The following is a 72,089-nucleotide window of genomic DNA, read 5'->3' as shown; positions in this document are numbered from 1 at the left end:
ATTCTAGTATGAACTCTATGATAGATCGATCAGAAAGAATAACTTTGTGGTGGTTTCGTACCCGACAATAATCTCTTCGTTTGTTCTCCGCTATTAGTGACTTTGGAGTGACTCTTTGTTGCATGTTGAGGGCTAGTTATATGATCCAATTATGTTATCATTGTTGAGAGAACTTCACTAGTGAAAGTATGAACCCTAGGCCTTGTTTCCACGCATTGCAATACTGTTTGTGCTCACTTTTACCATTTGTTACCTTGCTGTTTTTGTAATTTCAGATTACAAAAACCTATATCTACCATCCATATTGCACTTGTTTCACCATCTCTTCGCTGAACTAGTGCACCTATACAACTTACTGTTGTATTGGGTGTGTTGGGGACACAAGAGACTCTTTGTTATTTGGTTGCAGGGTTGCTTGAGAGAGACCATCTTCATCCTACGCCTCCCGCGGATTGATAAACCTTAGGTCACCCACTTGAGGGAAAATTGCTACTGTCCTACAAGCCTCTGCACTTGGAGGCCCAACACTGTCTACAAGGAGAAGGTTGTGTAGTAGACATCATGTACCAAAACTCACAACTCAGATATTCTATGATCATATCGTAGACAGTTTATCCTCTTATTACGACGATCTTCACTCTGAAATAGCTTTGAACTTTTCAATATTTCAGACTTGTGATTCATCAAGTAAATACTCCTGCATCTACTCAAATCGTCACTGAAGTAAGAATATAATGGTATCCAATGCGTGCCTCGGCACTCATTGGACTGCATACATCAAAATGTATTACTTCCAACAAGTTACTTTCTTGTTCCATGTGGTATGATTTGCATGTCTCAAGTGATTCAAAATCAAGTGAGTCGAAACGATCCATCTTCATGGAGTTTCTTCATGTGTTTATACCAATAAGTATGGTTTGCATGCCTCAAACGTTTCAAAAAAGAGTGAGTACAAAGATCCATCAGCATAGAGCTTCTTCATGCATTTTATACCGTCATGACTCAAGCGACAGTGCCACAAGTAAGTGGTACTATCATTACTACTTTGTATCTTTTGGCATCAATATTATGAACGTGTGTAACACTACGATCGAGATTCAATAAACCATTGAAGGTAATTATTCAAGCAAATAGAATAACCATTATTCTCTTTAAATGAATAATTGTATTGCAATAAACACGATCCAATCATGTTCATGCTCAACGCAAACACCAAATAACAATTATTTAGGTTTTAACACCAACCCCGATGGTAGAGGGAGCGTACGATGTTTGATCACATCAACCTTGGAAACACTTGCAACACGTATCGTCACCTCGCCTTTAGCTAGTCTCCGTTTATTCCGTAGCTTTTATTTCGAGTTACTAATCACTTAGCAACCGAAGAAGCATCTAATACCATCGTGCTACTAGGAGTACTAGTAAAGTACACATCAATATCATGTATATCAAATATACTTCTGTCAACTTTGCCAGCCTTCTCATCTACCAAGTATCTAGGGTAGCTCCGCCTCAGTGACCGTTCCCCTCATAACAGAAGCACTTAGTCTCGGGTTTGGGTCCAATCTTGGGTTTCTTCATTAGAGCTGCAACTGGTTTGTCGTTTCATGAAGTATCCCTTCTATCCCTTGCCCTTTTTGAAACTAGTGGTTTTACTAACCATCAACAATTGATGCTCCTTCTTGATTTCTACTTTCGCAGTGTCAAACATTGCGAATTGATCAAGGATCATCATATCTATCCTTGATATGTTATAGTTCATAACGAAGCTCTAGCAGCTTGGTGGCAGTGGCTTTTGGAGAATCATCACTATCTCATCTGGAAGATTAACTCCCACTTGATTCAAGCGATTGTCGTACTCACACAATCTGAGCACATGCTCAACGATTGAGCTTTTCTCCTTTACTTTATAGACAAAGAATCTTGTCGGAGGTCTCATACCTCTGAACAAGGGCACGAGCATGAAATCTCAATTTCATCTCTTAGAACATCTCTTATGTTCTGTGATGTTTCAAAACGTCTTCGGTGCCTTGCTTCTAAGCCATTAAGTATTACGCACTGAACTATCATGTAGTCATCAAAAACGTGTATGTCAGATGTTCGCAACATCCACAGACGACGCTCGAGGTGCACCACACCGAGTGCTGCATTAAGGACATGAGCCTTCTGCGCAGCAATGAGGACCATCCTCAGTTTTACGGACTCAGTCCGCAAAATTGCTACTATCATCTTTCAACTAAATTTTCTCTAGAACATATAAAAAACAGTAGAGCTATAGCATAAGCTACATCATAATTCGCAAAGACCTTTTGACTATGTTCATGATAATTAGTTCAATTAATCATATTACTTAAGAACTCCCACTCAAAAAATACATCCCCTAGTCATTTGAGTGGTGCATGATCCAAATCCACTAACTCAAGTCTGATCATCACGTGAGTTGAGTATAGTTTCAGTGGTAAACATCTCTATGCTAATCATATCAACTATACGATTCAAGCTCGACCTTTCGATCTCTTGTGTTTCGAGGCCATGTTTGCACATGCTAGGCTCGTCAAGTTTAACTCGAGTGTTCCGCATGTGCAACTGTTTTGCACCTGTTGTATGTGAACGTTGAGTCTATCACACCCGATCATCATGTGGTGTCTTGAAACGATAAACTGTCGCAACGGTGCACAGTCGGGGAGAACACAATTTCATCTTGAAATTTTAGTGAGGGATCACCTTATAATTCTACCGTCGTTTTAAGCAAGATAAGATGCATAAAAGGATTAACATCACATGCAATTCATAAGTGACATGATATGGCCATGATCTTGTGCTTCTTGATCTCCATCACCAAAGCACCAGCATGATCTTCATCACGCCTAACCATGATCTCCATCATTGTGTCGCCATCGAGGTTGTCGTGCTATCTATGTTATCTATTATATACTTAAAACGATAGAAAACGAACGGTGATGATTGACACTCTAAAAATAAGATATATGAACGGTTATGATCAGGCAAGGACACATTAGATTAAAAAGTGTAGTGTTACATAAAAATATTATAATGTACAAATAGGTTGACATGTCATGTGTCACATACGAGGCATATAGATTTAACGTAATACACAAGAAAAATAAGATATATCAACGGTTATGATTAGGCAAGGACACATTAGATTAAAAAGTGTAGCATTACATAAAAACATTATAATGTACAAATAGATTGACATGTCACGTGTCACATACAAGGCATATAGATTTAACGTAATACACAAGAATAATGCGTGAGCGGAATGGATATGCAAAAGTTATTGATTAGGTCTCTCACGTTGCTCGATGCAAAAAAAAGGTATTTCATGGTGCCAAAACGAGGTACATGGATTACCAAAGAAAAAAATAGAGGCAACAAGAATAATGCGTGAGCGGAAGGAGTATGCGAACGTTATTGATTAGGCGACTCACGCTACTCCATGCAAAAAAGTATTTCATGCTGCCAAAACGAGGTACATGGATTACCAAAGAAAAAAAATGGAGGCAACAAGCCAAATATGTCACGCGGGCAGGCTAACCATATTTTAAAAATCTCTTTTTAAAAAACTCATGCGGAAGGAGTATGCAAACGTTATTGATTAGATCTCTCATGTTGCTCGATGCAAAAAAAGTATTTCATGCTGCCAAAACGTGGTACATGGATTACCAAAGAAAAAAAAGGAGGCAACAAGCCAAATATGTCACGCGGGCACGCTAACCATATTTTAAAAATCTCTTTTAAAAAAACTCACGCAGGCTAATCCAGTACCATAGGGAAGATTGCATGCGTTGATATTATTGATTGCAGCAGCCAATTCGTGTTTTTTGATAGGAAAAGCAAGTTCTTTTTGAACATCATGACCGTCTCGCCGTGTAAGTCGGACCTAAAATAGGCTTGCTCCAACATACGTACGTACGCAAGTCAAAGTCATTATGAGATGCAGATCAAACAAAATAAATAAATTATGAGTTGAAAGGAAAGGGAGACATATTGATTCTCTAGATGGAAACAACATGCCCGCACGAAACTGAGGCACTGGTATTCATTGGTGTGTAATTATCTATGGTTCATGAATCAAAAAGCGTATACCATGAACCATATGCACAACAACAAAAATATTATCGATCAACACAAAATGTAATAGAATTTAAAATTAAAATAAATATATTTTTTATTCTTCACGGAGTTCTTCATATAACTACCATGTATTATATTGCAAAGGCATGCTCATAGGTAAAGTATTAGTCAAAATCATATCATCAAGAACATGTATAAATGAAGAGATGTATGGTAGTACATATCAAATCTAGCCGCGCAAACGCGCGGGTAACTCTCCTAGTTACTACTAAAGCTACAACCTAGCAATATAGTAAACGCATTTGCAAACACAAACGTTAGTTTAAAGACAACCCTATGGCTCCTGCCGGTTGCCGTAGCATCGACGTGCAAGTCGATATTAACTATTACAACATGATCATCCCATACATCCAATATATCACATCACGTCATTGGCCATATCATATCACAAGCATACCCTGCAAAAACAAGTTAGACGTCCTCTAATTTGTTGTTGCATGTTTTACGTGGCTGCTATGGGTATCTAGTATGATCGCATCTTACTCACGCAAACACCACAACGATGATGTGCAAATTGCTATTTAACCTCTCTCCAAGGACCGCCTCGGTCAAATCCAATTCAACTAAAGTTGAAGAAACAGGCACCCGCCAGTCATCTTTATGCAACGAGTTGCATGTTAGTCGATGAAACCAGTCTCTCGTAAGCGTACGAGTAATGTCAGTCCAGGCCGCTTCAATCCAACAATACCGCTGAATCAAGAAAAGACTAAGGAGGTGTCACGCCCAAGATCCGACCCTATCCTTAATTTGGCACGAGGGCCTCGTCAGGGATAGAAGAGCATCTCGTCGTGTCGCAAGAATGGATATCGTTACAAGTACATGTACTGAAAAGAAGAGATATATAAAGAGTTGGCTTACACTCGCCACAAGCTACATCAGAGTCACATCAGTACATTACATAATCATCAAGAGTAAGAGCAGGGTCCGACTACGGACGAAAACAAACGAGAAAAGAAAGAACGACGTCCATCCTTGCTATCCCAGGCTGCTGGCCTGGAACCCATCCTAGATCGTTGGAGAAGAAGAAGAAGAAGCAACTCCAAATGAACAATCAACGCGCTCGCGTCAAGTAACCTTTACCTGAACCAGCAACTGGTGTTGTAGTAATCTGTGAGCCACAGGGGACTCAGCAATCTCATTTCCAAAGGTATCAAGACTAGCAAAGCTTAATGGGTGAGGTAAGGTTAAGTGGTGAGGTTGCAGCAGCGGCTAAGCATATATTTGGTGGCTAACTTACGAGTACAAGAAATAAGAGGGGGGAGATCTTCGCATAACGGACGTGAACTACTGATGATCAAATGAATGATCCTGAACACCTACGTACGTCAGACATAACCCCACCGTGTCCTCGATCGGAGAAGGAACTCACGAAAGAGACAGTCAGGGTTACGCACACAGTTGGCATGTTTTAATTAAATTAATTTCAAGTTATCTAGAACCAGTGTTAAACAAAGTATCCACGTTGCCACATAACCGCGGGCACGGCTTTCCGAAAGATTTAACCCTCCAGGGGTGCTCCAACTAGTCCATCACAAATTACCACAAGCCGCATAGAAATCCTCAATCACGAAGCTCGCGATCTCGTCGGATTCCCTAGTGGAAAACCTCAACTCTGAGATTACCCAAAGCATCACCGGAATCCCGATGCACAAGATATCTCGTCAAAGGTAAAACTAATCCAGCAAGGCCGCCCGACGTGTCGACGATCCCGATAGGAGTCGCGTACCTCGTTCTCAGGACACGGCGGATGAGCTAGACGTCGGGATCGCTAAACCTTCGGGTGACCAGAGGGGCGCCGGACATCGCTCGGGTGGGGCCAACACTCATGAGGATCACTGGCCCGGGGGTTGATTAAATTAGTCGGCGGGTGCCGGCGGGTCCCTATGCATTATTATTAGGTTGTTAGGCAAATGTAGTACCAAAGTTGGGCCTTGCCAGACGAGCTTTAATCTAAAACGAATTATCAAGGGGGTCCCCATAACAACCCCGATCGTGTTAGGAGCGCTCATTTATGGAACATAACACCGGTAGCCGGTAACTAAGGGGGCAAAGGTGGAACAAAACACCAGGCTAGAAAGGCCGAGCCTTCCACCTTTTACCAAGTATATAGGTGCATTAAATTAAATAGCATTTAAATATGGTGATATAACAAGGAACCCATGCTTTCACATGGAAGCAACTGTACCTGCAACTAGCAACGCTAACACAGGGTTAAGCAAGCAGTAACATAGCCAATCAGTGGTTTGCTAGGTTGAACAGGTTGATGGTTTTCATGGCATTGTTGAGAGGCTGATATTTAACAAGTGGTAGGCAACGAGACATAATCGATAGCATCGAAATAACTAGCATGTCAATGATAGTAATGGTATCTGGGGAAATGATCATCTTGCCTGAGATCCTGCTTGGAAGAAGAATGCCTCCGTGAAGCAGACGAACCGACGTAGTCGAACGGGTCCTCACATCCGACACGCTTGCGGAACTCTATCGAGACGAAGCAAACCGGAAACACGAATCAACACATGAATTCACCACACGATGCACAACACATATGATGCATGAGCTACTGAATACATGCAAGTCACGGCATGACAATTCACACAATCAAACACTACACATTAAGTGAAGTTCAATATGCAACGAGTTGCATATTGACGAAACTCCACGTTTATTATTTAGTTCTATCCCGATTAGATACACGGCAATATTAAATGTGGTTAAACATGCAAGAGGTGAAGCGGAAATTAAACTACCTATCTAGACATTTTAAATGAGGTCGGAAATGACATATAGCATCTCCGAGACGACCTCACATGTTAATTTACAATTCTGTCCAGATCTGAACTAATGCATTTAATTGGTTGTTAAACAGCAAAACAAATAGGTTCACGTGATTCTACGCGTCAAGACAAGCAATCTACACATAAAGAACATCTCCAACGGAGCTACGGATCAAAAGTTACAAGCATCGCAAGAAATGATGGCATGAATGCAATATGTGTGCAACAATGGCTACGAGCACTTCAAAACATACAAACAGCAAGAGAAAATGAAACTACATGAGATTCTAAGCAAGTTCCATGTAGGACACGTTCAAATCGGAGCTACGGTTCAAAAGATACGAGCAAAACAAGAAATCACTATAATCTGCCAAAATCAGCCACATGGCATTTTCTACGCCCCACAACTACGAGCTACACAACTCCGATATGCTCAAGCAAGGCATGGCACGGAAGAGGGCAAAAAGCACTACTACAAACAACTAACAACAACCTAGCATGGCAGCAAGGAACACTAGGGAAAGAAGTCACAAAATGGCTTCCCACACACTATTTCAGACTTAGTGTAAATAACACCTCATGAAAGTGCAGTTTTCGATCTGAAGCAATATTGACAGCAGCAAAACCTATATCTACAGGACTCCAAATGGCATGAAACTTAACAGCATGCTAGAGAAATACAAGGGGTACAACTAACTCCATTGGACCAACCTCAAAAGAACTACAGAACACAAGATGTAAGCAAGACAAGACAACAACAAAATATAACAGATTCCAGACTTAGAAATATTTCAGCTCCTCCAAGTCAGCACTATTTCTAGCAACTTGAGAGCAATCAAAACACACCTAAACATGCATTTCTATTGCAACTAAAAATACCAGGGGCTAAACAAAACATCCAAGATCAACTCGCTAGTTGACAACTAATTCAAACGAGGCACGGAATAAATCCTACGAATTAATCAAAAGGACAACATAGCAAAATATCTCACGAACTAACTTACTCGAAAGCTAAAACTAATTGCATAGAAAAATCTACCCCGGAAACATATAAAATATGTGGGGTTTGCAACACAAAATAACGCCACACATTAATGCGAGATAAACACCTGGATACGGGAAAATAAACTACCGGCAAATCCCTACACGTAAAAATACAAACGACCGCTCTAAAAAGCATGGAAAAAAAGGTCCCTAAACCATGGGCATTTCTAACACGGCAAACGGGCTATCCGGACTTGCGCGAAAATTAAATACGGGACGTATCCTATTAAAACAGCACGTTATTCTAGGCATCCGGCACGCCAAACGACGTCAAACAATTATGCATGCTTCAAATTCGTATTCTACACACGAAACTACCACAAAACCATATATAATACGCGTCGTTCCGACTTACGGAATAGAAACTACGGACGTTCTAAAATACGTCTATTTCCTGAAAAAGAAATCAATTCCGATTAAATCCTAAAATTCTATTGGACCGAACAGGTGGGCGCAACTTAGCTAACACGTCGCCTAGGCGAAAGATTAGAGGACAGGGGGAAGGGAGGCTCACCTTGGGCCGGCCCGGTCGGGTGGAGAGGCAGGCCGGGCAAGGCGGAGCTGGGCCGGGGCGAGGCGGCCCACGGGGCGAAGCGGGAGGTCGATCGGCTCGGGCCTGCCTGACCCTCGAGGCGGCGCTGGCGTGGGCCGACTGGGGTCGCGGGGCCGGCTCGTGGCGGATCAGCCCACGACCCATGCGGGGCAAGGCCCAGGCGCAGGAGGCGCTTGTCGTGCTCCTCCCGTCGAGCCCTCCTCCCTCCCGAGCGCTGCAGGGGGCGGCGGCGGCAGGCTCGGCGAGGTCAGGGAGCTCGAGGAGCCTCGCTCTAGTCGGACGGGGGGGCGAGGGCGGCGGGATCCGGTGGGATCCGGCACCGGAGACCGAGGGCGGCCGACGAACTTCGGGCACGGTGCAGGGAGGACCGGGACGGCGGCGAACGGTCTTGGCGGCGAGCGGCGCGCACGCCTTGGGAGCCAAGGTGGCGCGGCTCCCGGGCAGAGGCCGGCGACGGGGATGGCGGCGGCTGGCGCAGCGGCGCGGAGGCAACGGCCGGCGAGGACCTGCGGCGAGGGTGGCGCACAGCCGTGGAGGTGCTCGGGAGGAGACGGGGCGAGGAGGCGAGGGCACACAGCGGCGGCTGCAACCCCGGGGCGGCGGCCAGATGAGCTCGGCGGGCCGCGCGCGGGCTCGGGCGGTCCCGGCGGCTGGGGGAGGAGAGAGAGGTTGGAGAGGCAGCGCTAGGGTTAGGTTTTGCACGGATTTCGAGGTAGGTTAGGGATGGGTGTCTAAAAAAATATGATGGAGGGGGGTATTTATAGAGAAAAGAGGGGCTCGGTTAACCGGAATCGCGTTCCGGATCCAACCGCGGGGTCGGATTCGGACGATTCCGAACGCGGGTATGGGTATGCCGCCATGTAGAGGGGAAATCCGGAGACGAGAGGGAGAACGGGCGGCGCGGCACGAATTTAAAACACCGGAAGAGGTCCGACGGTAGACCGAATACGGTGCCGCTACGGTCGACCGTTCGGGTACCAGACGGTCTCCGATCGCGACGCAATTCGACAGGCGGCCTATCTATATCTAAACACGACTGCGTGCCAAGTTTCACCTCGATCAGAGAAAGTTTTACGCACACTTTAAAAACAGGGTTACGACGGTGCCGCGGGCGCGTGCGTGTGCGGTCAGGCTCGGGACGAACAACGACGAACGCGAAGAGAAGCGGCAACTAATAACAGACGCAAGTTTTTGAAAACTGGCGGCAACGGAGATGCCGATGCAATGCTGATGATGCGCATGATGCGATGATGATGCGACAAAATAAAACAGACACACGACGAAAACGGAAAGAGAGGGGAATCTTCTGGAACGTCGGCAACGGGTTGTCACAACACTCCTACACCACAAGAGGATCTCGCCCCGAGATCCAAGAATGAAAGGGGGAGAGGATGAGAAAGAACAAGAGGTAAAAACTTAGTCGCTTCTTTGACAAACGAGTGAAACCAACGATCCTTGAAGGTTGCAAAGAGATGAGGAATGATAAGAGAAAGAAGCAAGTATTCACGGAAAATTTCGGCAGCACTTCGGTAGGAAAATGGGACAAAAAAATCAAAAAGGTAGGACAAATAGACAATATTCACAACAAACAAGTAAATAGAGCAAGGGAACACCATGATCTTGATAGAACAAGATGATAGACCCAAAAGAGCAACATCACAAAGCCTCCGGAACAATAGAATAGGGACAAGCTTTATACGGAAGAAGAGAATGAAGAAAAGAATGACAACTACTAACTCCAAAGAACTTGGCAAGCATTCTTGCAAGAAGAATTGGACGAAGTTGTTGGAAAAACAACAACGAAAAGAACAAGACAGTAGTGGGCTTATGGAAATCATCACAACATTTATGAGGTGACAACCAACCACTAAAAGAAACAAGGGTTGATTGGGAGAAACAAGATATGAACAATTTCTTACACCAAGAGGATACATTGAGAACTTGGATTAATGACAAGCACCATGATAGCAACAATCCATAGGAAAAGCTTTAGGTGAAATCCAAACCAAGATAGCTCAATGAAGAAATCATGGGTTGAAATATCTCATGACCATAGAATTGGTGGGTTTAATTATCTCGTTCTTGAAAGGAAATCTCTTCGAAACTCCTACACTAACAAGAATGCTATAATACCACCTCAAAGGATAAAGGAAGAACAATTGCACATAGAAATGCAAGAGAAAGGATACTTGAGGTTCTCCAACAAGAATCTTGAAGAACACTTGAGAATGAATTGATATCATGATGAACCACCATGAAGGACCTCCGTATACAAATGAATGATGCAAAGATATGAAGGATGAAAGAATAAGATTGAAGCCTTGCGAAGTCTTCGATGAAGCTTCACGAAGAGAAACTTGAGAAAACTTGGAACTCCGGAAAAGAAAAGATAAGAACACTTGAGAAAAAAGGAATTGATATCATGAGCCACTCCGGACGAAGAATTCAGAATACTATGAACAAGAATAAGAATTATGTTATGCTTATCCTTCATCACGTTTAAATGGTGACAATCAATGGATTTAGCATACCACTTATTCCTCTTGAAAGAATCTTGAAGAGACAGAGAGAAAAGCACCATTTGAAGCATAATTGAAGGAAGCACCGGTAAGAATTCACAATAGAATGGGAAAACCAAGAATTAATGGAGATACATGAGAATGATGAGATCATAAGCCACCTGAGAGAAAACTTGAACAAGGCACCGGATAATCGAGAGACGAACGAAGAGGCAACAGTTAGGAAGATTTGAGGATGAAAGCTGGAAGCTGAGAACGAAGAATCTTCTAAAATGATGGCCTTCGGAGGAACGAGAAATAAAACAACTCAGAAATGCACCGGATAGCAAGAAAGGAATTACTCATGATTGAAAACAAATTCAAGATGATAACACGAAGCTGAGATGACAATCTTCACAAGAATGGAAAAAGACTGAGAGAAACACTCCTTCGAATTTGCAAGCTGAGAATGATGAGGAGAACACCACCAAGAATTAATGAGACACTCCGGAATAAAGAAGAATGCAAGGTTGAGCCAAATAATGAATTAATTCAAATAGATCTTGAAGAAGGGATATGACTGATGAAAATCATACTTACGTCATAGTTGAAAAGAATTAATGATCTCCGGGAAACGATTACAAGAGCTATAACAGATCCTAGGAAAAAACATGTGGGTTATGGGCCCACTCAAAGAAACCACCGTTGAAACAATTGCTAGAACGAGAGATATTGCACCGGTATAAGAAAACTAGATGAGGTTAAGAACCTCGAAATAATGAAAGAATTGAAAAACAAGAATTTCTGAGATAACTTCAGCACTCCGGATAGGAAAAATAGGAATGAATAGCAAGATAGGCTCATAACAATTTCCAACATAGGAAAGAATTAGAGGGATAAAAAGGATATGATGACACGGATATCTGAATTAAATTCACCGGAAAAGAACAAAATGAAGAAATGATGAACTCGACTCCTGAGAATCTTCACAATGAATCACCGGTTACGAAAGGAAGAAAAGATGGCGGAAGCATCACTGAAATGAAATGCAGTTGGATGAAATCCAATCGCTGAAGAAAAAGGGCGGGAGGGCGGGGAAAAACAAAGACAACTTGGGCTAGATGAGATGAACTCCAGAATAAAATGAGAGAATGATCTTGCGAAAATTGGAGAGGATGGAATTCACTGAAGAGAAGCACACCGGTTGGAAAAGAATTAACATGACGACTCCGGTTGACAAGAATGATTAGACAATTGATTAAGCAAAAGAATTAGCATTCACATAAAAATATGAGAACACGGATTAGGAAAGATCTGAAATCACCATTGACATCGAAGCAACTCGCATTACCACATTCAGCAACACAAAGGAAGCGGCTTATGAAACAAGCGAGAACAAACTCATGAGAGAGATTTCGTCCGATATTTTCGTGGACAGGATCGCACGGGCTCGATTTTACAGTAGTCATCAAGTGCAAGGCAGTGCACCCGACATACGAAGTATCCCCGAGTCGTAGCAAGCTACAAGGACTCTTTAAGACACAACGTGTACCGCTGTAAGTCGACCGTGAACAAACGAATCCACTAAATGTCGAACCCCAACCTAACATCATGCATTTGTTGGAAGATTGTCCTATAAGTAACTACATGAATTCCCACCTATGAATTCCCGAAATTTCTGGTCATGCAATCTGGTACACGGATACAAGGAGTAATATTCACACAACTCCTATACTAACCCGTCACCTGTATCACATCCGTCAACACACAACCAGAATCTCGGACCTTCATCTACAACAGACCCTCGTGATCACAACGATACAAAGTATGGCAGTACTCCCGAACAATCTGCACCAGTACTGGGGACATCGGGGTTATCTCGCCACTACTAGTATTGAAGCAATTACGAACATCCTTCGTTCTGAGATACTATGAAATCTGAATGATAACGATGTGCTCGAGAATCCCCTGGAGATAAACTCCCCGGAAGAAAATCAAGTCAGACAGGAGGCACCAAGACAGAACTCCGTCACATCGGCATCATACAGATTCCAAAAATATCCGCGTGATCCTAAAAAAAATTTGAATGAGAAGAGGAGTAGAATAAATTATTACGTCAAGATTCCTCACGAGAGCATAGAAGAGGAGAAAAAAGAATCCTACTCTCCGATATATAACTAGACTCAAAGTATTTTAGTAGACTCGACTCGGCCAAGTTCAATCAATCAAGGGGGCTCCTAGGTCGGTACGGCTCTGATACCAACTTGTCACGTCCAAGATGCGACCCTATCCTCAATTTGGCACGAGGGCCTCGTCAGGGATAGAAGCACATCTCGTCGTGTCGCAAGAATGGATATCGTTACAAGTACATGTACTGAAAAGAAGAGATATATAAAGAGTTGGCTTACACTCGCCACAAGCTACATCAAAGTCGCATAAGTACATTACATAATCATCAAGAGTAAGAGCAGGGTCCGACTACGGACGAAAACAAACGAGAAAAGAAAGAACGACGTCCATCCTTGCTATCCCAGGCTGCCGGCCTGGAACCCATCCTAGATCGTTGGAGAAGAAGAAGAAGAAGCAAATCCAAATGAACAATCAACGCGCTCGCGTCAAGTAACCTTTACCTGAACCTGCAACTGGTGTTGTAGTAATCTGTGAGCCACAGGGGACTCATCAATCTCATTTCCAAAGGTATCAAGACTAGCAAAGCTTAATGGGTGAGGTAAGGTTAAGTGGTGAGGTTGCAGCAGCGGCTAAGCATATATTTGGTGACTAACTTACGAGTACAAGAAATAAGAGGGGGAAGATCTTCGCATAACGGACGTGAACTACTGATGATCAAATGAATGATCCTGAACACCTACGTACGTCAGACATAACCCCACCGTGTCCTCGATCGGAGAAGAAACTCACGAAAGAGACAGTCAGGGTTACGCACACAGTTGGCATGTTTTAATTAAATTAATTTCAAGTTATCTAGAACCAGTGTTAAACAAAGTATCCACGTTGCCACATAACCGCGGGCACGGCTTTCCGAAAGATTTAACCCTGCAGGGGTGCTCCAACTAGTCCATCACAAATTACCACAAGCCGCATAGAAATCCTCAATCACGAAGCTCGCGATCTCGTCGGATTCCCTAGTGGAAAACCTCAACTCTGAGATTACCCAAAGCATCACCAGAATCTCGATGCACAAGATATCTCGTCAAAGGTAAAACTAATCCAGCAAGGCCGCCCGACGTGTCGACGATCCCGATAGGAGTCGCGTACCTCGTTCTCAGGACACGGCGGATGAGCTAGACGTCGGGATCGCTAAACCTTCGGGTGACCAGAGGGGCGCCGGACATCGCTCGGGTGGGGCCAACACTCATGAGGATCACTGGCCCGGGGGTTGATTAAATTAGTCGGCGGGTGCCGGCGGGTCCCTATGCATTATTATTAGGTTGTTAGGCAAATGTAGTACCAAAGTTGGGCCTTGCCAGACTAGCTTTAATCTAAAACGAATTATCAAGGGGTCCCCATAACAACCCCGATCGTGTTAGGAGCGCTCATTTATGGAACATAACACCGGTAGCCGGTAACTAAGGGGGCAAAGGTGGAACAAAACACCAGGCTAGAAAGGCCGAGCCTTCCACCTTTTACCAAGTATATAGGTGCATTAAATTAAATAGCATTTAAATATGGTGATATAACAAGGAACCCATGCTTTCACATGGAAGCAACTGTACCTGCAATTAGCAACGCTAACACAGGGTTAAGCAAGCAGTAACATAGCCAATCAGTGGTTTGCTAGGTTGAACAGGTTGATGGTTTTCATGGCATTGTTGAGAGGCTGATATTTAACAAGTGGTAGGCAACGAGACATAATCGATAGCATCGAAATAACTAGCATGTCAATGATAGTAATGGTATCTGGGGAAATGATCATCTTGCCTGAGATCCCGCTTGGAAGAAGAATGCCTCCGTGAAGCAGACGAACCGACGTAGTCGAACGGGTCCTCACATCCGACACGCTTGCGGAACTCTATCGAGACGAAGCAAACCGGAAACACGAATCAACACACGAATTCACCACACGATGCACAACACATATGATGCATGAGCTACTGAATACATGCAAGTCACGGCATGACAATTCACACAATCAAACACTACACATTAAGTGAAGTTCAATATGCAACGAGCTGCATATTGACGAAACTCCACGTTTATTATTTAGTTCTATCCCGATTAGATACACGGCAATATTAAATGTGGTTAAACATGCAAGAGGTGAAGCGGAAATTAAACTACCTATCTAGACATTTTAAATGAGGTCGGAAATGACATATAGCATCTCCGAGACGACCTCACATGTTAATTTACAATTCTGTCCAGATCTGAACTAATGCATTTAATTGGTTGTTAAACAGCAAAACAAATAGGTTCACGTGATTCACGCGTCAAGACAAGCAATCTACACATAAAGAACATCTCCAATGGATCTACGGATCAAAAGTTACAAGCATCACAAGAAATGATGGCATGAATGCAATATGTGTGCAACAATGGCTACGAGCACTTCAAAACATACAAACAGCAAGAGGAAATGAAACTACACGAGATTCTAAGCAAGTTCCATGTAGGACACGTTCAAATTGGAGCTATGGTTCAAAAGATACGAGCAAAACAAGAAATCACTATAATCTGCCAAAATCAGCCACATGGCATTTTCTACGCCCCACAACTACGAGCTACACAACTCCGATATGCTCAAGCAAGGCATGGCACGGAAGAGGGCAAAAAGCACTACTACAAACAACTAACAGCAACTAGCATGGCAGCAAGGAACACTATGGAAAGAAGTCACAAAATGGCTTCCCACACACTATTTCAGACTTGGTGAAAATAACACCTCATGAAAGTGCAGTTTTCGATCTGAAGCAATATTGACAGCAGCAAAACCTATATCTACAGGACTCCAAATGGCATGAAACTTAACAACATGCTAGAGAAACACAAGGGGTACAACTAACTCCATTGAACCAACCTCAAAAGAGCTACAGAACACAAGATGTAAGCAAGACAAGTGAGCAACAAAATACAAGAGATTCCAGACTTAGAAATATTTCAGCTCCTCCAAATCAGCACTATTTCTAGAAACTTGAGGGCAATCAAAACACACCTAAACATGCATTTCTATTGCAACTAAAAATACGAGGGGCTAAGCAAAACATCCAAGATCAACTCACTAGTTGACAACTAATTCAAACGAGGCACGGAATAAATCCTACGAATTAATCAAAAGGACAACATAGCAAAATATCTCGCGAACTAACTTACTCGAAAGCTAAAACTAATTGCACAAAAAAATCCATGGGATTTTTCTACCCCGGAAACATATAAAATATGTGGGGTTTGCAACACAAAATAACGCCACACATTAATGCGAGATAAACACCTCGATACGGGAAAATAAACTACCGGCAAATCCATACATGTAAAAATACAAACGACCGCTCTAAAAAGCATGGAAAAAAGGTCCCTAAACCATGGGCATTTCTAAAACGGCAAATGGGCTATCCGGACTTGCGCGAGAATTAAATACGGGACGTATCCTATTAAAACAGCACGTTATTCTAGGCATCCGGCACGCCAAACGACGTTAAACAATTATGCATGCTTCAAATTCGTATTCTACGCGCGAAACTACCACAAAACCATATATAATACGCGTCGTTCCAACTTACGGAATAGAAACTACGGACGTTCTAAAATACGTCTATTTCCTGAAAAAGAAATCAATTCGGATTAAATCCTAAAATTCTATTGGACCGAATAGGTGGGCGCAACTTAGCTAACACGTCGCCTAGGCGAAAGATTAGAGGACAGGGGGAAGGGAGGCTCACCTTGGGCCGGCCCGGTCGGGTGGAGAGGCAGGCCGGGCAAGGCGGAGCTGGGCCGGGGCAAGGCGGCCCACGGGGCGAAGCGGGAGGCCGGTCGGCTCGGGCCTGCCTGACCCTGGAGGCGGCGCTGGCGTGGGCCGACTGGGGTCGCGGGGCCGGCTCGTGGCGGATCAGCCCACGACCCATGCGGGGCAAGGCCCAGGCGCAGGAGGCGCTTGTCGTGCTCCTCCCGTCGAGCCCTGCTCCCTCCCGAGCGCTGCAGGGGGCGGCGGCGGCAGGCTCGGCGAGGTTAGGGAGCTCGAGGAGCCTCGCTCCAGTCGGACGGGGGGGCCGAGGGCGGCGGGATCCGGTGGGATCCGGCACCGGAGACCGAGGGCGGCCGACGAACTTCGGGCACGGTGCAGGGAGGACCGGGACGGCGGTGAACGGTCTTGGAGGCGAGCAGCGCGCACGCCTCGGGAGCCAAGGCGTCGCGGCTCCCGGGCAGAGGCCGGCGACGGGGATGGCGGCGGCTGGCGCGGCGGCGCGGAGGCGGCGGTCGGCGAGGACCTCCGGCGAGGGTGGCGCACGGCCGTGGAGGTTCTCGGGAGGAGACGGGGCGAGGAGGCCAGGGCACACGGCGGCGGCTGCAGCCCCGGGGCGGCGGCCAGATGGGCTCGGCGGGCCGTGCGCGGGCTCGGGCGGGCCCGGCGGCTGGGGGAGGAGAGAGAGGTGGGAGAGGCAGCGCTAGGGTTAGGTTTTGCACGGATTTCGAGGTAGGTTAGGGATGGTTGTCTAAAAAAATATGATGGAGGGGGGTATTTATAGAGAAAAGAGGGGCTCGGTTAACCGGAATCGCGTTCCGGATCCAACCGTGGGGTCGGATTCGGACGATTCCGAACGCGGGTATGGGTACGCCGCCGTGTAGAGGGGAAATCCGGAGACGGGAGGGAGAACGGGCGGCGCGGCACGAATTTAAAACACCGGAAGAGGTCCGACGGTAGACCGAATACGGTGCCGCTACGGTCGACCGTTCGGGTACCAGACGGTCTTCGATCGCGACGCAATTCGACAGGCGGCCTATCTATATGTAAACACGACCGCGTGCCAAGTTTCACCTCGATCAGAGAAAGTTTTACGCACACTTTAAAAACAGGGTTACGACGGTGCCGCGGGCGCGTGCGTGTGCGGTCACGCTCGGAACGAACAACGACGAACGCGATGAGAAGCAGCAACTAATAATGGGCGCAAGTTTTTGAAAACTGACGGCAACGGAGATGCCGATGCAATGCTGATGATGTGCATGATGCGATGATGATGCGACAAAATAAAACAGACACACGACGAAAACGGAAAGAGAGGGGAATCTTCTGGAACGTCGGCAACGGGTTGTCACAGGAGGGCAGCAAATCGAACATCAACGCCCACAAAAACTTTTGTGTTCTACTCGAGATAACATCTACGCATGAACCAGTGTTGGGGAACGTTGCATGGAAAACAAAAAATTTCCTACGCACACGAAGACCTATCATGGTGATGTTCATCTACGAGAGGGAGATCTGATCCACATACCCTTGTAGATCGCTCGACGAGAAGTGTTAAGAAACGCGGTTGATGTAGTGGTAGAGCTTCGTGATTCAAATCACCGTCATCCCACGATCCATACCACGATCCATTCCAATCTAGCGTCGAACGGACGGCACCTTCGCTTTCAGCACACGTACAGCTCGATGACGATCTCGGCCTTCTTGATCTAGCAAGAGAGATGGAGAAGTAGATGAGTTCTCCGGCAGCGTGACGGCGCACCGGTGTTGGTGATGATCTACTCCTGCACGGCTCCGCCCGAGCTCCGTAGAAATCTAATCTAGAGGAAGAACTACGAGGTGTGGCTTTGAGTTGCACGTGGCAAAGTTGTATCTCAAACAGCCCTAAACCTCAAGTATATATAAGATGAGTCAAGGGGCGGGGCAAGCCCTTAGGGCGCTGGCCAAAGAGGCCCTCCTTGGGTCGGCCGAAGTGGGAAGGGAAGAGTCCTTCTCCAATCCCACTTGGAATAGGACTCCTTCCTTATTTTCCCACCTCTTTCAGATTTTCCACTTTTTCCTCATGGGCTTGCCTTAGATGACTTTGTCAGCCCATTATACCTTATTGCGCATCCAATAAACCCATGTGGACCTATTGGGGCGAGGTGGGCCCACCCAGTGGGCCCCCAGAACCCATTCGTCACTCTCGGTACACTCCCGACAATGCCCGAAAACCTTCCGGAATCCAAACACCAAGTTCCTATATATCAATCTTTGTTTCCAGACCATTCCGGAAACCCTCGTGACGTCCGTGATCTCATCCGGGACTCCGAACAACCTTTGGTCACCAACACATATAACTCAACTATACTAAAACATCACCGAACCTTAAGTGTGCAAACCCTGCGGGTTCGAGAACTATGTAGACATGACCCGAGACACTCCTTGGTCAATATCCAATAGCGGGACCTGGATGCCCATATTGGATGCCCATATTAGATCCTACATATTCTACGAAGATCTTACCGGTTGAACCTCTGTGCCAAGGATTCATATAATCCCGTATAACATTCCCTTTGTCCTTCGGTATGTTACTTGCCCGAGATTTGATCGTCGGTATCCCTATACCTATTTCAACCTCGTTACCAGCAAGTCTCTTTACTCGTTCCATAATACAAGATCCCATGACTTACACTTGAGTCACATTGCTTGCAAGGCTTGTGTGTGATGTTGTATTACCGAGTGGGCCCCGAGATACCTCTCCGTCACACGGAGTGACAAATCCCAGTCTTGATCCATGCTAACTCAACGGACACCTTCGGAGATACCTGTAGAGCACCTTTATAGTCACCAAGTAACGTTGTGACGTTTGATACACACAAGGTATTCCTCCGGTGTTAGTGAGTTACATGATATCATGGTCACAGGAATGAATACTTGACACACAGAAAACAATAGCAACAAAATGGCACGATCACATGTTACGTTTATAATTTGGGTCTTGCCCATCACATGATTATCCTAATGATGTGATCCCGTTATCAAGTGACAACACTTGTCTATGGCTAGGAAACCTTGACCATTTTGATCAACGAGCTAGTCAACTAGAGGCTTACTAGGGATAGTGTTTTGTCTATGTATCCACACATGTATTTGTGTTTCCAATCAATACAATTATAACATGGATAATAAACGATTATCATGAACAAAGAAATATAATAATAACTAATTTATTATTGCCTCTAGGGCACATTTCCAACAATGTTGAGAGGTTGATATTTAACAGGTGGTGGGCAACGAGACATATGATGGAAACGATACAACTAACATGGCAATGATAGTAATGGTATCTAGGGAAATGATCATCTTACCTGAGATCCCACTTGGAAGAAGAACGACTCCGTGAAGCAGACGAACCGACGTAGTCGAACGGGTCCTCACATTCCCACACGCTTGCGGAACTCTATCGATATGAAGCAAACCGAAAACAAGAATCAACACACAATATTCATGACGGCACATGCACGACATAATGCACAACACATATGATGCATGATCGACTACAGTTATGCAGGGTATGGCATGGCAATTCACAACAATCAAACACTACACATTAAGTGAAGTTCAGTATACAATGAGTTGCATATTGACGAAAATCCACGTACAAATTATTTAGTTCTATCCCGATTAGGTACACGAGAATATTAAATGTTGGTTAAATATGGCAAGAGGCGAAGCGTAATTAAGCTACCTATCTAGGCATTTTAAATGAGGTCAGAAACGACTTATAGCGTCTCTCGACTGACCCCATACGTTAACTTATAATTCTGTCCAGATCTGAACTAACATGTTTCAATATTTGTTAAATGGCAAAATAAAGTGGTTCACGTGATTCTACGCGTCGTACTAGTCCATTTACATATATGGAACATCTCCAACGGAGCTACGGTTCAAAAGATACGAACACCACAAGATATGATGCCATGAATGAAATGTGCATGCGGATGACAGTGACAAGCACTCCAAAACATACAAGCAGCAAGATATTATGAAACTACACGAGATTCTAAGCAAGTTTCACATATGACACGTTCAAAACCGAGCAACAGTTCAACAATTACAAGCAAAATAAGAAATAGCTACAATCTGCCAAAAACAGCAATAAGGCATTTTCTACACCCCAGAACAACAAGCTACATAATTCTAAAATGATCAAATAAGACATGAGGCAGTAGTGGTGAAGATGCACAACAACACCCTAATAAATACAACTAGCATGGAAGCATGGAACACTATTAAAAGAACTCACAAAATGGCATCTCGCACACAGTTTCGGACTTAGAGAAAGTAACAGTTTTTGACAGTGCGGTTTTCAACCAGAAGGCATATTGAGAGCAATAAAACTATATGCTACGGGGCACCAAATGGCATGAAAATCTACCACATGCTAGAGAATCTTAAGGACTACAAATAACTCCATTGCACCGACCCCAAAGGAGTTGTGGATCACTAGCAAAGCTCATGGCAAGACATCAACAAAATATAACAGATTTCAGACGTACAAATATTTCAGCATCTCCAAATCACCACTATTTTCTATAGCAACAAGCAAACAACACATAAACATGGATTTCTATAGTAACCAAAATTACCAGGGGCTAGCATGCATATCCAAGGGCATATCTCTAGTTCAAAACTAATTCATATCAATGCACGAAATAAATCACACAAAATAAATAAAAGGGCAACATGGAAAAATATCATGCATGCAAACTTATTCGGAAGGCAAAACTAAATGCACAGTTAAATTCTATGAATTTTTCTACCCCGAAAACATATATAATATGTGGGGTTGCACAATAAAACTAACGCCACACATATATGCGAGAATGTGTCCTAAACACGACATAGCAAACTATTGACAGCTCCTACATGCAAAAAATGCAAGTAACTACTCTAAAATACTTGGCAAAGGGTCACGAACATCGTGAACATTTTATCTACGGGGTTTGAACAAACCAGACGCGCACAAAAATATCTACAGAATATTAACCTATTAGGACAGCATGCAAATATAGGCAAACGATAGATCAAACCACTCTAAATATGCATGCAAGTTGTAAAACCATAATCTATGCAAAAATCTACACGAGTTACATATATAACTCGTTGTGATCCGACGCATGGATTAATATTTACAAGCGTTTGAAAAATATAGCATTGTTTTCTAAAAAAGGAATTAAATCATCGAAAATAGAAAATCTACTCGGGTCGGATCTGCTACTCGGCCAAAACAACACGCGACGCAAGATAGCTAAGCAACGTGCATGGCGCTAAATAGAGGGGTGACACGGGCTCACCTTGGGCCTCTTGGGCCGACTCGGTGGAGAGGAGGTGGGCCGGGACGAGGCTGATCTCGCCCACGCGGGTCAACGTGACTAATGGCTCGCTGGGGCGACGCGGGGGCCGGTGTGTGGGCCTAACACGGGGCGAAGGGACGACGCACCCACTGGGTTGGTCAACGCACAGCGGCGCGGCCTGGATCTGGAACCAGATCGAGCGTGGGCGGCGTCCTGGCGATGCGGTGGTTGAGGCGGTCAACGGCGACGGATCTGGATCCCTCGATCCAGATCAGGGAGACACGGCGACGAGCAGGTGGTAACCAGTGAGGGACCGATCGAAACCACGGGCTAGACGATGGCGAGAAACGGAGGGGCCAGAGCAGGCAAGCTCCATGGCGGCGACGACGTGGAGAGGCAGCGCGTGCGCAGCTGGCTTCGGGACGAGGGAAGGCGGCGAGGCTCTCCGACCGGTGCTGCGACGGACGTCGCTGGAGGTGGGGCAGGCGGGGTCCGATCGAGATCCGGGCAAGGCCAGGCAACAGGGGGCGCTGCTTCCCTCGGGCCCGGCATGGCCCGGGGCGGGCCGGTTGCGGGCTTGATGTTTGTTGTGTATCCCCGGCAAGGTGCGAGGAATGCTTCTGATGTCCGTTATGCTACTGCACAAAAGACCTTCTAGTGGCGCCAGAAATGGGCACATTGATGGCACCAGGAACCCTTCTGCGTTGGTGTTCCCTCGAAGCGGAGAGGATGATGTAGCGCAGCGGAGGTAAGTATTTCCCTCAGTTTTGAGAACCAATGTATCAATCCGGCGGAGGAGTATCTCAAGATCCTGCACAAACACAAAAACTTGCACCCAACGCTATGAAGGGGTTGTCAATCCCTTATAGATTATTTGCCAAGTGAGAATTGAAAGCAACAAAGTAACAAAGCAAAGTAAAAGTGGAGTTGTAAACGATGGATGTGAATAGACCCGGGGGCCGTAGTGTTTACTAGTGTCTTCTCTCATGAAAGCAAGTAGACGGTGGGTGAACAAATTATTGTCGAGCAATTGATAGAACTGTGCAGAGTCGTGATGATATGTATGCAATGATTATTTCTATAGGCATCACGTCTGAAACAAGTAGACCGATACTGTTTGCATCTACTACTATTACTCCACACGTCGACCGCTATCCAGCATGCATCTAGTGTATTAAGTCCATAAAAATAGAGTAACGCCTTAAGCAAGATGACATGATGTAGGGGGATAATCTCAAACCAATGATAAAAACCCCATCTTTTTACCCTTGATGGCAACTACTTGATGTGTGCCTTGCTGCCCCTACTGTCACTGGGAAAGGTCACCACATGGCAGAACCCAAAACCAAGCCCTTCTCCCATTGCAAGAATCATAGATCTAGTTGGCCAAACAAAACCCAAGACTCGGAGAGACTTACAAGGATATCAAATCATGCATATAAGAAATCAGCAAAGACACAAATATATATCATAGATAATCTGATCACAAGTCCACAATTCATCGGATCTCGACAAACACGCCGCCAAAGAAGATTACATCGCATAGATCTCCATGAAGATCATGGAGAACTTTGTATTGAAGATCCAAGAGAGAGAAGAAGTCATCTAGCTACTAACTACGGACCCGTAGGTCTGAAGTGAACTACTCACGAGTCATTGGAGGGGCGATGATGATGATGAAGAAGCCCTCCAACTCCAAAGTCCCCTCCGACAGGGCACCGTGAAGGGTCTCTAGATGAGATCTCGCGGAAACGGAAGCTTGCGGCGGCGGAAAAGTATTTTCGAGGCTCCCCTAATTTTTTGCGGAATATTTGGGAATTTATAGGCCAAAGATCTAGGTCAGGGGGCGTCCAGGGAGGCCACAAGCCTGCCCACCGCCGCCTCCCCCTGGTGGCGGAGTGGGGGATTGTGGGCTCCGTGGATCCCACCTAGCTTGGCCCAAAAGCCCCCTGGACTTCTTCCATTCGGAAAAACTCATTTCGGGGTTTTTCTTCCGTTTGGACTCCGTTCCAAAATCAGATCGGAAAAGAGTCAAAAACACGGAAAAAATAGGAAGTGGCACTTGGCACTGAATTAATAAGTTAGTCCCAAAAAGATATAAAAAGGTACATAAAACATAAAAATAAGGCAAGATAACAGCATGAAATCATCAAAAATTATAGATACGTTTGAGACGTATCAAGCATCCCCAAGCTTAACTCATGCTCGTCCTCGAGTAGGGAAGTGATAAGAATGAATTTTTGATGCTTTCATGCTACCTAGCATAGGTGTCCTTTGTAATTCCTCTTATGTGACGTGAATGTTCAGATCCATTAGATTCAAAACAATGCTATTGACGTGGAAACAATAATAATTCAAGCAAACTAGCAAAGTAATCATGAACTTTCAAAATAACAAGGCCAAAAGAAAGTTATCCTTAGGAAAGCATATAGTCTGGCTATGCTCTATCATCATTGCACAACGAATTTAAATCATGCACAGCCCCGGTATTGGCCAAGTAATTGTTTCACACCTTTACTTTCTCAAACATTTTCAACTCTCATGCAATACATGAGCGTGAGCCACGGTTATAGCACTATAGATGGTGTGGAATGTGGTGGAGGTTGCAAGACAAAAAGGAGAAGATAGTCCCATTAACTAGGCATATTAATGAGCTGTGGAGATGCTCATCAATAGATATCAATGTGAATGAGTAGGGATTGCCATACAAATGATGCACTAGAGCTACAAGTATGTGAAAGCTCTTAAAGAGAACTAGTGGGTGTGCATCCAACTTGCTTGCTCACAAAGACCTAAGGCAATTTTGAGGAAGCCTATCATTGGAATATACAAGCCAAGTTATATAATGGAAATTTCCCACTATCTATATGGTGGTGACAAAACGAGAGACTCTCAATCATGAAGATCATGGTGCTCAATATGCACAGGTGTGGAAAAAGTGGTAGCATTGTCCCTTCTCTCATTTTTTATATATTTTTTGGTGGGCTCTTTGGCCTCTTTTTTATGGGCTTCTTTGGCCTCTTTTGTTTCCTCACATGGGACAATGCTCCAATAATTATGATCATCACACTTTCAACTCAAAACTTACAACAACTATGACTCTATATGGAATGCCTTCGGTAGTGTACCGTGGAAATGATCTAGCATGGCATAGACATCAATGGAAACATCATGCTAGCTATCTTACGATCGTGCAAAGGCAATGTAGACGTGGTGGCACATATCATGGTGGTAGTTGCATGGCAATATATCTCGGAATGACTTTGAAAAAGCCATAGTAGGTAGGTATGGTGGCTGTTTTGAGGGAGGCTAATGGTGGATTTTGTGCACCGGCGAAAGTTGCACGGCACTAAGAAGATAGTGATGGTAAAAGGTGAAAGTGCATCTAAACCATGGACTCAACATTAGTCATGAAGAACTCATATACTTGTTGCAAAAGTTTTATTAGTAATCGAAACAAAGCATTCAACGCATACTCCTAGGGGAAGGGTTGGTAGGTATAAACCATCGCGCGATCCCGACCGCCACGCAAAGGATGACAATCAATATACTAATCATGCTCAGACTTCATCACATAGCGATTCACCATATGTGCATGCTATGGGAATCACTAACTTAAACACAAGTATTTCTAGATCCACAACACCTTACTAGCATGACTTCAATATTACCAAAACCATAACTCAAAACTAATTGAGATGAATCAAACTTCTCTAACTATTCAATGCACATGAAGGTTGAAGTTTTTGTATCCCTTTGGATAACTACCCCTTTTGAGACTACTTTCAAAGCATAGATCAACTACCAGGCCACGCACCGCTGCGCTCTAAAATATATAAGTGAAGCTCACAGAGGAAAAGTATCTAGCTCAAAAGATATAAGTGAAGCACATGTGAGCTGAATTGTCTACCAGAAGATATAAGTGAAGCTCGACAAAATCACGGTGTGTGCATGTCTCTCTCTCTAGGTGTGCAGCAAGGATGATTGTGACACAACAAAAATAAAAGACTCCTACGATACAAGACGCTCCAAGTAAAAACACATAACATGTGGTGAATAAAAATATAGCCCCAAGTAACGTTACCGATGGATTGAAGACGAGAGAGGGGATGCCTTCCCGGGGCATCCCCAAGCTTTGGCTTTTACGGCATCCTTGAATCTCTTGGGGTGCCTTGGGCATCCCCAAGCTTGAGCTCTTGCCACTCTTTATCTTTTTGTCCATAAGAACTTCACCCAAAACTTGAAAACTTCACAACACGAAACTTAAACAGAAACTCACGATAACATTAGTACAAGAAAGCAAACCACCACTTCCTTAGGTACTGTAGCAAACTTAAATTATACTTGTGCTGATGTTCGGTTACTGTACTTTCAATCTTCCATGGCTAATACCCCCCGATACTATCCATAGTTTCATCAAAATAAACAACCAACACAACAAAAACAGAATCTGTTAACAGCAGACCAGTCTGTAGAAATCTGTATATTTCGTATACCTCTGGTACTTCAAATATTCTGAAAAATTACGATAGTCTGAAGAGTTTGCGTAGCAATCAACAGCAAAAATAATCAACTCAAAATCTCTTACAAAAAAAAATGATAATTCTTTTCGTGAGCAGAAAGTTTCTGTCTTTTCCAGCATGACCAAACGATCATCCTCAAGACTAATCATAACGGTTTTGCTTGGCACAAACGCAAAAAGAAATACAAAAAACACAATCATAACAGAATTATGAAAGTGTGGAAAACACAAAACAGAAAGAAAAAGGATAGATTTGTTGGGTTGCCTTCCAACAAGCGCTTTTGTTTAACGCCCTTAGCTAGGCGAAAGTGATGGAATCACGTATATTCATCTTTGGTACTCAAACCATAGGTAGCGTGATCATTTATCATCTTAAGATTTTTATCTTTATTAGATGACTCACCACTAGCGCTAGGAACAAAAACAGGCTTGACGGTCTTTTTGAGAGTAAGATTTGGAGTATTTTGCACAGCGGCAAAAGCGGAACCCAAGTTGGTTATGACATCTTCTAATTTGCCAATTCTAGAAGAATCATTACCTATAAGATCCTTCTCCTTTAAATTTTTTCACAAAGTTTCCCACTTTGGATCCGTACTAAGAGATTTGATTGTGGATCTTTCTATCCATACCCTCAATAAGTTCAACTGTGGCAATTTTGTTTTCAATAGCGTCAAGCCTTTGCATCACGTGTTCCAAGGTCAAGATAGTTCCATTAACCATGAGCGGGGGCGAGCCTACCAAATTAATGATAGCTCTATAGGAGTCAACAGTATGGCTCCCCAAAAAGTTCCCGCCTACAATGATATCAAGGATAACCTATTCCAAGGAGAATTTCCAACATAGAAACTGCGAAGGAGGACGGTAGTGGATTGTTTACGAGTGGATCTACTTTGAGCATTGCAAATCCTGTACCAAGCGTCCTTCAAATTTTATTCCTCATTCTGCATGAAATTGAGAACTTCATTTTCACAGGTGTCATTTGGAGTGGTGGGTCTAGCCATTGATGGACTATCTTACACACAAACGAGCAGGAAGAGAGAGTGAAACGAGCAAAAGAAGATAGCGAAAGCGAAAGGCGAATGAAAACGGCAAATGTGAAGTGGGGGAGAGGAAAACGAGAGGCAACTGGCAACAAAAGTAAATGCAAGAGAAGAGTTTGTGAGACCTACTTGGATAGATCTTGATTTCTCCTCCCCGGCAACGGTGCCAGAAATACTTCTGATGTTTGCTGTGTATCCTCGGCAAGGTGCCAGGAATGCTTCTGATGTCCGTTATGCTACTGCACAAAAACCTTCCAGTGGCGCCAGAAATGGGCACGTTGACGGCACCAGGAATCCTTCTGTGTTGGTGTTCCCTCGAAGCGGAGAGGATGATGTAGCACAGTGGAGGTAAGTATTTCCCTCAGTTTTGAGAACCAAGGTATCAATCCGACGGAGGAGTATCTCGAGATCCTGCACAAACACAAAAACTTGCACCCAATGCTATGAAGGGGTTGTCAATCCCTTATAGATTGTTTGCCAAGTGAGAACTGAAAGCAACAAAGTAACAAAGCAAAGTAAAAGTGGAGTTGTAAACGATGGATGTGAATAGACCCGGGGGCCGTAGTGTTTACTAGTGGCTTCTCTCATGAAAGCAAGTAGACGGTGGGTGAACAAATTACTGTCGAGCAATTGATATAACTGTGCAGAGTCGTGACGATATCTATGCAATGATTATTTCTATAGGCATCATGCCCGAAACAAGTAGGCCGATACTGTTTGCATCTACTACTATTACTCCACACGTCGACCGCTATCCAGCATGCATCTAGTGTATTAAGTCCATAAGAACAGAGTAACGCCTTAAGCATTATGACAAGATGTAGAGGGATAATCTCAAACCAATGATAAAACCCCCATCTTTTTACCCTTGATGGCAACTGCTTGATGTGTGCCTTGCTGCCCCTACTGTCACTGGGAAAGGTCACCACATGGCAGAACCCAAAACCAAGCACTTATCCCATTGCAAGAATCATAGATCTAGTTGGCCAAACAAAACCCAAGACTCAGAGAGACTTACAAGGATATCAAATCATGCATATAAGAAATCAGCAAAGACTCAAATATATATCATAGATAATCTGATCACAAGTCCACAATTCATCGGACCTCAACAAACACACCGCCATGAAGATTGCATCCTGTTTTTTTGCGGAATATTTGGGAATTTATAGGCCAAAGATCTAGGTCAGGGGGCGTCCAGGGAGGCCACAAGCCTGCCCACCACCGCCTCCCCCTGGTGGCAGAGTGGGGGCTTGTGGGCTCCCTGGAGCCCACCTGGCTTTGCCCAAAAGCCCCATGGACTTCTTCCGTTCGGGAAAAAATCATTTCAGGTTTTTTCTTCCGTTTGGACTCCGTTCCAAAATCAGATATGAAAAGAGTCAAAAACACGGAAAAAACAGGAACTCGCACTTGGCACTGAATTAATAAGTTAGTCCCAAAAAGATATAAAAAGGTACATAAAACATACAAAGAAGGCAAGATAATAGCGTGAAATCATCAAAAATTATAGATACGTTTGAGACGTATCAGGGCTCGCGGGCCGGTCGGCGCTGAGGAGTTGGGAGAGAGGAGAGAGGAGTTGCGGCTGTGGCTTGGTGGGGCGCGGATCCCTTGGAAAAGCTAGGGTTTTCCATTAGGGGTAGGTTAGGGGCTTAAATAGACAAGTGGGGCTAGGGTTAGGGATCTCATGCCCCGATTTCGACGGTAGGATCCAAATCGGACGTCCCAGTATGCGGGTAGGGGCTAGGTGGTTGTGTAGAGTGGCTAGGTGGAGGTTTTTGGTGGTCTAGGAGTGTAACATCCTCAAGGGCATGGCCGAGAAGGCACAGGTCCCTGCCTGGTCCCCAATGACATGTCGGACATATAAAACTATTCTTCTTGCCAATGCTTCACTATTTCATTAAATTTGCCCTTCAACCAATCGACATTCTTGAGCTTGCTAATTATAGCCCTCCGCATTCTATGAGATTAGGGTCATTGTTGTGTGATTTGACGCAAGATAGCTTTAGCTAGAGCCCAAAATGGGGCTTGATGCGGAGCAAGGCTTCACATAAGGTGATGTACATGGTTATGCGGAGGATGGAGTTGGGGGTGGTGGAATTGGAGCCCATAGAAAACAACAGGCCCGAAGAATGTGATGAAGGGGAAAGCTCACACCTAGGACGAGGTGAGAAACAAACACGACCCGCTCGCCCTTCCGAGGTGTTGGAATCCGGGAGGTCAAACAGACTAAGGGAGAGCGACATTTAACCACACCTTGGGAAGGGAGGTATATATGCGCCCCCCTGAAGCTGTGTGACGCCGCTGGTTGTGATGACTGAGGGCATCCATAGCCCCCTCTTACTCGTAGCCTTCTCCTCGGTGTCCTAGGATGTGATGTCTTTCCCCTTTTCGACCATTGCTTGAGGACAGGGGGCATGGATTGACATGGCTTAAGGTGGGATGTGTCCTAAGTCTCCAAGCGCTAGATCTTGGAGAGTTCTTTGGCAATGGAGCAACGAACGAAGTGTGGGGTGAGTTAGATTAATTTGTTCCCTTTTAGAAGCTAGTAAAAATTCCAAGGGGCACCACGCCATGCAGTAAATCTGTTGGTTCCCAATGCAACATGCGTTATATGCATGCATAGATTAAGGGATTTGTTGATGATGTCATTAAAAATCCGGGGCATGATTCCTTTATCTCTAAGGTGTGCCAATGGTAACATCCCAGAGTTATGGTTAACACAGCGCAAGGCTATTGATGGGGCCTCTCGGTTCCACGATGAGTGGTGGCGATTTTGTTGTCAGCTGAAAGTTCTTAGATCACGATCCAATCGGTCATCTATTCCCACATGGCAAACCTTCGCCGTTAAGCTAAAAGGGGTCTATGGATCTGATAGAAGTATTTCAAAAATGGCTTTGTTAAAAAATTCTCCGGTTACGTAAGGAATGTCTTTCCTGGGGTCTACACATGGCACTGGTAAAAGAGGACGACGAGGATAAAGCTGAGTGATTTACAAAGACCTCTCGGGTGTTGCTTCATCATGAGGTCCCGTTAATCCGTGAGCATGGAACCAGTTTGGAAGATCATTGAACTTGCCTACGAAGCTAAAGGCCTAACCATGAAGTTGTTCCAAGGAGTAGATGAATGTCCCGAGCTAGAAGACAAGTTCAGGGGCTACTGAGAGTGTCCTATAATAGGGAGTACTCACCACGCCGGCCTACTAGTCATGGGTCGGGCCGAGGACCCATCGACAACTAAAGAAGGGGGCCATTTGTGCCATGACACTCAACATACTCAAGATAGAATCTTCCAAATACTTGGCGCACACTTCAAGGCATATTCAAATATTGAGCATGTTTTTCTCTAGATGCAACTAGCCATGTGTAACCCTAGGTACCCCCGCCCCCTATATAAGCCGAGTGGTTTAGTCCGAGTTTTTAGATACATTCACATACCATCTCGAGGTAGGTTATCATGCACTTTGTATCCAACACAATCAATACAACATAAACATGACGTAGTATTTTACCTCTTTGAGAGGGCCCGAACCTGGGTAAATATCGTATCCCTTGTTCATCCTATTACCATCTAGCTAAGATCACCAGTTCGGGACCCCCTATTTGAGATCTGCCCGATTTAGCACCGACACCAGGCCTGATTTTCGCTTAGGGACAAGAAATGTCTAAGCTAAGGGGAGCTTAGATATCCCTTTCACATCACTATTTCTCATTATAGTTTTCTCTTTATCATTGATATTTTGCACATTATAACTCAATTCTAATGTCTTTTCCCTTTCAATTCGATGAAACACATGAAGAGGGAATTTACCGGAACACTGGAAAATAGGACTAAAATTATGGAGGTGGAGGATGCAACTTCTGGAGCTAAATAAATCACCAAAACAATACAAAAATTCTATTGGAATATAATACCCATGGAGCCAGAAGACGGATCCCAGGGGGCCCACACGGCCCGGCCACCCTGCCGCCCCTCAACTGCGTGGTGGACGCATGGGTCCCACAAGCATCGACCCCGACACCCTTTGAGCTATATTTTTATTTGACCTAAAAAACATCTAGGGAATTTACAGGACTTTGCATAGCCGACTATGAGGCAAAACAGAGGCAGAGCACTTTTTGCCCTTTGATAGGCCGATCTGCCGGAGATCCATCCCTATGGGAGGGGAATTTGAAGCCATGGTCATCACCAACACCCCCATCATCATTGGGATCATTATCTCCACAAATGTATTCACTAGCACCGTCATCTCCCTCAACACCAGCTTCCCGATCTATGAATTTTACCTCAGATCCTTTGTTGAGTATAAATTTTGGTGTTGATTACTGCTTGAAGTTGATACGTGGAAATTTCATCAACGAAAGATTCAAATATTCATATTGTTAATCAGAGTTTTACCCATGTTGATCATAATCCATGTGATGTGTTGTGAGTGTTGCGTTATGTTCCTGAGGACATGGGATAAACCTAGTTGCTATCAATGTGATGAAGTTAAATATAGTTCAATGTTTTGAGATTATGATGTGATGTAGTTCTAGCGATGATGTCTAGACGTTGACTGAATATCACTTCACTTTATGAGTTTAGAGGAGAGCATTGTGTGATTAGTTTGTCCATGACGGGTGGTTGGAATGAAAGAAATTACCAAACCCTATATGAACCGTTGCATGAGGGGATGTTGGAACCACAAAGTTTATTGTCATGTCTGGATTTTATCTTTAATTACTCTCTTGTATTGCAGATGCTTACATAGAAGACATTGTCATAAATATGTTGTTGTACAAGCAAGAGTACCACATTGTCATATATTTCACCGCATAACAAATTATAAAAGCAATGAACATTAACTCAATGAAACTTGTTGCACTAACTTAGTGAAACTTCCATGTATTGTCCGAAGCGATTTGATCCAACGTCAATGAAGTTCGATGAAACTAACTTAGTGAAACTCGCATGTATTCTTCAAAGTGATTTGATCCACGCATCCCTCCGTGTGTGTGTGAGAAAAGAATCCCACAAAAAGCTCTAATTTGCATATGCACCATGTCACTTGCCGGTGGGTAGTGACCTTAGTGATTTTGAGGGAGCATTTAACGATTTTTTTCCGAATAATGTGAAAAGCATAACAAATCGAATGTTTTTGACGTTTATGTTAGCGCGAGGACAATTTATTTAGTTTGAAAACACGATAATTTTTTGACAAACAAATAAATCTAGACAGATTTACCATACTTGCCAACTAAATTTGGCATCCACGATAAACATAAATTGTCATTTTTAGGAAAACTTTGTTTTTGCCACTCTAGTTTTTGCCCACTTTGCTCATGCCATTATAGAATTTGACATTTCACTTTTGCCACTCTCCATTATGCGACAAAAACACTGATTCGAGAGTGACAATTGTGATGCATCATCAAAAGCTAAGAGTGGAAAAAATGAAATAAAAAATTGTTGTTTTTGCTACAAAATGGCATTTGTGATGTATTGTCAAAAGCTGAGAGTGACAAAGCGAGAATCAAATTCTAAAGTGGCATAAGTAAAGTGGGCAAAAAAAGAGTGGTAAAAATAAATTTTTCCGTGTTTTTTATGATTGGCATGGTAAAAAATCTAACGCTGGATTAGTAGTTGAGTTTATTTTGTTATGCTCCCTCTATATCTAAATACATGTTGTTGAAGAAAACTAATACAAGTTTCATCAATTATAAGGGCATGTACAATGGTGCTATCTTAGTAGTGCCATGTAGGATAAATGATGAGGTAGAGGAGATAGAATTCATAAGATAAGATTTGTCTTCTCTTGTTTAAGAAAGAACAAGAGGTGACCTCTTAGCACAATATGTCTCACCATTTAAAAAAACCCAGTTATTAAAGATAAGGCTAAGAGGTGATCCATTGTAAAACATTTATTTTGTCATTGCCAAATTACATGTAAGACTTAAAATAAGATTATCTTTTCAACCATTATACACGACCTAAATATTACTCCCTCCGTCCCGAAATAAGTGTCGCTGCTTTAGTACAAAATTTGTACTAACTTAGTACTAAATTTGCAACACTTATTTTGAAAAGGGGGGGGGGAGTAGTATGGTACAGAGAGGGAGTAGAAGAGGGTCTCCCAATTCTTTCTTTACTAGCAAAAGGGCCCGTGCGTTGCAACGGGAGAAAAAAAATACCACACGCTTTTAATATTTTGATAATCATTTTGATTTATTAAAATAATAAGCTAACTAACTAATGTAGTCAGTCCTATCCTATTTTGTTGAGAAATCAACCCGTCCATTGTTTATTCCACCATGATGAGAAATTGGGCGGGACAAGTAAAGCAAAACAAAGAGGCTACGTGAATTGATCAATGGACTGTTATCTTATTTCACTCATGGGGTAGAGAATGTGGGATCAGATGACAAACTGAAGGTGGTGTTCCATTTTCTGTCTCTACAACAATACGATCTTACATTCAATACATTCATTCATCAGCAAACAAATCCCCACAAAACAAAATTTCTTGCCGATGCTTGGCACACGGTTAGAGGCATGGGGAGGGGATCTCACCAGATGATGAGTTCCTGCCGGAGGAGGGGATACGATGAGGGGAACAAGGGTTAGGCGCCTTTGTGTGGCCATAAGGAGTCGCCGTTGCCGCGCCATAACCTCAGGGTTCCCCGTGTGAGCTATGGAGGCCCGCCTCCACCTGCAAGTACTTCGCTCCGCCGCGCCTTATCCGCACGCCGCCGTCGTTCTACATCGAGCAGACGCATCATCCCCAGTCACTGTAGTTGTCGCGCTGATTTGATCCAGAAGCTATGCTCAAGCGCCGAAACGGGGCAGCAAGCGGGCAAAGGTACGACCGCGGAGGCGGGTGGGTTGAGATCGACAACAGTGATGGTTGAGGTCGGCCGCGGCGGCGAGTGGTGTGACAACGGCTTGGGCACACACCAGGGTGGACCAGGATCGACGCGATGCGCTCGAGCGCCTCAACGTGGGAAGTAAGGGGGGAGAGGTACGGTCGCGAAGGCGGGTGAGTTGAGATCGGCAGCAGCGGCGGTTGAGGTCGGCCGCGACGGCGAGTGGTGTGGCGGCGGCCTGGGCACAAGTCAGGGTGGTCCAGGTTCGACGGGAGGAGGCGATGCGTATGGATATAATTTTTGCAGCGAATCGTTTTTTCCTTTTGAGTTGCAGATAAATGATAGAGCACGGGTTGAATAACAAAAATTACACGGGCTTTTCATAAAAATACCGCGGTGAGTTTTTCGACGGAAGCAATAACATCTTTATTATTAGGGGTATATATATAGATGTATAGTTGCTGGGGTCGGTAAAGCAAACGAACACAAAATATTCGCGAAAACGAGAGGGGGCAAAGGGGAAAGGCGACGCCTCAAGGCCGCAAGAAGCGAAGGCGAAGAAAGGCCTCGGGGCAGCTCGTCCATGGTGGTTAGGGTTTCGCAGCCTGCGTCCTCGACCAACTGACGAAGCGACCCAGCGGAACAGAGGCTCCTTCGCCCCCTAGGCGTCAGGGCGGCTCCGCTATCTCTAGGGCGGCTCCGGAAGGCGGCGGTGGGAACCGCGGCGCGATGGGGGAGCAGCGGGAGGCGGAGGCTTCGGCTTCGGCTTCGGCTTCGGCTTCGGCGGTAGCGCACAGCAGCAACATGCAGGTGGGGTCTCCGCACTTCTCGGTTGCTATACAGGGTTCTCGAAGCTTCTATCGTTGGTGAACTAGATGTGTAGATCCACTTAGCGGCTGGTTGTTAGCCTTGCCTGGGTGGGCGTGGTTGCGTGTTGCGATTAACTCGCTGTTGCTTGAATACGTCACGCGGATGGATAGGGGAGGTAGGAAGTTCATTGAAGCAGCACATGCCCTAGATCCAAGTTTAATGCTTTAGCATCGGACAGTTTTGTGTTCTATCCGGGGCTGGGTTACTTTATCCCTAACGCGGAAGGAAAATTACTCTGGTGATGATGACGATGAGGAAATGGAGGCATCGTGTTTTGCTCAGCTCAAAGTCTGCCATGTGTGCTAAACTAACTACATATGCTTAACTGTAGAGCTACTCTACCTGACGTTCTTCAAGTGAAATTGGTGCTGCTAAGAGAGAAGTCTCAGCCTCATGTAATTGGCCTAATCTGGGTCTCCAGCAGAAAGAATTTGCATATTTAAACAAAGAGGTTTATTTATTATCTACTGTTGGTATTTGAGACTGAAAACAATGCAACAAACAGTCACTCTTTTCTGTTTGTATCCTGGACCAAAACAAGGCCACACATAATCACTGCCCTAGCCATCACCATAGCCGTACTGGCCTTAAGATTCAAATTGCATGTAAGATGAAGGTTCTGCAGAAGTGTGTCTGCACTGGGTTCTGGGAGGCTTATATTTAATATATTACATGGCAAACATTTAGGGTGTGTTTGGTTGGAGGGATAGGCTAGGGTGGTTGTGGGTATCCCCAACCAGGTGGCTGGGGATAGCCCTTTTTTTTGTTTGGTTGTAAGGGTAGGGTTATCCTTTTTTTGTTTGGCTAGGGTGGTTGGGAGGATGGATAACCAGGTGGCTGGGAAAACCGCGCCGGCCGCATCCCGCGTCGGCCGTGCCCGCGACGGCCACCTCCCGCGACGGCCGCGCCCGCGCTGGCTGCCTCCCGCGACGGCCGCGCCCGCCGCCCTCCCGCGCCGGCCACCTCCCGCGCCGGCCGCCTCCCGCGTCGGCCGCGCCCGCGCCGGCCGCCTCCCGCGTCGGCCGCGCCCGCGCCGGCCACCTCCCGCGCCGGCCGCGCCGGTCGCCTCCCGCCCTGCCGCGCCGGCTGCCCCAGAGTGGTTGCCACCGCCCGCCCGTTTTTGGTGGTTGGCCACATCCCTTTTTTTTGAGAATATTCCCAGCATCTGGTTGACTCTGTCCCTCCTCGCCCCAGATCCAAACGCATGGCAACCACAGAAAAAAGTGGTTATCCCTGTCCCTGGGAGGATATCCCTCCAACCAAACACACCCTTAGAATGGTATGAATATTTGTAAGTCAGTTTTGAGGATCATCATTGTTTGTTTGATGAAGAACTCTCAACTAAGCACTGGATGAGTCGTTGCCTTTGAATTAGTTATTGGCGCCTTGTTGGTGGCACTGGTTATAGTAGGGAGCTCAACTTTAAGGGATATTTAGATCAAACTGTACAACATCTACTAGCAGGCTTCTTCCACATAAATTTGTTTTGCTCACTTCTTCAATATGAAGGGTGGACCTGGTGATGTATCAGAGTCCCTCCACTTGTGGCCTCGAGGTCCTTGGTTTGAACCAGCCTCCTTCAGGATTATTATGCAAGGGTAAGCCTGTCTAGAATTTGCCTTCCCCAGAACCCACCTTGTGTGGGATAAAAAGATAAATATGTGTGGGAGCACTGGGTACAGCCCCTTTTTCACTTCAATATGTGTTTGCCCTACAAAGATAAATATGTCGGCATCACGGGGTAAGCTGCTAACCAATTTGTTGAAGAACTTAGCATCGCTTGAGCTTTTGCTAGTGTCAAGTTTGAGTACTTATTTTTTCCGAAGCTGTTCTCTAGTTCCATATCATGCCAATCGTGCTCCAACAATCCTTACTAAATTGACAAGTAAAGCATATGCCACAATTTTTCGAAGGTATTAGATGAGGAGCACATGATTCAGATTCAGTTATTTACTAGCTAAATTACTCATGTGTTTCCAGGGGGACATACATATTCTAGTGGTTCAACCCCAATTGTGTCCGACATATACCTTACACCCACCATATTCTAGATTTTTGTAGGATTTGATTTGACTTGAGTATGGTTAGGAGAACGCAAGGAAAGTTTTGATGAAGTTGAAGTTCTGGTAAAATTTGATTTGATTTAGGTATGGGTAGGGGAAGACAAGGAAAGTTTTGATTTAGTTGAGGTTTTGATAAGATTTGAGTTGATTTGACAGAGTTAATGCAGGGTGTGATTTTGGGTGGAGGGATGAAACCTGAATCCCAAATGATGTAGGGAAACCCCTTCAATAGTAGAGATTTTATTTGGAGAAGACCACACTTAATACTTGTGTCCTAAGGCTTTAAGCACTAAATTCAGTTGAGTAATCTGCACCGACAACAACCTATATCCTTGTTCTGACGAAGGTCGTCTTCGGACGATGAAAAGAATATATGGCTTGCTATTCTTCAGGGAGAAGTAGTCACTAAACAAAATATCGTTCTTGGTAGCTTGTAAGGAAAAATTAGGTTGTTTTAGTTGCATGGTATATCATCCCAAAGATCTGCCTAAAAGAGGTCATCATATTATTCCCGATCATGATTGGGCAATTGATCCTAACTTCTGTACATATCTAATTGCTTCGAAACATACCTCCACCAGGTATGATTTGCTAGTTGAAGCATGTTAATTACAACAACAACAAAGTCTTTCAGCCCAAACAAGTTGGGGTGGGCTAGAGTTGAAATCCATAAGATCTTGAAACCAAGTCATGGTTCTGACAATGCACCCTTGTCTACGGCGAGTTCTTTGGTGATATTCCAGTCCGTCAGATCTCTCTTTACGAACTCCTCCCATGTCAACTCTGGTCTACCCCAACCTCTCTTGACATTGTTAGCACACTTTAACTGTCCGCTATGCACTGGTGCTTCAGGAGGCTTGTGTATATGTCCAAACCATCTCAGACGATGTTGGACAAGCTTTTCTTCAATCGGTGCTACCACAACTCTTTTCACATCTTATTTACCAAAATAGTTCATTTCCACTACCTGTATTAGCTTAACATGGACACATGCCACATCATCAAAGGCCCACCACAACATGCATGAGAATTATTTTTCATTATTAGTTGATCCCCACTAATTATATTTATTTATTTCAACATGCACACATAATCCATGCACACATGTTACCTCATCAAATGCTCACCAACATGCATGAAAAAACCCCATCATATTAAACTACCTATATTCAATAAATATTTTTAACTATACAATAATGCGTAATATGTAATGTGTATATTTATTTTTCCTGCATATGTTATTAATCCAAATGTTTCATACAACTAAATCCTATTGAAATATATTGCAACATATTCCTTGTTGCATCACCACGATATCATCTAGTATATCATCATTCCGGACCCGATCCTTTCTTGTGTGGCCACATATCCATCTCAACATGCGCATCTCTGCTACATCTAACTGTTGGACATGTCGCCTTTTAGTAGGCTATCATTCAAAGCCATGCAACATTGCACGTCAAATTGCCGTTTTAAAGAACCTTCCTTTTAGCTTTTGTGGCACTTTCTTGTCATAGAGGATGCCAGAAGCTTGGCTCCCCTTCATCCATCTGGTTTTGATCGATGGCTCAAATCTTCAATGATATCACCATCCTTTTACAGGTTAAATTCAAATATCGAGATGTGTCCTTTTGAGGTACAACATGCTCATCAAGGCTACACCTCCTTCTCGTGCTAGTATTGAAACTGCACCTCATGTAGTCAGTTTTAGTTCTACTAAGCGTAAAACCTTTCGATTCCAAAGTCTGTCTGCGGAGCTCTAACTTCCTATTAACCCCCGTCGGACTATCCTTAACTAGCACCACATCATCCACCATGGGATAGCTCCTTCTATATTACCTCATCCGTCACCAAAGCAAAAAGATAAGGGGTCAAAGTTGACCCTCGGCGGAGTCCTATTTTAACCGAAAAGTCATCAGTGTCGCCATCACTTGTTCAAACACTTGTGACAACATTATAGTACATGTCCTTGATGAGGGTAATGTACTTTATTGGGACTTTGTGTTTCTCCAAGGCCCACCACATGACATTTCGCGTTACCTTATGGCAGGCCTTCTTCAAGTCGATGAACACCATATGCATATTCTTTTACTCCCTGTATCTCTCCATAAATTATCATAAAGAAAATGGCTTCCATGGTTGACCTCCTAGGCATGAAACCAAACTGATTTTTGCTCGCGCTTGTCATTCTTCTTAAGCAGTGCTTAATGGCTCTTTCCCATAGGTTCATTGTTTGGCTCATCAGCTTAATTCCGCGGTAATTAGTACAACTTTGAACACCCCTTTCTTCTGGCGTCTTGTTTGACAGAAAAATGAGGTTGAAAAATGAGGTTGAAAAGCTTAGTTAGTCAATACTATTGCTATATCTCCAAGGCCTCTCCACACCTCAATGGTGACACAAATCAAATTAGTACAACATTAGTTAGTCATACTATTGCTATGTCCCCAAGGCCTCTCCACACCTCAATGGGGATCAAATCAAATTAGTACAAATCTTAGCCAAAGAAAACTTACCAAGGTTATGCCGTGCCAGTAGAACTAGCCCTATGTTGGTGCAAGTACTTCTATGCGTTCCTTTAGATAATTTTAGCAACTGGTTCTCAAGGAGCATCATTGGTTTACGTAATGTGGCAGTCTCTTCTAGTAGAAGAGAACACCGTTTGGCATGTTGAGAGCATTATACAGAACATCTTGTAGTACTTGCTCTGCTAGTCAAGGGGTGATGATGGTGATAACTGTGTGCTGTTATTCATTTGCACTTCAATAATTCCTGATCAGCCGAGTCAGTCAAATCATATATACTGTGATAGGTTGCAAGTATTAATTGATCCAACATTGCATTCATTGCATCAATCTATCACAGTGATGCCTAGCAAAAGCAAAGCAAATTGGTGTTCTGCAAATCTACAAACAGTTCTAATTGGCTAGTGAGATTGCATTGTACTTACAGTCTTTGGTGATTCCTGGCTTTAATAGTAACAGGGAGAGGAAAAAGAATACAAGCGTACTCAGATTGATGCTAAAATTTGGCTTGCAAGTTCAGTAACTGGTTGGCTACCAAATTGTCTCTGCAGCAAACCAAGCATGCTCTACATGTCTGATGTCTCTATAGGTAGTTCTTATGGAAACATATGAACTGGATTCAGCGTCTAAAATTTATGGCTCACTAACAACCAAGTTGTTCATATACTTCACACATTAGCAAAACATCGATGGACATGATTTGCCCATCATCACACCCAAGGGCTATATATATATATTAATTATTAAGAACACATCTATTAATGATATTTCAGAGAAATATATATCTGTATTTAGTTGATTAAGTCTTCTCCAACTCCAATAAGAATGCAAATAAGTAGGAAGTAAACAATTAAAGTTCTGATTGCTCTTCATCCACTGCAACTTCAGTCTGAAGCCGCTGAAGGATCGAATTGGTTACACTTGGGGCACACTTTAGTCCCAGCACTGGATACTTTAAGCAAATGTGCTTTAACTCATGGATACGGCAAAAAGCCTAAGGTATCCAGCCAGATACTACCTAATATGATAAGCAAATGTGTTTTAACTTGTGGATTTTTTAAGCAAATGTGCTTTAATTTGTGGATATGGCAAAAAGCCTCCATCCCTCAAACAGTACTTTTATGGGCAGTATCTTTTCCGTTTCAATCTTCATTATTTTCACATTATATAAATATGGTATCAATGTCTCGTAATTGTAATTGTTCCAGCGTGTGAAAGTGTACCGTTTGAGGGATGGAGGCAAATGGGATGATCAGGGCACAGGGCACGTTGCTATTGACTACATTGAGGTATGAGTCAGTATGTTGCTTTCGACAACGTATGGATCAAGTATGCATGAAAACTTTATCTTATAGTATATGGTTCTGTACAGTTAAATTTTATGCTTTGTTCACTATCTATTTTCTCTACTCGTTGTTGGGTAAATTTAGTCTGTTTGGTGTACTTTTGATTTTCTGTCCAAAATTTGCAAAGCCTACCCAAAGTAGGAAAGACTGAGCAGCTTATTGTGGCTTCACTCCTTTGCTTCCCCAAAGGATTAATCGAGAGCTGCTAGCATTCCTTCCTTAGTTTTATATGGTTTCCAACATCTTTTAAACTATATGAACGAACTCACACAACTACCGGTGAGCTGTTTTGTCTAGCACAACAAATTGGATCTGTGTTATATACTTATAGTCTAAAAAGCACGGATACAGCGACACGGACACGGTGACACGCATACGGGGACACGGGATACGGCAATTTCCAAAAACAGCCCATCGGGGACACGGCGAGTATATATAAACATAAATAAAAATATGTCATGTAATATAGAGTTGAGGACAAAAAAATGAGAAAAGAAATACTGCCCCATTTGTTGTCTCCTATTTCAAGTGCTTGATTGATCATTCAGCCAGATCCATGTCACTGCAACTTGCAAAACACATCGAATAATAGTCTAGTATCGGATCCACAGCACCACATACAGGTTGTCATCCTTCACTCTCACCCACGGATGATTGCCTATCAGCAGTGGCTCCGCTCCCAGATGCAACGTTCCCTAACATGAACCACCAATAATTCAATCACCAGTTCACATGGGGAAGCAACAAGCAAGCAGCAGCAGGGCAGCAGCACATGAACAGCACGGGGAAGCAACAAGCAAGCAGCAGCAGCACATGAACAGCACGGGGAAGCAACTAGCGAGTAGAAGCAGCAGCAAGGGTAGACGAACGGGGGATGCGCAGCAGCAGCTCAACAAAAAATCGATTCAAATTGATCAAGGAGGTAGAGATACCTGCTCCAGCATGGTCGTCGTTGGGAGGAGAGGCTACTGCACTTGGGGGACGACGGTGGGCCGGTAGTCGAGTCCAGGCGGCGGTGACTCCATACGTCGACAGCGGCGACTCCATACGGCGACGGAGGCGGCAGCGGCGAGTGCAGAAGGTGGGAAACCCTATTTTGTGGTGTTGCCTTCTGTGGCGCCCGTGAGTGCGACCTGCCTTCGATACTCGATAGGGATTCCTATCAGGCCGAGGCATAATTGGGCCTCCCGAGTCCCATACGTGTCCCACCCGTGTCCAGCCTTTTTTTTAATTCGTATTTCGGAGAATACGGCGGGATACATGTGTCCGACCGTATCCGGCCGTGTCGCAGTATCTGACACGGGGATTCGGCAACTTCTGCCGTGTCCATGCTTTTTAGCTTATAGTTACCTAGTACACCCTCTGTTCAGTTTTATATGGCTTGTATTTATTGAAAAAACTTTGACCATTAATTGATCAACAAAATATTACTTATATGCTACAAAAAGTATATTATTGGATTCACATTCAAAAGAAGTTTCAAGCAGTGCATATAACTCATATTTTGTTAGTCAAATTAATGGCCAAAGTTTTTCTTAAATTGTGTCTGGGCCTTATAAACTCAAAACGGGAGTATGCTGTTAACACATCTAGTGGTGGTGATTTATCAAACAGTAAGCCGTGGTTAATATAGTGTAGATGCATTGTCCTGCTGTTTGGCACCATGGTGTTCTGTTAATATGCCATCAGGAAACTTAGTCATAAGTATCCAGTTTGTAAGCTTCCATTTTTTTTAATGTTAACTGGGTCAATTGTGGGTCGATTCCAGGGTTCAAAAGAACCCGGTTTGACTGTGTTGGATGAAGAAGACAACGAAACATTGCTTGTCCACAATATTACATCTGAAGATATCTACAGAAAGCAAGAAGGTGAGCAATTGCACTCCTTATCTGTTTTGAACGAACCATTTATATCGTTACGTGACGTGCTATGCCTTCTCTTTATTAGAAACAATCATATCATGGAGGGATCCAGAAGCAGCAACAGAATTAGCATTGAGTTTTCAGGAGGCTGCAGGGTGCTCCTACATATGGTAGTTCAAGAAAAGGAACCTTAGTGTAACTATTGCTTTTCTTTAATTAATATTATTGCTTACTGATGTCTTATTTTGTATTCCTGGTGATTCTCTGCAGGGATAACATCTGTGATATTCAGAGAAACCTTCAGTTTAGTAACCTTGGTGGTGAGTTGCTTAAAGCTTTGCTGTTGTTCATATTATTCCTCCACTGTCTTACTTTAATGTCCTGCAGGTATTGAAGTTGGTCCTCGTCCAGCTTCAGAACATCTAGAAGCCTCTAGAGTATTGCATTCACACGGTAGATCCATTTTGCTAAATATGTGTTACACTGCTTAAATATGTGTTACACTGCTTGGTATTATGTTAGTATAGAGTACTTCATCATCATCGTAATCTAAATCAGGCGCCATCTCAGTAGAACCAGTAACCAGTTGCCAGACTCGGTTTCTCCATGTTAGTTTGACAGTTAGAAGCATGCTTCCATTGCTCTTATTAAATATTGGGAGGACTTGCTCACATATGATTGGAAGCCCTAAAATGTAGTTCATGTATCAGTCATATTAGCCGCCTTGTACTTATACCTGTAACCATAGCATTTACGGTATTGTCAATGCAGTCAAAGGTGGAAAACACACAGGGCACACTATGTCCTTAAATAGACCGGGGTGCATGTGAGTGTAGCATGCAAGGGTGTTCAAGAGACATCAAGGGCATAAATGAAAAAGAACCTCCTTTTAAGAGCTCGTCTGGATGCACACTTACCTGAATTGCTCCCGTCAGATTGTAAGGGTTTTAGTTCAAATTCCCTATCAGAAGGGACTGAGTTGGATTACAGGAAAGCCCTCATCCCAGTTTTCTTGGAGAAAATTCCCAATATTTACAGTCGTAGCTTTCCACTGTCAATTCCTGAAGTGGCCACTGAATCCACTAAAGCTTGAGAGTTAGTGCCATCCTACTGTCTTATCGGGCCTCATTTGTCGAGGACCTTTTGTTTCCTTGGTTTCTTCTCGATTTCTGTTAGCTACTCTATTATACACTGAAAGCTCACCGTTGCTGACAAACATGCTGTGGCAGGCCTTGCTGTGTAGCTGTGCACCTGGTGTTCCCCAGATAGCAGTGTGTTTCTAACCCTGGATTTCCTTGCAGAAGAGTCCTTCCGTTCTGTTAACGGTGAACTGAGGGAACTTCCACCTGTTGATTTGTCCAATCTTCCTTTGATTTTGAAGGTCAACTTTATTTTCTGCTCTTCTCATATAAAATTATTGTTCCCAGTTCTATCTATCATGTGCAAAGCAACATTTATTCCCTTCTTTTGGGTTTTAATACTTCATGTTCTCTTTCCAACAGTTCATTGTGACAGTAGTAACTTGAGTGCTTATCTTGTATTGTGGGGGATAGTTTTTTGCCTGATCATGTTTTGGGGACGTCAAAAAAGGGATCCTATCACTATCAACTAATTTCTTACGACCTAGGATAATAAGCTGATGAGCTTGGTCTTACTTCACCCTAAACGAAAGAAGACTTCCATATCCAAGTTTAGCTCAGACGTAGCTGCCTTCTTTACGGGCGTGAAGAATTGTCAAACCAAAATACTCATTAAGCATAAGCATTAGCTCTCCCTGAAAAGGAGGTGATGTTTCATATTTGATGAATATACATGTCTAGTATTCTATCTTGAAGTCTTTGCTTGTTGTTCTGGCTATTGAGTCATCCACTAATGCGGGGGCCAAAGCTTTATTTCCTTATCTTCAGATCTAATTGTTGATGTTTGCCATTAGTATTGTTGATATTTGCCATAACTAAGAGCAGGACAGTTCGCCTGCCTATTGAAGACATTTTTGATGACACAAAGTCTAAAAACACCACCCTCTTTATTATATTAATCTGTCTAATGGTTTTCGGTTATGCTCTTGTATGACTTGTACTTTCTGCTGCAAAAAGGTCTATTTACTGTTACAATACCGCTGATGAAATTCTGCAGACTATATTGGAGGGTGGCATTACAGATCAAATGCGGGTGGCTGAGTTGATAACACAAGATGTAAGTATCTAGTATTTGGGTGTGGCATGGTCCCATGTACCATAATTTTTTTATCTCATTAGTGTGTACCAATTTTCTTGGTATAACAAATATTTCATTTAATCGTTAACGTGAAACTCATTTTTGCTCCCTGGGAAGAATTGTGGGGTTGGGAAGCCCACCTTCTGTGAGAAAATCCTATAAAGGGATTAGTCTGCCGCCTTCTTGTTGATTAATAAATCACCTCTTCTTGTGTTACATGACCCATTTGTGCTGTGTGCGGCATTTTTATTACGTAACTAACTACACTGCTTTACCTGTTTAAAGGGCACTTTTGGCGCAATTGTAGTTTGTTGTTAGGTTGGCTACCAATGGAAGTGGCCGAGTTTGAGATTTAAGATGAAATGATTTCACTTGAAGTTCTTTCAGAATAATTTGTGTGATGATCTGTTCTGCCGATGGACAGCGGTGCGTGGAAGCTTGCTATCCATGTGCCAGAACCGTGAGTTGGTCGCGAGATCTTATGGGTTTCACCTCTAGCCTATCCCAACTTGTTTGGGACTAAAGGCTTTGTTGTTGTTGTTGTTATCTGTTCTGCCGATTATTCTTGCACAGTAGCAATATCCCAAGGGACTTTCTGATTTATGGTCTAAGCAGTATTTTGATGTAGGAAACTGGTGTTTTGGATCTGCTTTATTCCATCTTTACCTCTTTATCTTTACCTATATTAATAAAGCACCTATTGCTTCTGTGGTACGTCATTAAAATTGCCCCAGTGAAGTGAAGCGAGGCGCTGGGGGGGGGGGGGGGTTCACTGGTTGAGCGCTAAAGCGTAAAGTGCGGCGACGCCTTAGACAGACTCTGAACCTAATGGGCAGTAGAATAGAGTACCATTTAGTGAGACATACATACCTTGATTCTAATCCACCAGTGAGCACATATGCATTAGTAGCCATTATTCTAATCCATCCACTAAGCAGTAAGCAACTAGCCAACTGCTATAAGAGGGGCAGCAGCAGCAGAGGAGCTGTGCATAGCATAACACATAAAAGAGTAGGAAAGGCATGAGAAGCTGGTGCAGATCTGAGCATGGACGAAAGAGCAAATGGAGGGGAAGGGAGAGAAGAGAGCTCAGAAGCTGGTGCAGATCTGAGGAGGAAGCTGTTGCCAGAGGAGAGAGGAGAGAGCTGAAAGCCTGGAGATTTGCACACTCTGGTTTTGGTTCTCTCTTTCTTTCCCCTTCTGTAACTGTTTCACATGTGAGCCCGGTTTTCCCTCCCTTGTGTTCCAGCCCAGGCCTTTTTCCTGCCAGAAATCTTTGTTACCCTGCTTGGCAAGTCTAAGGCATCCTCTCTGCACTAAGGCATCCTTCTTGCTGACATCGGTTGCTATTTGTCGACATAGTCAATAACAACAACAGCAACAACAACAACAAAGCCTTTAGTCCCAAACAAGTTGGGGTAGGCTAGAGGTGAAACCCATCAGATCTCGCGACCAACTCATGGTTATGGCACATGGGTAGCAAGCTTCCACGCACCCCTGTCCATGGCTAGTTCTTTGGTGATACTCCAGTCCTTCAAATCTCTCTTTACGGACTCCTCCCATGTCAAGTTCGGTCTATTCCAGCCTCTTTTGATATTACCAGCACGCTTTAGCCTCCGCTATGCACTGGGGCTTCTGGAGGCCAGCGCTGAATATGCCCAAACCATCTCAGATGATGTTGGACAAGCTTCTCTTCAATCGGTGCTACCCAACTCTTATCTCGTATATCATCATTCCGGACAAGGTCCTTCCTTGTGTGGCTACACATCCATCTCAACATGCGCATCTCCGCCACACCTAACTGTTGCACATGTCGCCTTTTAGTCGGCCAACACTCAGCGCCATACAACATTGCGGGTCAAACTGCCGTCCTATAGAACTTGCCTTTTAGCTTTTGTGACACTCGTCACAGTGAACGCCAGAAGCTTGGCGCCACTTCATCCATCCTACTTTCATTCGATGATTCACATCTTCATCGATATCCCCGTTCTTCTGCAGCATTGAGCCCAAATACCGAAAGGTGTCCTTCTGAGGCACACCGGCCCATCAAGGCTAACCTCCTCCTCCTCATGCCTAGCAGTACTGAAACCGCACCTCATGTACTCGGTTTTGGTTCTACTAAGTCTAAAACCTTTTGATTCCAAGGTTTGTCTCCATAGCTAACTTCCTATTGACCCCCTTTCGACTACCGTCAACTAGCACCACATCATCGGCAAAGAGCACACACCATGGGATATCTTCTTGTATATCCCTTGTGACCTCATCCATCACCAAGGCAAAAAGATAAGGGCTTAAGGCTGACCCCTGGCGTGGTCCTATTTTAATCGGGAAGTCATCATTGTCGTGGTCACTTGTTCGAACACTTATCACAACATTATCGTACAAGTCCTTTATGAGGGTAATGTACTTTGCTGGGACTTTGTGTTTCTCCAAGGCCCATCGCATGACATTCCGTGGTATCTTATCATATGCCTTCTCCAAGTCAATAAACACCATATGCAAGTCCTCTTGCTCCCTGTATCTCTCCATAAGTTGTCATACCAAGAAAATGCCTTCCATGGTCGATCTCCTAGGCATGAAACCAAACTAATTTTTGGTCACGCTTTTCATTCTTCTTAAGCGGTGCTCAATGACTCTCCCATCGCTTCATTGTATCGCTCATCAACTTAATTCCACGGTAATTAGTACAAACTCTGAACATCCTCCTTGTTCTTGAAGATTGGTACTAATATACTCCGTCTCCATTCTTCTGGCATCTTGTTTGCCCGAAAAATGAGGTTGAAAAGCTTGGTTAGCCATACTATCGCTATGTCCCCAAGGCCTCTCCACACCTCAATGGGGGTACAATTAGGGCCCATCGCCTTGCCCCCCTTTCATCCACTTTAAAGCCTCCTTGACCTCCGACTCCTGGATTCGCCACACAAAACGCTTGCTAGTATCATCAGAGGAGTCATCCAGTTCAATGGTAGAGTATCCCCATTGAATAACTTGTCGAAGTACTCCCGCCATCTATGCTTAATCTCATCCTTCACGAGGACCTGGTTTGCTCCGTCCTTGATGCATTTGACTTGGTCAACATCCCTTGCCTTACTTCTCTCGGATCTTGGCCATCCTATAGATGTCCCTTTCCCTTCCGTCGTGTCTAACCGTTGGTAGAGGCTCTCAAATGCCCGACCCCTTGCTTCACTCACAACTCGCTTTGCAACCTTCTTTGCCATCCTGTACTTCTCCATGTTGTCCGCACTCCTATCCAGGTATAGGCGTCTGGAACAATCTTTCTTCTCCTTGATAGCCTTCTGGACGTCATCATTCCACCACTAGGTATCTTTAGCTTCGCTTCTACTTCCTTTGGACACTCCAAACTCCTTTGAGGCCACTTTACGAATGCAAGTCGCCATCTTCATCCACATATTGTCCGCATCACCTCCTTCCTCCCAAGGGCCCTCCTTAATGACTCTCTCCTTGAATGCGTGAGCTACCTCCCCCTTGAGCTTCCACCACTTCGTTCTAGCGACGCTTGTCCACCTAGACATGAATCCGGAAGCGGAAGTCAACAACCACCAGCTTATGCTGAGGGAGAACACTCTCTCTAGGTATCACATTACAATCTAGGCATGCATGCCTGTCTTCTCTTCTTGAGAGGATGACATCAATCTGGCTAGAGTGTTGACCACTACTAAAAGTCACTAGATGTGATTCTCTCTTCTGAAAGAGGGTATTAGCTATGATCATGTCGTAGGCTAGAGCAAAGCTTAAGACATCTCCTTCTTGATTCCTGATGTCATAGCCAAAGCCCCCATGCACCCCTTCAAAACCTGTGTTAGATGTGCCCACTTGGCATTGAGATCTCCTCCTATGAAGAGCCTCTCGTCAACCGGTGCACTCCTAACCACGTCCTCGAGATCTTCCCCGAACTCCCTCTTGGCGTTCTCATTGTGGCCTACTTGCGGGGCATACATGCTGATAATGTTGAGAACCAAGTCCCCAACTACCAACTTGACCAGGTTAATCCGGTCCCCACATCTCTTGACGTCTACCACTCCATACTTGAGGCTCTTGTTGATTAAGATGCCTACTCCGTTTCTGTTTGCAGCCGTCCCTGTGTACCACAACTTGAAGCCGGTTTCCTCCACCTCCTTCGCCTTTTGCCCCCTCCATTTTGTCTCTTGGACGCAAAGGATATCAACACCTCTCCTCATCGTTGTATCAACTAACTCCCGGAGCTTACCTGTCAGGGACCCTACGTTCCAACTACCTAAGCGAATCCTCCTAGGCTCGGCTAGCTTCCTTACCCTTCGCACTCGTCGAGTCAAATGCGAAGACCCTTGCTCATTTTCCACTACACCCGGGCGTCGATGTAGCGCTCCACTAAGGATGCGACAACCCAATCCTTGCTCACTTGCCACCGTATCCAGATCAAGATATGGCGCCCCACCAGGGGGGTGACGGCCTGGCCCTTGCCCATTTAACACCACACCCGGGTTCCGATGTGGCGCGTCGCTGAGAGGATTACGCCCGAACGAAAATCTTTTGGGTTTCATCTCCATAAGAGTGGCTGAGTTTTGATGTTGGCTCGCCAAGCCTAAAACAACCCTCCTCCTTTACCCGGGCTTGGGACCGGCTATGTTGAGACAACATAGGCGTAGTTCACCATAGTCAATAACATTAGCCTGAAATGTATCAGAATTCAGAACATAAAACTTAGAAGAAGCACTATGAGATGCGTGGAAATGATAATTCATTCTCTCTTTCTTGGATATGATTATTCACAGCCCAACATGAAGTCTTACACTAATCAAGTTACAAATTCTCATTGTTTCAGCGTGATTTTTTCCCCAAGCTGCTGGACATTTTTAGAATGTGTGAGGATTTGGAGAATTTAGATGATCTCCACATGATATTCAAATTAGTCAGGGGAATCAGTAAGTACATATCAGTATTGGAATGCACTCAGTAGAATATTTTGGACTGCTATTTATTGTCATTTTCATTGTGCAGTATTGCTGAACAGCCCATCGATCTTTGAGAAGATTTTCTCTGATGAGTTTATTCTTGACATCATAGGCGCCCTTGAATGTATGATTTCTCCTCCAGTCCTTTGTTTCTTCCTGTTTCTCCCATAACTTCTACATATCATGAAATAATATATGATTGGTTTTGATTGATAGCCTGTGAGGTTGCTTCATTTTTTCTACTAATTTTAGTGAATTATAACTTGTACAGATGATCCAGAGGTTGCTAAAGTGCAAAAGCATCGCATTTTTCTGAAGGATCATGTAGTTTTCAAAGAGGTGTGCTGATCTTTATACTCCTTAGCTATCCTGAAATAATATATATTTAGTATAAGCTTGTTCATTCTACAGGCCATACCTATTAAAAACATTTCTGTGGTTTCGAGGATACATCAAACATACAGAATAGGCTATCTAAAGGTCAGTCACAGTTCTCACTTGATTTGTTACATGATGGAATTTTGTGGAAAATTGATACTGCTTTGTTTCACATGTTTTAAAATCGTGCTCATTTTGGTATCTGCAGGATGTTATATTACCCCGAATATTAGACGATGCCACTCTGGCTAGTCTTAACACGATGATACACACGAACAATGCCACTGTTAGTATTTCAGCCTTCACCTAGTGTTGACGCGTCGTCATCAATTTCTTTATTCTTTGTCACATATAAGTGAATAATCTGTCTGTAGGTTATTTCCTTACTGAAGGATGATGCTTGCTTTATCCAAGAGTTATTCTCTAGGATGAGATCACTAAATATTTCTATGGAATCGAAAAGAGAATTGGTGAGACATTCTTATCTTCTGTTAGACGAGTTTATGGCGTCATCACATTAAGTATCCTTTTCATTATCTGATCTATCTATTCATAGAGGTTATTATCAATTCCTTCACATAGTGTCATTGCTACAGAGGAATTTAGTTTGGGTACTGTAAAATGTAGCCGACTGATACGATTTTCCCCGTGAGTTAAGAGGAATATAGCTGTTGCAGTTTCTGGAATGTGGACTTGGAAGTACTTAATGCTCCGTGTCTGACAATGCTAATAGTGTTTCTGGTGTTTGCAGGTCCTGTTCTTGCATGAGTTCTGCACTCTTAGTAAGAGTTTGCCGCTTGTACAACAACTACGACTATTTCGGTACATACTTGTTTTCTTTCTTATTTTTCGTCCTATGCCCTCTAGCTAGACCACACAAGCCATAATAACACAACGCCTCCAGACATACCAAAAATTCAAATATGCAAACATGATGCATGGCTATTTCTTATATCTCTTGCAAAACTTAACATAGTTTTTTGTGTGTGTGTGCATGATCTTGATTCTAAAACACAATCTCAAATAGGTCTCGTGTAAGCTCTGTTAGCTGTACAATTGCTGTTAAACTGTGTGGCTTGCGGTACGCAGCTCAAACCAAAGGATAGTTATGCCAATATCATACGTAGCTCAATCCCTGGTTAAGTTCTTCGTAAGCTTTTGGTATTCAATTCCATGAGCACACTGCACCTGCTCATTGCATGACACTGATGTACTGTATAATCACCAGTAGTACCGCACAGTAGGATATCTGGACTTGCACATCAGTAGGGATTGGGAGGAAAGTAGAGGTTAGAGGATGAATGGAGGAGTGGATGAGAATAGGCAGACTAATGTTACATTGCTTATTAGTTCGGTCGTTTTTAATTATTACTCAAATGAGGAGGGCACTCTGTCCTTGTTGTAGTATTTGTCTTAACACGCCTACTTAAGATCATTTTTTTTATCGTGTCACTTATGCATATAGGCTGTACCTGTAAACATAGTGCATCCACTGCTTGACTTTGCTCGAGTAATATGTGCTTCTAAACAGGACATCCGCTGCTGCTTTGATGTCTGAAGTTTTGACCCTCTTATCCTGTCTTCTTTTGTAATAGAGCATATGATACTGGTATACCTGAGGTGGGTGGTGCCGTTTATGCGCTCTTTGGCATCCCAGTGCTTCACTTTGCTATCTTTTAGCTTCAGATTTGCTAAAGGATATCTTGTACTAGGTACAACAGGGGCCTATGATTCACGTTATCCATATTTTCATCTAAAGTGCACGGGTACGGGTATTGACATCGGGCCAATACCGATAAAAATACGTCATTTTCGAAACCAGTATGTGGATATGTTTGGCTACTTTAAGTCTTAAAATAAAAAGGAAGTATGTATAGTTGCTAGGATCAGCGGATTATCTTGTTGTTTGCTCTTTTTCCTAAGCATACCGAAACAACTCCAACCTCCAATCTTAGGACTTTCGAAACATAGATCTGATCTGGGCTTCCAATCATTGTTTGTAAGGCGTCTCTAAGGCGTCGCTTAGGTGGCACTTGGGCGTCAGGCGCTCCCAGGTAGCAAGGCGTCGAGCTCGCGTTAGACACCAGAGAAAGGCGTCTGCCTTAGTTGTTAGGGTGTACAAATTGTCTGCCTGGGCATTGTCCTCCGCGCCTTGGACAAAATAGAGACCTTAGGCAGGGGAAACCAGGGGTTCAGACGGGAAAGATGCCTCGCGGCAAAGATTGCCTCGCTGCTAACTGGTACAAGGAGGGGAGAGAGAATTGGAAACACTTTCCAATCCACGAGAGGGAGATGTGTCTCTCTTCTCTGGACTTCTTGTGGCAGCGGAGGAAGAGGAAGTAGAAGCGCAGCACTACAGGAACGCGCCGCCGACCCCCCACCATTGCCCCTACCAGGTGAGCTGCCGCTACCGCTGGATGAGCCGCCAGCTAGGCCGGGAGGGCGGGGACGGAATGGATTGACTGAGAGGCATCGCAGCTAGGGTTGGAAGATAACTGGGCTGGGCCGTAACAGAATCGATTCTGGGAGTATGCATCATGTTATGTATCAGTACTAATAAACAGAGTTATTTTTGTTGTTTTAATGTCGGATACACATAGGATATATCAGAAGAGTATCTGTACCGGATACAGATTCATTACTTGCCTGGCGTATCCGTGTTTTTGAGATGTTTATTAATGTTCTCTGTGCATGCGGGGCCATTCTGTAATCAATTTTGAAGACGAAGCTGCTGCTTTTTTTCTTTCAAAATGTTACTTACCTGCAAACTTTTATTGAACTGTAGGATTTGCTACTAGAAATTTGTTAGCTAACTATTTATTTTCTTCAGGGATCTTTCAGGTGAAGGTGTATTTGAAATTGTATCTGATGTGTTGCAGAGTGAAGACAGAAAAATTGTTTCGGCTGGGTACTTATCAAGCTCTTTTGAGTCATCCTCTCATTGTTGATGCAGCCTTTTCTCTTTTGAACTCTTTGCATTTCATTTGACAATTGCAGGACGGATATCGTTATTCTTTTTCTTAATCAGGACCCTAATCTATTGAGGTCATATATTGTCCAGCAAGAAGGAAATGCTCTTCTTGGACTTTTGGTAAGTTGCAGTTACTCTGAGGTCTGCACTACTGTATGCAGTAATTAATATGCTCAGGGTGTTTACGACCTTATGTTGTAGCTAGTTTTCTTTCCAACTATGTCATGTGCTAAACTTGTTGAAGTTCTGGAGGCTGGTGACTGCAAATAAGGCACTTTCCCTCATCTGGCCGCCAGCAGGCGCTAGCCCTGGCATAATTAGAGTGGCTATGCGGCTTTATTTTGCACCTTTTGACTAGTTCATCGGTGAAGTATAAATGGGTATGTGGTATCCCTTTTGTTACAATATATGTGGATTGCACTAGTCTTTTCCATCAGTTCGTACTTTTGGTTGCGTTGGCTAGTGCATGAAGCTTAACATGGTATCGGAGCTAAGGTCTTGAGTTCAAGTCCTGACTTTCGCAATTTATTAAAAATTGCTGGTAGCCCCCCTTTGTGTCCACGTAGAGGCCTCTTGAGTCATACGTGAGTTTCGCGCGCCGTCGCTCTTTTCCGGTTGCACGTGTTGACTCGTCTTCCCCGTCACACGTGAGAGGGGGTGTTATAGTATATGTGGATTGCACTAGTCTTTTCCATCAGTTCGTACTTTTGGTTGCGTTGGCTAGTGCATGAAGCTTAGCACCTTTTACATGGAAGACTTGACGCCGAAGAAACTAATCCCTAATTGAAAGGAAACTAATCTCAAGGCAACTCCAATTCATCTACCAAACTTTGTGCCCAAAAAGCCATCCCCAAAACTTTAGTCCTAAAAGCTCTTGGGTTTTTGGAGGCTGCATTCTAACCCATCGCCAAAACTTAGTTCCCAATAAAATTTCTTTGCATTAAATTCAAAGGTCAACAACATACGTGAGCTGTTGAACCGGTATGGCCCATCTCCTCTCTGGCCCATAAGGCTCAAATCCATATGTGTGCTGATCTAGAAGAGGAGGAGCAAGATGCTGTCTGGAAGACAGCGACAGCACACACACACAAGAATACTGCTGGTACGTACCCCCCCTCGTTCTACATGGTAACAGATTAGGGGGAGGTGTAGTCGCTCTGGACGGCCGACGGGAAGAGGGAAGGCTGCGGGGCAGCTGTGCTCCATGACACCAAATTTTCTTCTACAAACACACATGATGGTGATCTTCACAAACTGGCACAATCAGGATCACTATAGCCATCTACCTCCAGATGTCAACTGGTTGTAACCAGAACCCTTTTCCTGGAGCCCCCTTCCAAGTATCTCAAGATTATGTGCATTGTATCAAGATGCCCACTCTTTGGTTCATGCACGAGACGGTGGTTACGGCAGGCGCCGAGGCTGGGATTTCTCGTGGGAGGTGGCTCGGGTTGTTTGGCGGTGGTTGTTTGGAGGAGGAAAGTCCTTCCGAGCAGAACTAGGGTTTGGGGAGGGGATTCGGAGGAGGCGGTCGTGGCCAATATATTTGGATGGGATGGCATTTTTTTGTGCCAACCCAAAATCTTTTTGGGACATACCCATGTTTTGAGGTTGGCAAGTCCCAAAAAAACACCTTTTGGGGGTCTTGAAGACTTTTTTGGGCATTGACTAGAGTTGCTCTTCTTTCTGTCTCTAATTTCCTAATAAGATCCCAATCTCTATCTGATTTCATGAGACAAGGAGCATTGTGCTACAGTACCACACGCTGCATTGTACCGCATATAACTTGGACTAGGGACTTGGTCCACACCCATGACATGCTATATGCACTTAGTATTTCGCACATACTTTGCCCTGTACTGCAAGCCTGGAAGAAATTATGAACCAAACTGTGTTTATCTAGTAAAAATTCAATTTTACACCCATCAACTCCCACGTGTCCAAATTTCACCAGCAGCTTTGATACTGCTTACTCTCATCCTCGGGCTATCAGAATAGCTACCTCCACTCCCTTCTTACCCCAAAACAGAAGTCATGTTGGGGCTTTTGGTTGACATGGAATCTAAGTTCCCCCAAAATATACAAACCACTCTGACCCACATGTCATTAAGCGAGTAAAAACTTGTCCACAGTCATGAGTATGTCCTTCCTCTTTTCCATCTCTCCTTCTCAAGCTGGACTTAGCTGTCTCAGCTCAACTTGTGCCAGTCCTCGCCACTGATCCCCGCCTCTTCTCTTCTCACTCCATTGATGGACCTGTGTTATTTCTCCATCCTTTTCCCATCAGTCTATGCATCCTGAGACAAACCATTTTGCTACCTCTGATGCTATGCAAGTTGAAATCAGTGATTTCAGGCTAAGGGGGCATTTCTTCTAAGGATTTGTTTGGTTCCTGTCATTGAGTGGAACGGCACGGGTCGGTTCCGTCCCTAGGACCCATTCCTGTGTTTAGATCATCGAAGAAACCGGAACCAACCGATTCCAGAGAATGGCATATTCCCTGTTTATGCCGTTTCGACGGTCTCTCGAAATCGAGTAGACCACGCGGAACCGCACGCCCCCACGGCCTCCTTCCTTCGTTACACAGACCACTGCATCAGCAAGAAGCTGCCGCCACCGGGGAGCTGCGGCCCGCGGCCGTCGCGCTTTGAGCATGTGTCGCTGGGAGCCGTGGTCATGTGACGTCGGGAGCGTCGCATCCAGCCGTCTGGCGCACTTGAGCACACACCATTGGGAGCCACGGTCGTGGGCCGCCTAGCATGGTCCGTTGGGAGCCACGGCTTGTACGCGGCGGAGACGGCTTGGGCGCGCCGACCGGCGTTGTGGTGTGCAAGGGCGCTGGATCCGCCCAGCTTCATCGTGAGGGACAGGATGGATGTGGGTGGGAGGAAGCCCGAGGCGAGCTCCAGCCTCCCTACGTCCTCCTATTAAGCTAGCATGGTCATCGTGCTTTGGTGGTCGATGCCTGTTCTGGGATGGTGTTGGCGTTGTAGGCAGCAACAATTTCAGATTAACTGTGGTTGCTAATTCAGACTTGAGATTTACTGCAGCAAGTTCAGATTCACTGAGGCAGCACCAAGTTCAGCTGTCCAGGGGATGGTGATCCTTGTTTGGTGAGGAAAGGAGACGGAGGTAACTTTGGCGTTCTGTCCCTAGGAACCATTCCATCCTACATCGTTCTCTTCTAGCTAAACACCAAGATGGAATCATTCCATTCCTTAGGAACGGAACGGTTCCATGACGTTCCACTTGATCCTGAAACCAAACACACCATAATAGTCTCAGGATGCAGGCTAAATGGTTTTGAATTCAAGGGTGAATTAATAGATTTAGGTGGTACGTAAAGGGTGTAAATTGATAATTTTGAGGAATAGGCTTTAGATCAGGTTTGTAAGTACAGATCTTGTTTTTGTTCCAGAAAATTTCACCACACATCTTTGTGATTTTATCATATTAGCATTTGTTTCCTCATCGACAGTTTAACCACATTGCTATCTTCTCTAGAATATGTTCTACTAAATCCTTTAAAGGCTAATCACTAAATTTCAGGTTAAAGGAATGGTAACTGACTTTGGTGAGCAAATGCACTGTCAATTTCTGGAAATCCTCCGTATATTAATGGATTCTTTCACCATGTCTGGAGCACATGTAAGTTAATTTGTCAGCCAAAATAGGGTTAAGAAGTTATATGCTATCTTTACCCCTCAAGTTTCACTTGAAGATTCTCATCTGAAGTAGAAAAGTTTATCCACAGACAGCATATTTCTTGTACGATCATCACCACTTGCCAATGTTGCATCTTTGCATCTTCTGAGGTAGTGACTTGGTCTGAAGTGTCCCTCAAGTTTCACTTTGTTGTTATCTGAACTTGATGCTTTACATCTTTGCCGTTATGTTCAGTTCTTCCTTAGATGTAGTTTGCTGTCATTCTTCTGCATCTGCTCACCCTGATGTCGGCTCCAAGATATCCGAAATCTTCACCTATTTTTAACTAGGCTCAGTTGGTACTTACTCTTCTTTCCCCTTGGTGCAGAGAGACGTAATTATTGAGATTTTCTATGAAAGGCACCTTGACTATTTGGTTGATGTAATAGCATCCTCTTGTCCTCCGAAGAGTATTACGCGACCTAACTCAGCTGTCGTTGGTGGAAACACTGAAGTGCATCGTATCAAGCCAGAAATTCTGTTAAATGTCTGTGAACTATTATGCTTTTGTGTAATCCATCATCCCTATAGAATTAAGTAATGTCCCATCCGACTTTCTTACACCAACATACTGCTGTTCTCATCTCGTACACCTGCTAAATGAGTATAATCTTGTAGGTGCAACTTCCTTATGAACAATGCGATAGAGAAAATCCTTACCATGACTCGACGAAGTGAGAAGTTTTTGGTTGTTGCAGCTGTCAGGTTTATGCGCACTATTATATCCAGAAATGTGGGTAACAAAGTTCTTTTTGATTTCCTTTTGTGTTACTTGGGTTGTTGACGGCAGCAACTATTGGTAAATTGGAAGTTCCCTTCAGTTTACAAACTTTTGATATAGCTGTGGCATAGTCGGATCTTTTGATCTAGCAATTGAAATACTTCTGTTTGGTTCCCTAAGCAATTTGTGCTTGATGCATCATACATCTGACTTGTCCAGCAAAGATTATAGTGACTGGGTGTGCTTTACCTTTTACTACATATTATGTGCCCTCACATGTTTCCAATCCACAAAGATTATAGTCACAGGTTTGCATTTTACCTTTATTTATGTATAAAATGGGGCAATCGGTTGCGTGTCAAACTGTACTAATTTGTGTTGTGAGTCAGGCGCAAGCTTCTTGATATGCATTTGAATGCCACTTTGTATTTTCTTTGTAGGATGAACATCTTATTCGCCATGTTGTCAAGTTTAACTTGTTGAAACCAATAATTGATGCCTTTGTTGAAAATGGGGATAGATATAACATGCTACAATCTGGAGTACTCGAACTGTTGGAACACATACGGAAGGTATATTTCAAAACTTCTTGGAATAACTATGAATTGCAGTTTGCTCATTGGATTTCTTCTTGTGCAGGAAAATCTGAAACCTCTTGTTATTTATGTTACCGAGTCTTTCTCGGATCAACTTATGAAGTTTGAACACTTTGGAAGCATTCAGGCCTTCAAACTCAAGTATCAACAGGTTGAACATTCTCTTGTGCACCGTGTCATCTTGTTTTGACGCTGGACTGGGTATCTCACCACTGTCTCGTGGAAAAAGAATATGACAAGTGTACAAACCCCTAAGAATCGTGGATATCTCACCACTGTCTCGTGGAAAAAGAATATGACAAGTGTAAAAACCCCTAAGAATCGTGAACTAAAAGTTTGAAGAAAACTGGCTAAGATTTAATTCAAAATTTCCATGTTATTTTTTCCATGTGTGTGGTTGTTAAGGATGAGCAAATCCAACAGGTTGAACAAACAAGCTCTACTATAAACTATACAAACCATTCGAATTGAGCATGTAAATAATTTATTCTCATGATGTTACTAGTAGTATTTGTATTTGCATCAAGTCTCTTTTCATTTTGTTCATGCAAGTACTTGGAGAGTGCCGATATGAAATTAAGTGCTAGTGTGCCTGACATGAGAAAGAAGGCAGAAGGAAGAGGTCTTGAGAAGGAAGAGGAAGATTATTTCAACGAGAGGTATTCTGTGTTTTGCTTTGTCATAGATTGCTTATTTTGTTTGCAATATAGCTTTGCAGAATGTGCCATAGATGATGGTGCAATTTTTTGTTCCTAGTGACGAGGAAGATTCAGTAAGGCGGACTAAACATGCACACGGTGAACACAATGAAGAAAGCAAGGATGGTGTAGCCAATGGAAGTGAAGCTGATGACATATCCTCAAGGTATATTCTCTTCATACACAGTTTAAATGACTGTTGATTCCCATGGTGTACTTGTTCTATTGTTACATCAATTAGAAAATCTAGAGTAATATCATCGTCAAGAATTTGATTTTTTTTCTCGGGCGATGTAATTTATTTTGTTGATGCTGTTTCCTCATTTTTGTGCCCATCTTTGCAGGCCTAAATCCGGTGGGCTTGTGGACTATGCCGATGATGATGAGGATTTCAATCCGCCACCCAAGGAGCCTGATAGGCCTGTGGAGGATGATGAGCTCTTAACTATCTCCACAGTGAAGCGGAAATTAGTAAACACGGGGGATGGCAAACATGCAGAAGGGGAGGTTCGCAAGAGACAAAAGATTGAAACAAGGATTACTTGTGCCAAGATTTCTGCTTTGACTAGTCTGGCCAGCAAACACAAGGATTCACTTGCCTCAAGCTCACCAAGTTGCGAGGCCAATGGTGTTTTGGGGGAGCATGCTACACGTTCTGATGAGCATCAACATTCCACAGACACTGCAGAAACCTCACGGCAAGTTGGCGGTGATTGTATCAAAGCAATAGGCAGTTTGTCTAGTGAGAAGGCTGTAAATACCACCAAAACAAACGATTCAGAGCCCTATTCAGTGAGATGACAAATTGACAGGTCTTCTCCACACTGGCTTGCCCCAGGACAACCAACAGGAAGGAAGAACATGTTTTTGGCTCTGGAGAAGGTTGAATCTATTAGTCTCAAATCCGGAAGCATGATTCGAGGTGATGTAGATCACACTTCTCTGTAAATCTTGAATGAAATTGCAGCTACAATCACAGCCTGTAAAGTTATTCTTCCAGAAGGAAAGATATGAAACTGAGAATTGGCATGCCTTTCGGTTCAGCATTAATTGAGTCTTACTCCTGCTCATATATGTGTATATATATATGAGCTTATGGAGGAGCGGTGAATCTGCACTTTCTCCCGTATTTTTTCTAGGATCATTGGCTGAGATGTTGATGTTGTAAAACAATTGGGCAAGAATAGTTTCAGTTGAGAGTGATATTATCCATATCTTGATACAGTTGTAATTTTTGTAGTTTTGGCTGGATATACTTTGACTTGAATGAGTAATTAATTTATATGATAGAATAATTTATCCAAAAGATATGTTTTTGGTCTGGGATCTGTACATAGTAGATGATTATGATTATATTTTCGAGTGTAATGTTGTTAACCTTACATATTTAACCTTGTGTCCTGAACTTCTCTGGTTTATTCCTTTGTTGTTAACCTTATAAATTTGCTGAACATCTAGCAAATTAGCCTGGTCATTGTGTGAAATGTTTGCTACAATACTTTTTGGATAATTTTTGTCTTCTTCTTTCTGGACAAGTGAATGAACTATATATAAATTGTTCAGGGGCAATTTAAGTTGAGGCGTCTCAATGGTCTTGCTAAGATAATTGACATGTTATCATCTTCTGGCATATCATCTCAATGTTTTCCTTAATCCAACTATAGTACCTACCTGAAACTTTGCTTAAAAGTTGAATCGACTAAGTGCAACCTTAACAGAAAAGTTGAATCGACTAAGTGCAACCTTAACATAAGGATCAATATGAAGTTTGTCACAAAGCGGCTTAGTAATAGTAAAGACACCAGCGACGCAAATCGTTCGGTCTTGGGTGCCAATGCATCCGAATTGAAAAAGTAATTTAGCGAGAAGTGTCGAACATTTCTGGAACTTTCCATAACTTTTTGAAATCAAATATGATCAAGTGTTTCACAAATGAATAACTTTCCTGGTATTTGGTATTCCGAGTACAAAATGAAATTATATAGAAGTTGTTATTCCGATAATTCAATTCGGAACCCAAGTTGTTATTCCCATAATTCGAGCTCAGATGCCTGGTGAACAGTAAAAAAAAAGTAAATTCAAACATTTTTTTTTTGGTAAAAGATGTATGAGTGCGTGATGTTTGTGCCAAGTTTCAGAGCATTTGGCCATCTGAACAACTCTCAACAAAAAAGATAAAATCAGGTTGAAACAGTGCAAAACAAAAAACTTTTTCACATACACTAATTTTGTCTATTTCGTAGAGAGCTTCTCAGATGTCCAAATGTTCTCAAATTTGACACAAACATCTCGCATTCAATCATCTTTCATCATAAAAAAATCAGATTTTTTTAAACTTCTTTAGTATTTTAAATGATTTTACTGTTCATGCCCGGGCTCATGTGAGCCCGGGAGCCATATCGTCGCTTCCTTGTTATTCGTGCTTTTTTGTACTCGTAATTTTGTTTTCTTGGCCCTGGAGTCGATCCAGGCTATTCCTTCATGGAACTTTTCACACAAGTGTAATACCTAATAATGTTTGATTTCAAAAGTTTGAGTTTTTTTACTTCTTTTGGATTTTCTATTTTTTTTTCCAAATCATGTCCATTGAAACCTGAGACCCATTGGATATTTTCGTCTCTAATGCCTAAACCAGATATCACTTTTGTCTTACGCATGCAAATGCCTATTTTGATGATGGGTTCTAAGATATCTTCTTATTTAGTTGGGAGCTCATCATCTCATCCTCGGGTGCCGGGGTACATGACAGATTGCAACAACCCGAAATAGTCTTAACATGAACACATTAGGGTCGACGTCCTTCATACACATCATATCGCACATCTCACTAGAAATGTGGAGATGCATACGAGTGTCTTCAGCAATCGATCCTACAAATGGATTTTGTTGAACAACGTTTGCGAGTGTCGGTTTTATACCATACTGCCGAGTCTCATTATCGGTTGGGTAGCAAATTTCCCAGGCTTCTTCGATGATGTGTCTTTCGCATTTTATTTCTTTTTCTTTAACTCAAAAGTTAGTAGACGAAACAAAAACAGAAGAGAACTAAAAACAAAAAACAAATTAAATAAAAAGGAACTTTGGTGACCTTACAAGGGCAACGCAATACTTCCAGCATTAGCGCAAGGAAAATGGTTGATTATCTTGATTAGGTTTGGATTGTAATAAATGCCCTTCTTCCTTAGGGACGTGGGTTCATGAGATTAGGAAGTAAGGGTGTAGGTGAAACACACTTCTCATAAGGTAACGTCTAAGATGGGTCACTTTCCTTATTTGGGGCGAGGCCTCAAAAGGGGAAAGAGTCGCATCTAAGCGTTTCGTAAGCAGGATAAACATTGCATTACATAATAGATGGAAGAGTAATAAGATTCAACTTACACTCGTCACAATCTAAATTACAGTTCCACACAATTATTCAGATAAAAAACAGGGTCCGACTACGGACAAGATAAACGACAAAAGCTAATGATATCCCGCCTTGCTAGGCCCACGATTACGACCAAGTGCCTCTAGTCCTCGGGATACGTCACGTAGAGCCGACCACTGTCCTCGTCAAAATCCCACTTCAGCTGGGTATCCTTGGAAGTATATGTATCTGAGGTACCTATACCTGTGGGTGGTTGTAGTAATCTGTGAGCCACAAGGACTCATCAAACTCATGGCCTTGGTATCGAATCTAACTAAGTTATTAGGTGAGGTTGGGGTATGTTTTTGAGTTTGCAGCAACCTAAGCATTTACGGTGGCTAACTTACGTTGAACAAGAAGTAAAGATATGGTGGTCTACGGAAGACGTTCGTTAACTAAGAATAATCACTAAGTGATCCTGATCACCTACTTACGTCAGTCATAACCCCACCATGTTCTCGATCAGAGAAAGAACTCTGAAGGAGATAGTCACGGTTACGCACACAGTTGACAGGTTTTAATTAAGTTACTTCAAGTTGTCTAAAACCGAATGTTAACAAAGTATCCATGATTGCCACATAACCGCGGGCATGGCTTTCCGAAAGATTTGACCCTGCAGGGGTGCTCCAAGTAGTCCATCACAAACTACCACAGGCTGCATAGAAAGCCTCGACCACGAAACTCGTGATATCATCGGATTCCTTAATGGAAAACCTCAACTCTGAGAAACCCAAAATCTCACCGAAATCCGAATGTACAAGATATATCGTTAAGCTAAGACAAGTCCAGCAAGACCACCCGATGTGTCGATGAACCCGATAGGAACTGCGTATCTCGTTCTCACGACACAACCGTCTATGCATAGTGGATGATAGCCAATAGACTCGAGTTGCCCCAAGGTGGCACCGTCGAGTGCTAGGTGGGTGGACCAACACTCATGAGGAGCATTGGCCCGGTGGTTGATTAACTTCCTGAGGGTAGCTATTCCCTATGCTTTTTATTAAGTTATTAGCAAATTTAAAACCAAAGTTGGATCTTGCCAGACACGCCTTAGACTAAACGATTTACCAAGGGGTCCCCATAACAACCCCAAACGTGTTAGGAGTGCTCAATTATGGAATAAAACACCGGTAGCCAAAACTAAGGCGGCAAAAGCGTAACAAATCACCCAGAAAAAGGCCGGGACTATCGCCTTTTACCATGTATATAGGTGCATTAATTTAGGTACCATTTAAGTAAGATGATAATCAAATTGCCCATGTTATCACATGGACCTGCAACTAGCAACGCTAATGAAATGGTTGAGCAAGCCTAACTTAGCCAAATAATATTTTGCTAGGAGGGGAAGTGTTAGAGGTTTCATGGCAATGTTTGATGGCCTATATATCAGGTGGTAGGCAGCGGAGAATAACGATGGAAACGAATCAACTATGCATAACAAAGCTAGAAACGGTGTCAAGGTCACAATCATCTTGCATGTGAAATCTTCAGAGTGGAACTACTCCTGATCTTCGTGAATGAACTCACCGGACTCCTCGAACTCGTTTCCCGCACCCGTTGCTACCCAAAAGAAACAATCACCTAATAAACACCAGCAAGTGATAATGTAACAAACAATATGATGCATGTATGGCACAAACTTCAAAGCATGCACAAAATTAATCCTACTCAAATGACAAAGTGCCACCTCATCACAAAAATGGCACTTTTGCAGAACTACTCAAAATTGAAATCCAGTGCCGCCATTGGATTCCTTGGGTTTTTTCTACCCCAAATCCCTATATCACACTGCTATACTTGCATGCATAAAAACCAAAGAAAAAAATAGCGCGCTAAAACGCCGCTATAGCGCGCTAATAGCGTATTTGAAAACTAAACGCTATGCTATGCATATTTCACTCGCTACGACGCTATTCGCGCTAAATACGGCAATTTCGCGCTATAGCGTGTATGACGCTATTTTTTCGACGCGGCGCTATTTTTTTCAGACGAATTTTTCATCAGCCCATTATCGGCGAGATGATGAGCTGCAATCTACGGGTTCTTCTTCTGATTCGGATGATGATGCCATGGCAGCGAGTTCATCTGATTCTGATTGAGCTTATAACATTTTCTTGACCTAGAAACCAGAAATACACTACTTTGCAGGAATAGAAATGCTTTGCAAGATAATAAAGGGTGCAAGAAAGTAAATGTTTTGGAATAATAATAAATAAAAGGATTGTCCCTAGGAAATTGAATATGAAATGATAGTGATACTCATTATACTTATGAAGGAGATGCCTATGCTAACATACTCTACGAACTAGGATCATATGTTCTTATGATTGGAACTCTATCAAGCATCCTCAACTATTAAAGATTCAATAAGGTAAAATCCAACCATACTGTTAAGTTAAAAGTCCTCTTTCCCATATGCAACAATGCACAGACTCGGGTTTAGACTTCTGTCACTCCCATAACCCACTATAAGCAAATCATTAACGTACTGCAACAACCTACAATGGGTACCATAGGACAACACCACAATAACATACAACCCATATCAATCATACCATACTACAATTAGCCCGTAGGACAAAATAGAAACTACTCAAACATAATCGAGGTGCAATACATCATTACACCACTACGCAGAGAGAGGGAAAGATGGTGATGACAATGACCAAGTTGTGGAGATGATCACCGTCATGATGGTTTCCGGACGGTGCTTAGGCGCTTCCAGGAGAGAGGGGAAGTGAAGCCCCTCCTTACTCTTCTTGCTTGGCCTTCCCTCTAGATGGGAGACGAGTTCTCTCTCTGTTCCTCAGCCGCCATGGCCACCGGAGGGGCACCCTCGGGTGTTGGATCTTCCTTCTCTTTTTATTGAGATTTTCCTCTCTTTTTTGGTAATGTTTTTGGGTCCAACACCGTGATACGTCTCCAATGTATCAATAATTTATGAAGTATTCAAGCCATGTTTGCCTATGTTTACAATACTTATATATGGTTTTGATGCACTTTATATGATTTATTAAGAACTAAGCCAGACTAACGCTGTTTTCAGGAGAACTACCGTGGTGTTGTTTTTTGTGCAGAAATAAAAGTTCTCGGAATTGGAAGAAACTTATTGACGATTGTTTTTGGAAGAAAAGAGAAATACTGGAGAAAAGAACCACCCGAGGGGATCACCTGGTGCCCACTAGAATCCAGGCCGCGCCAGCCCCCCATTCGTGGGCTGATATCTAGCGGGCACCTCGTGGCCCATCTTGGCGTGATTCCAACGCCCAAAAATCCTATAAATATAGAAACCTCCAGAAATAACCCAACACAAGAAGTTCCATCACTGCAAGCCTTTGTAGCCACAAAATACAAATCAAGAGCTCATTCCGACATTGGGGTATTCAAGCCATTTACTTGATATATGTTGAGGTATCAACTCGGGATTCCCAAGGTGACATTGGGGTAATCTAGGCATAGGGGTTGATTGCACATTTTAATACTATGTTGTCCGATAGAAATATTGGTGTGCTCCTTGAAGTTCATTGTGTTGGATTGAGTATTATGAATCTGATTTGTTATGGTGTGATTTTAGTACGAACTCTTGATAGATCGATCGGAAAGGATAACTTGTTATCTTAGTACGAGCTCTTGGAAAGATTAATCAGAAAGAATAACTTTGAGGTGGTTTCGTACCCTACAATCAATTTCTTCTTATGTTATTTGATAGCTAGAAACTTTGGAGTGATTCTTCATCGCACGTTGAGGGATTGTTATGTGATCCAATTATATTAGCATTGTTGAGAGATTGCACTAGCGGAAGTACGGACCCCAAGCCTCATTTTCAAGCATTGCAATACCGTTTATGCTCCAGTTTGTTACTTGCTACCTTGCTGTTTTTATATTTTTAGATTACAAAAATCTATATATACAATCATAACTACATTTGTATCACCATCTCTTACCCAAAGTAGCACACCTACATAAATTACTATTGTAGTGGGTGTGTTGGGAACGCAAGAGACTTTTTGTTATTTGGTTGCAGGGTTGTTTGAGAGAGACCATCTTCATCCTACACATCCCACAGATTGACAAACCTTAGGTGATCCACTTGAGACGGAAACTTGCTAATGTCCTACAAAACTTTGTGCTTGGAGGCCTAACACGAGTCTACAAGAATAAAGTTGCGTAGTAGACATCAAGATCTTTTCTGGCGCCGTTGCCAAGGATGTGAGTTCTTGAAGGTATATCTTTAGATCTTGCAACAAAATCGTTTAGTTTCTTGTTTTTTACTACTTTGGTTTATGAAAAGAAAATTACAATTTTTTTTGGAATTGAGGTGGTCGCATATTGTTCATCTTTATAATGTCTTTCATGAAATGATGGTTCGAAAAACTGTGCTCAATTGCTAGAGGAAGAATTTATGAAAATTCTTAATGTGAATTCCTTTAGTGATGAGAATGATAGTAATGTTGCTAGTATGCATTATCTAAAGATCCATGATGCTAATGATATGCAAAACCACAAGCTTGGGGATGCTATGTTTGATGAAGACGATATTTTCAGTCCCCCAAGTTTTGATGAGCAAATTTATTATGATGAAACGATGCCTCTTATTTCTGATGATTATATTGATGAAAGTGGATTTGGAAGAGTGTATAATCTAGGTACTAATGATCCCTCTATTTTTGAGGGTGTTGAATCTTTTTATAATGGTAAAAGTATAATTGGAGAGCTGAAGACTTTATTTAGTGATTATTCCACTATTTCGGAAGAGGTTCTAATTGATTATGACAACAAAATTGTTATCTATGATGATTATGGTGATGACATGTATGTTATAATTAGTAATAAAAACCATGAAACTTGTCATCATGATTTTAATTTTCACATGGATTATATCAATCAAGTATCTCATGATAGTTATTTTGTTGAGTTTCTCCCACTATTATGAATGAGAAGAAATTTGCTTGTGTGGGTATTAATAAAAATTCTATGCTTGTGCATCATGAAAAGAATGATGTATGTAATACTTATATTGTTTAATTCCTTCATGATTCTACTAAAAATTATTATGATGGAGGAACATATGCTTGTAGGAATTGCAATAATATCAAGTTTCCTCCGTATGTGCTCAAATTTTAGAAGTTGCACTTGTTTTTCCTTCCTATGCTAGTTGATTATTGCTCCCATAAATTGTTTGCTTGCAAAATACCTAAGCATACGAAGTGGTTTAGGCTTAAATGTGCTTTCCATGTGATTCACGATGCTCTCTTTATGTTTCAATTCATTACTTTTATGTGAGGATCATTGAAATCATCATGCCTAGCTAAAAGGCACTAAAGAAAAGCGCTTGTTGGGAGACAGCCCAACACTTTTAGTGTGTTCATATGATTAAGCTAGTGTATTAATCATGTTTTATAGCTTTTACTTCAATAAAGTGCCAAGTAAAGCCTTTGGGATAGTGTGGATACTTGTTTGTTTTATTCTGTGCTAAAATAGAAACTTTTGCATCCTGTGCAGAATTTCTCTGATTTTACTGGAGTGTCATGAAATGCTGTATTTGTTACACATAATTTCTATGCAAATTCTCTATGTTGTACTATTTTTTCAGGATTTGTAGAGTCAGGGAAGAACGGTTTTAATGCAGATATTCACATACCATTCTGTTTTTGACAGATTCTGTTTCGTGTACATACTTTGCTTGTTTTAGTGTTTCCATACCTTATATTAAGTGATATAAATTATGGGAATGATGGAATACAATAGGTATTATGTGATAAAAAATATTAATCTGGTCTTGGCAGTACCTAAGTGAATGGTCTATATTTATCATACTAACCCATCTCACGAAGTTCCGTTAAGTTTTGTGTGATTGAAGCTTTCAAGTTTTGGGTGAGATACCAATATGTGGAGAATAAGGAGAAGCAAGAACCTAAGATTGGGGATGCCCAAGGCACCCCCAAGGTAATATCCATAGAATACTCAAGTGTCTAAGCTTGGGGATGCCCCGGTAGGCATCCCCTCTTTCATCTCCAACATTATCGATATATCTTATTGGAGCTATATTTATATTCATCATATGATATGTGATTTGCTTGGAGCATCATTTTATTTTGTTGTTCTCTGTTAGATGTAATTTGCAATCTTGTTTTTCAATAAAAATTTCCAATAATTTCCTTTAGAATGCTTGAATTGCATGTGTGATATGTGTTGTACAAAAACAGAAACTTAGGTTGTAGTATTTGAATTATCATATTTTACTAGAACGTGGAGAGTTTCGGAAATTTTACACAGTACTGTCATATAAAATATTTATCACGTCCTAAATTTTTAGATTTTATGGAGATACATAAGTAAACTTATATAGATTACTACTGATTGTTCTGTTTGGACTGATTGTGTCATATTTTCGTTATCTACTTATCCTATTGTTTCCATGGCTTATATTGGTAGATATAAATTGTGGAAATGATAGTATATAGTACCTAATGTTTGAAAATTATTATAAAACTTGTCTTGGCAGTACAAAAAGAGTTGATTTACTTTTATGTGTACTAACCTAGCTCACAAGTTCTTTTCAAGTTTTGTGTGGATGAAGATTTTGAGACTTAGGTGAAACCTTGATATCAGAAGAATAAAGGAGACACAAAAGCTCATGATTGGGGATGCGCAAGGCAACCCAAGTAAATATTTCAAGAAGTCTCAAGCATCTAAGCTTGGTGATGCTATGCATCCCACCTCTCTTCATAAACAACTATCGGTTAGCCTATGTTGAGCCTAAATTTTTAATTGTCCACATGATATGTGTTATTCTTGGAATGCATTTTTGTTTAGTTTGTTGTTTGAATAAAATTACCAGATCTGGAAGTCTTTATTGAGAGACAGTCCTCATATAGTAGCTACTTAATTGTTTTACTACTCATTGATCTTCACTTATATCTTTTTAGAGTAGTTTGATTGTTTGCTCTTGTGCTTCACTTATATCCTATGAGTAAATTGTTGAGTGAATTGAACACCATGAAGGTGAAATTATATGTTCATGTCATGCCTAGTAGTAGCTTCACATTGGGTTTAGAAAGTGAAATCCTTTGGAGCTTGACAATCACAATATTGGTCATACAAGCAATTCATGAATGATTGGTATAAGGAAGAGAACTTTCACATATAAATATATTATCTTGGACATCTTCTATGATTGTGAATTGTTGGGGAACGTAGTATGAAAAAAATATTCCTACGCTTCACAAGGATCTATCTAGGAGAAACCAGCAATGAGCAAAGGGGTAGAGCATCTTCATACGTTTGAAGATCGCTAAGCGCAAGCGTTACTACGAACGTGGTCGATGCAGTCGTACTTGCGGCGATTCAAATCGCGGAAGATCTGAGCCGAACATCGAACATATGGTGTCTCCGTGTTCAACACACCTACATCCCGGGGACGTCTCCTCCTTCTTGATCCAGCAAGGAGGGAGGAGAAGTTGAGGGAGAACTCCGACAACACGACGACATGGTGGCGATGGAGTATGCGGCTCTCCGGCAGGGCTTCGCAAAGCACCGCGGAGGAGGAGAAAGAGGTGTAGAGGTAGGGCTGCGCCATAGGTGATCTAATCAGGTGTGTGGCAGCCCTCCCAGTCCTCCAATATATATCGGAGGGAGGGAGAGGGCGTGCGCAACCCCTAGGGAAACCCTAGGAGGTGCGGCAACCCAAGGAGGAGGAGGTGGAGGCGCCCTAGGTGGCTTGCCACCCAAGGCATCTGAAAGTGCGTTATATCGACTAGAGGGGGGTGAATAGGAGATTTTTAGAATTTCATCACTAAGGAAATTCCTTTTGAGGAAATTCCTCACTGATGACTAACTTACAGCGGAAACAGTAAAGGATCAGACGTGCAAACGTTCACACCCGCAGTATTTCAGAGAGAGAGAATGTGAAAGCAGATTGCACAGTGAGCAGGCACGCAGAATTCAGATGAGGATTAACTAACGTGAAGAATTTGGGGTTGAGGAAATTCAGAGAAAGTCTTTAGCAAATTCTTCAAACAGTCAGAGTAAAAGTCATCAACACATAATACAGGGAAAGTAAAGAGTTGAGGAATTAGAACCCGTTTCTCAGTGAAGACAGTCGTTGATGACCCAGTTCCAACTGCTGTGACAGTCGTACATCTGGTTTAGAGCGGTTGGTATTGAAACCAAAGGACACCCAGTCCCGGGACACACAGTCCCTACCGTATTCTCCTTGAGCTAAGGACACACAGTCCTCGCCCAACACTAGTGGTAAGTCTTCAGGGCAGACTTCCAAACCCTCACAAACTTGGTCACCTGGCGATCCACAATTGACTGCTGGAAAGCTCTAGACCATAATGCCTAACCGTCTGGAGGATGCACAATCCTCAAAGGTAAAAGGCTTCAGTCCCACACAGGAATAACTTCTTCACTGATGCTCAATCACTAGGTTTGGTTTGTGGTTTCGATGGGTGGTGTATTTCCTCACAAATGAATTACGCTCGAAGACTCTGAGGAATTTGGGTTGCTCTTATGACAAGTGTCAGTTTCTAACGGAGCAGCCAACCATCTAGTGGTTGTGGGGGGTGGCTATTTATAGCCTGGGAGCATCCCGACATGATTTGACACTAATGCCCTTAAATAATATGACCGTTGGAGTGGATAAGACCAGTGACTTGGCATGGTTATAGAAACGGTCGGAACCCTCAACTGTGAGAGTCCTCATGTCACTCATATTCCTCACTTGAGGCTTTTGGTAGGATTAGGCTTGGGTTGAGGATCATGAGGAAATTCATTCCATAGTGTAACTTCAACCCCCTTTAACAGTACGGTGTTCCTATTACTCAAATGCGAAGAAAGTAAAACAGAAAGTGTAAATCTTCATGCTTCATATTCTTCAGAATGATTTTCTTCAGGAACCACCAGACTTCTCAATATCAGTATCTTCATGAGGAATATCAATTTCATCGCAGATTCCTCGCGATTCATTTCTTCAGCTTCAGACCAATTTCTTCAACTCAAGACATATATTTTTAGGGGTCGATATTCTTCAAATATCTCAAACTCCTCAATGACTTATAGATCCTGTGTACACTCATAAACACATTAG

The 72,089-nt window shown here is 43.1% G+C and overlaps 1 protein-coding gene across 2 annotated transcripts; it reads left to right on the top strand.

Moving 5' to 3' along the window:
- The first annotated feature begins 35,174 nt into the window (after window positions 1-35,174).
- On the top strand, window positions 35,175-60,898 carry LOC123443640 (serine/threonine-protein phosphatase 4 regulatory subunit 3B). 2 transcript variants are annotated; one of them, XM_045120115.1, is made up of 26 exons: window positions 35,175-35,500; window positions 41,035-41,172; window positions 41,355-41,435; window positions 43,261-43,360; window positions 43,440-43,524; window positions 43,625-43,674; window positions 43,742-43,807; window positions 44,656-44,735; window positions 45,491-45,550; window positions 50,394-50,493; window positions 50,570-50,647; window positions 50,795-50,862; window positions 50,935-51,003; window positions 51,110-51,187; window positions 51,276-51,371; window positions 51,653-51,723; window positions 53,732-53,809; window positions 53,899-53,992; window positions 57,422-57,520; window positions 57,906-58,114; window positions 58,196-58,310; window positions 58,739-58,870; window positions 58,938-59,045; window positions 59,447-59,553; window positions 59,651-59,758; window positions 59,937-60,898. In XM_045120115.1, the coding sequence occupies exons 1-26, from the start codon at window positions 35,420-35,422 to the stop codon at window positions 60,391-60,393; spliced, it is 2,808 nt and encodes a 935-aa protein (XP_044976050.1). In that variant the 5' UTR covers window positions 35,175-35,419; the 3' UTR covers window positions 60,394-60,898. The 2 variants fall into 2 exon arrangements, with proteins under 2 accessions (XP_044976050.1, XP_044976051.1); XM_045120116.1 differs by lacking the exon at window positions 41,035-41,172.
- Window positions 60,899-72,089: the final 11,191 nt, after the last annotated feature.

The sequence above is a fragment of the Hordeum vulgare genome, chromosome 3H, assembly GCF_904849725.1.
Source record: "Hordeum vulgare subsp. vulgare chromosome 3H, MorexV3_pseudomolecules_assembly, whole genome shotgun sequence".
NCBI lineage: Eukaryota > Viridiplantae > Streptophyta > Magnoliopsida > Poales > Poaceae > Hordeum > Hordeum vulgare.
This window is presented reverse-complemented; position numbering and strand designations above follow the sequence as displayed.

Excerpts from the sequence above, each read along its gene's own strand:
- LOC123443640 (XM_045120115.1), top strand. The coding sequence starts at position 35,420 with ATGGGGGAGCAGCGGGAGGCGGAGGCTTCGGCTTCGGCTTCGGCTTCG. Across the intron at positions 43,525-43,624 it reads GCAGGGTGCTCCTACATATG|GGATAACATCTGTGATATTC; the intron begins GTAGTTCAAGAA and ends GATTCTCTGCAG. Across the intron at positions 59,554-59,650 it reads GAAGATTATTTCAACGAGAG|TGACGAGGAAGATTCAGTAA; the intron begins GTATTCTGTGTT and ends TTTTGTTCCTAG.